The following is a 72,089-nucleotide window of genomic DNA, read 5'->3' on the forward strand; positions in this document are numbered from 1 at the left end:
TTGGTTGGTCTACAAGCACAAAAAGGTTGTGTCACTGTGAATCACATTAGATGAAGTAAAAATGTAAAATAAAATGGCCATGTCATGATTTACTTCAAAGACTGTGAAATTGACAGTGACCTTATGTGGCTTACATCACATTTTTTTGTATATTCTCAGCTGAGGTAATTTTTAAAATATGCATTGGAAACACAATGTTGCCCATAAAGTTGGAATAATTTTGTTACCAGACACAATCCTCTTTTTTGCAAAGGGTAATTTAATTTCCACTGTGGTTTGTTTGGAAGAGATTGATCAATAAAGTTTTGAGAAGATATACACTTTATCTATCACATTGTAACAATAATTTCATGAGAAGAGGTAAATAAATATTTTATTCCAACTTTATGGGCAACAGTGTATTTCAGGCTCAAAAGCACAAATGTGGTGCGGAACATTATTGTAAGAAAGTTAATATTGGGATATTTCACAAAATCTCAGTTCAACATACACACAAATCTTGTTTTTACTGCATCTATAAGTTTTAATTTATTTGGCTCTTTATCATAGATGCAACAACACCACAAAATAATATTAATCTTTTACACTTAACAACGATATTGACCACTAATGGACAAAAGCATCTTGTGGGGAAAATTGTAGTATGGATTTTCAGAGCTCTGTAAAATTGCAATTATCTATGTAGACATTATATAATGTGTGCATAGAGTTGTTGAAATTGCAACAAATTATAATAGATTCAATGTAATGAAAAATGACTTTGAAGGAATTTTTCTAATACATAGAAAAGGTCAAGACTTAAATAAAGCCAAGCAAGTTATGTATGTGTGCCACTGATCCTAAAGACCTGCACAGCAACCGTGAACTTACATAGACATTAAACTGAGGAGCTGCATGTGAGAATGGAAATGTCCAAGGCTGTTAGACTAGACACTAAACTGACTGTACCCTGCAAATTTCCTACAACGTACAAGGTCCACTTAAAGTAAGAGATTTTGCAGCAAGCGTGTGGGTCTGTTGACAATTTTTCTGTATTACAATTGGTGCTGCTTTGATGCACTATAGACAAAATTATGCAATTTCAGCAGCATGCTTCTTGTGTCATGCACACGCTACCCACACGCTTCCCCTTAACCTAAAGCAAAGAGTATTCCTAATAGGTGGGTAAGTTAGCTGTGAAAGGGCAACTGCACACTATGTCCAGACCTAAAGTTTTTATGAGAAGAATAATGTATCTCTACACTTTGTATTCTAGCAGTTTAGTAGTTATCCCTGGTGATACTGGCCAAAACTAGGTGGGAATAGTTAGAAAGAGAACTGTGAGAAATTGGGTTAAACTGCTTCGTGTGATCACTTTAAACTTTGCCTGGGTGATAAATTGCTAGGGAAACATAGCAGTGGAAGAAAAAGAGAAATATTTTTATATGAATATATCAAATAATATTAGTTTTAGGTTTAAGGTTGAACACAAGTATATATTTTGTGTGCCAATGTGAAAATATGTTTAGTTGCTTGTAAAAGGAAGTCTTACATCCATCTATATTAACTTCTTTGGTCACTATTCATCAACCCCAAACAGTCTGTTCTGAAATAAAAGCTGTTAGTGCCAGAACATTTGCGAATAAAAGAGGGTCACATATTTTAGAAAATAAGCTCTAAGAACGGAGATGTTTAGGATCTATCTTAAACTTCCATAATTGTGAAAGACAAATATTTTCACTCTTTTTCCTCCTTGAATAAACAAAGCGTTAATTAAGCACTAGAGCCATATTCCATGTTCACTTCTCTTAGATTAGAATTGGACCAACTTCACTTGATCACTGCCAACATATTTCTTTGCATTTTGTCTACTCTCAGTCTGGTGACTGGAAGCCTGGACTTTTTTCCACTGTTCAAATGGCCTACAGTTTGTTCATAACAAATATTTCTTGTCACTTAGCAGCACCCCCACACTCCCAGTGCACCTTCTGCTCATCAGCCATGTCTTTGTTACCATTTCCTCATTTGTTGTGTGTCCACATTGGCCGAGCCTACCGTCCCCTTGAGGGACTGCTTCACTCATGATTTCCACTGTCGTGTCTCGGCAGTCCTCTGCCCTTTGCACAAACATATCGATCACTTCCACCTCCCCTCCTTTGTCACCTTTTCTGTCCTAGGCTAAAAATACATTTTCACAACCAATCCATGTGGCCAATGACCACCCCCAATTCTCTCCTCCACACTTTTACCCTCTCCTTCAACTTTAATCCTCTTCATATGTTGATTTCTTTTCATCAAAATCTGTTTTGTGACCTCCTCAAGACTCTGCGACCTTAAGATAACATTGCATTGTTACTCTGAGGTCAGAGAATCTTGTGTGTGTTTGGAAACATGTTTCGCATCCCTTTGTGGAAAACTCACAAATGCACCATCCTCTAATAGATGCTCAATTTGGTGTTATTAGGTTCCTTTAGCTCATAAAAAACATGACAGTCCCTAGAATTTTACACAGCCAGGCATTTTACAGGGGTCAATAAAAGGAAATTGCTGGTCAAACAAGCTGTGGGAGTGTGAGTTAAGACATACAACGCATACTTTGACCTGAACTAGAGAGACTCCATTGCCATGGTTTAATTGTTTAGGAAGGCCAAGTCTTCTGTCCAAAAAAGTGTGCCTCAACTGTGCCCTCGTTTGCCCTCATTGATGAAATCTCACCTGTGATCCTCTTATCTCTTTGAAAAGACTGACAATAACAAGCGTGAAGGTCACTGCAAAGACACTGCTTTACTCTTGAAATATAAAGTTTGTGGTCCACTGATCTTGTCCAGATCAGTGGACCACATTCATAACCTTGGCTGTACAAGAATTTCCAAGAGGCTTTCGATTTGAAGGAGGGTTTTAGAAGGTCGTGGCACCAAGGCCTCAACTGAAGTGTCTCAATCATGACAATACAGACGTGGGGTCAATTCATGACAGAGCTCCTGTATTGGATTGCATGGATTACACATGTACCTAATGAATGGGCCAGTTTATAGGAATTTACTCAAAAAGCCATGGATAAGCATGGAAGTGTGTATAAGCCAAAATTGCGACTAAGTGGAAAGATTCACAATCACAGTTTAAAAGTTGTAAGATCTAAGAAAAACATATAATCCTAATCATTTAATCGCTAGGTATTCTTGCATGATAAAACAAAAAGAAAACAATCAATAGTATGAAGCATGTACATTTTTTGCAAGAATTTTGCTGTGCGTATATTCAAAATAACACTGACTTAACTAAACTAACAGTAGTCTACTTAAAAAAGGGGGAAAAACATGCAGTAAAAAACTCGAAAAAATATTAAATCTGATCGTGCTGTAACGAAAAGCGAGCAGTGATAATAATAAGCTCTGATGGTGCCCTCTTATGGCCCATCGATTTCCAATAGCTGAGATCATAGAAAGCTGGGGGGGTAATTACACTGTGCAAGCAGAGGTCGTCCTGAGCAAATATCATTATCATCAGATTAGAATGAAAGGCTGGCGTGGTCGAGTACACAGGGGTGAAGGGGACCCAGAGGAGAAGCTTCTCCGCACTCATTTTTGACCCTTCATCTTTCTCAATGTCCCCACCCTGCACCCACCTCCACAGGTCAGACCTACATCGCACAGACACAAACAGGAGGGAGGGGTTGGGGGGCAGGTCACAGACACCCAATCATTCATCAGTGAGAGACTGGCATATGATGAGAATGATACCTTGAAGTAGCAAACAGACAAACAAGAGGACAACACAAACTTGTAGGGAGGTCCTGACACAGGACAACTACACAAGGAGGTACATAGTTTTCTCTAGTACTGGATGGAAGTTTAGACGTGTTTAAAAAGCTTCATGTCAAAAGGATTGGAGGTTAAATATTCAAAGTAGCTTTCTTAGCTCAAAAAGCTCAAAATTGTGTTTTGATATATTTTTAATTTCTACAGTTTTATTTCAAAGCGGACTCACCTACAACATCAGTTTTCTGTTGTTTCCAGTAATGCATAAAAGATACAGGATAAACTGACAGCGCATAGGTAGTTTTACTAAGCTGTAAAAGTCTGGAGCTATCAAAATAAAACAGATTAAGGAGAATTGTTTAACATTTTGAAATATGCATACATCTTCCTTTCCCTCTCCTTTTTTATCCCAGATGTCCTTTGCAGTTCAAACGAAGTGTGGAGAAGTACTTTAACCATCCGCAGATGATTAGGTAGGTGGGTGTCCCAGCAGGCTTGCCTCACCCATTCCCCTCAGCCTGGGTACCCCTCCACTGCCAACCCCCATTTATGTGAGTACAAAGATCCCAGGTAGCCCGACAAGAGGTTGCGAGTGCCACTCTGACGTCTCCATCTGCATTGCTCAGTGTGGGAGCTGGCCCAGGCCACCTACATTACCATAAACAAGGCGTGCTGCTGGGGTCTGCCTGTCAGGGGCTGTCACCATTGAGGACAGAGGAGAGACGCCTCTGCATTAACCTCTAAGCTTATCTCTCTTTCTGTGCATTCCACAAAAAAATGAGGATTAGTGCTCAGTCAGGAATTGCTTTTGGGTCCTTGTCACTCCTGCACGATTATTAAACTCCCTCTTCTACACTCAGCCTATCATATATTCTTATATTCCTCTGCTACTTTCCTAAAGAGAGGGAATCCCTGTGGCTTTAAAATGGTAAGTCACTGTATATCAGTTTCTGTCATTTTGGTGACACCTTTGGTGATAACTTGGCACTGCAGTGATTTCTGTATGTCCATGAGCCAGTGAAATTTAGCAGTACAATTCACATGAATGGTAACAAAATTAAATGGTCAATTGAGGTATTGCAGTCTATGTGATCGAGGTTTCCTGACAGTCCATCATAATGAAGGATTCTTGTTGAAGAAAAGCATTCAGTACTCAACCAATAGTATAAATGAAAACAGAAATGCATGAAATCCACCCAAACATAATTAGGCTCAATCAATGATCAAAGAAAAAAAAGACTGGGCATCAATATATAACATATATATTATATTTACGTAGAAACAAAGGAATTCCACCCTGACTAAACATGACTGAACATAGTTTTGATCTAGACCATATCAGCTATGATGCATACATATAGCACTGAATCATTGTTTACATGGCACATTTTTAAACCATAATAAAATTTCTTTTCACATATATTTTTTGTGATTCAAGGACAACTTTGATCATTTCCTAAATTAACTCTGTATACAACATAGCCCATACTGACACTAAAACCAACAATGAACTGATTCCTCGAACATTTATTGTCCATCCGTCTGCAACCTGTATCAGCTTTTTTGTCTGTGTCAGAGCTTTGTTGTGGTCTAAAAATGAGCTCTGTCAACCACATTTCTTTGACTAAAGAAATATGTCCCCAGTGAAGTGGTGTGTCTGTCTGATGTGTTTTCAATCATTTTTGGACAACAACAGAGGTCTATGGCACAGACGAACAAGCTAATTCCACTTGCAGACTTACAGAGGTCAAGCCTGAGTAGAGATAATTAATTCTTGGTTTTAGTATCTGTATGGGGATTGTTAAAAATTCAGTACGACCAAAGTTATCCTTTAAGGCATCAAACTGATACTTAAATTCTTATTGTTTACTCTATTCTGAATATCAATTGAGTAAAACGTTTGATGGAAATGGCTGCTGAGAGCAGTGCTGTTTTTGAGGATTGAAGGTACATAATGGATGTTTCCATCATGGCATAGAATGTAAGATAAAGATGTTGTGACATCTCAATGGTGAACATAGGATGAAGGTTGTCTGCTTCACTGGCAGAAAAAGCAATTGGCACTTACAGACTGTTCTTCCTCCTATCCACCCCCCTCTTCATAATTCTGTAACTGTATAGCCACATGGCTCCAGACCAAGAAAAAAAAAACAGCATCCATGGCTACAACATTCTGAGAGCCTAATCCATATCTGCAGACTTCAGGCCTAATCAAACAGAGAGAATATAGGAAAGAAGTCAATAGATGCCTAATTACTAACGTAAGTAATGACAATAAGAATCACGTTCCTTTCCAGCTGACATAATTAAGAGAGGTATGAAAGGCATACCAAGGGAGAGCTGCCTGCAAGCAAGGCAGCAATTAGGGCAGGAGCTGAGGAGGGAGCTTGTGGCAAAGACATGAGATGAGCTGCAAACACTGTCTCAGCCTTGTCTTTCGTCTAACACCTTGTCCTCCTTTCAGGCATCAGTATCATCAATTGGTGCCATACACTGACAGTGTTGGGCTTCATTATATCTGTCCTGCCCATCGGTGGTGCAAACACTGTGTTGTTCAACCAGCTTTCTTCAGCACGTCACTGACGGCTGCCATGTTTAATGACCCCCCTCCTCCTGTATCCAGCACTCAGTAGACACAGCGTGAGACGTGGGGAAACACTCAATTTCTGTAATGGCTTGAAATGGAGTAAATATCACTCGCCCCCCTGCATTTGTTACTCATTCAAGCCCCGTTATCACTTGCTGCCTAATTTCCTAGTGCACTGACAAAGGTAGAGGGCGTTTCCATGGAGAGGGAACCCTTGCGGTTTTTCGTTCTTCTCTCAACTTGGCACTCTGTTCATTTCACAGCAATTATCCTGAGTCATTCCACACATTCTGCCACAGAAACTCAAGGGAAGGACCTTTCAGCTAATTGCTTTTAAATGGAAATAAAAAATAATCACATGGCTACTTTGACAAAATGACTCCTGTTATGCAGCATTTGGTATGGGAAATTGATGTGGGATTCCTTTTAATGTCCCATTTACAATGCATCCCACTCTATTTCCAGATGAAACTCTTTCCTGAAATGCATGAAGGTCCAGCAATGCATGCACCACAATGCTTTAGTTTTGTAAAAAGCTAAGTGTTTGCATGGGCAACTTTGTAAAAGTGATTTGATTTTTACCTCCTATGTTTAGGTATTTTTTGCAATTGTAGCTTATAAATGTACAGTTGGGTGCAGAAGTTGTTTTAAAATGCCAAAAAGAGTACAATAATTATTCATGAACATAATATTTAATCCACATTGAGCTAGAACAAATATTCTATCATCAGTAATTAAGTAATAAGCAATAAGTAATTAAGTTAACTTTTAATATATTTATCAAGGGGGATGCAAATTTTGATATAATTTTCATAATTTTACTACATTTATATACTACACATTTTAATACACACCTTGAAATTTTTGTGATGATGAAGGAACATTTATTTTTACTAGCTAAATTTGTATTATTATGTAATAATTTAATAATTATGAAATCTTATCGTTTCTTTTTTTATGCTATTTTAAAAAAGGGGATGCAAACATTTGCACTCAACTGTATAAATGTATTCATATTAATTAATGGTGTTAATGCTGCGATGGACAGGACTCAGCATGGCAAACATTTAATGCCGCCCATGAAAAACAGGTGCCAGAACACGCAGTCCATCACAGCTTACTTCATAGCCACCAGGTTGTATTAATGTTGTGGTTAATACAATGATATTGAATTAATAAAAACATGAATTAAGTTGCTGTTTAGTTAATTTATTGACTATGTAGATACAGCACACTGCCTTTTTTACAGTCTAAAGGAGATGAAATGCTACAGTTTCCTTTCCACAGTAGTTAAAATGAGTAAAGTCTAGACGCAAGGTATATGTCAATAACACAAAACAAGCTGAAAGCAAGAAATGCTGTTGCTGGAAAATACTTGGAGACACTTTGGGACTTTCAGCAGACTGCGGCTGAGCCATATCTATTTGACATCCAGGGTTAGGCACAGTCTGTGCAGAGCTTGTCTTTGTCTACCAAAAAGAGCTGTTCACCACACCTTTATGATGCTATTAAGGTTTTTTTTTTTTTTTGTTCAGTTCAAAGTTAGACCATGATCATAAATTCAGAGAAACAATCTGGAAACTTTTTTTCAAGCAAAAAGAACACTAATCTTATATGTTAACATGTTGACAAGCAAAGTTATGGTAGGTCAAATTTTTATGGCATCAAATGGCATTTTTTCTTGGTCTCATCAAATCGTGATATATTTCACTCACAATGTCAAATGTGTATGGTGAGAATAATGCATATTTGTAGGTGGAGTTAGATAAAAAGTTGTAGGGTGAAGGCAGTAGGCATTCATCTTAAAAATCTGTGTCAAATTTCAGACAATAGTTACCAAATTTAACCAAAACTGTCAATCTCATGATGACACTACAAAAAAAAAAGAGAGAGTAATCACCAAAGTCAATTTCATCTCTGTGGACTATGGATGTACATGGCAAAGGTTGTTTAACAGTTTTATTTTTGATTGGTGCCATTTTAATTTCCCTAAATTTAGTCATGGCAAAAATTTAACTTACTCTCTCCTTTGCCAAAGAAAAATGTTCTTCTCCAAAATCTTTTTATACATACCATGGATTTTCCACTTAAATATATACAAAATCTTCCTCTGCCAGTACAATATAGCAGTTAGTGATGTATTTGGCAGCAAAAATATTTTTGTCAATACATATCAACCATTGTAATGTTGATTGTTGTGGGCTTTACTTTTGGGTTTAGCAAGACTCATTTTTTTGTGTTTGATGTGTTGACGTATGGTGGGAGGCAGGAAGAGGCAGCTGCTATTCATCTCCATGAGAGGAAGGCCACTCAGAGGATGAGTGGAGAGGGGCCTTTCAGAAGATCTGAGTCAGAGCGAGTAGGGAGGCTTCACGATATTATTAGGGAGGTGTGCCTGCTGTCCTGCTATTATGGAAAAAATAAATGGTTTTGCTGCTTTAGACCAAAGATACACCTGCCCTGAGTTGCGTAAAGAAGATTTATTACCTATAATCAGATTATACTGTAGGCCCGATGACATGTTTCACTGTTGTTAAAGAGACGAAGACCATCATGTACAACCAGTTCATAGTTGTAGTTCATTCTGTTATCTGCTAGTCTTTAGGTACATTTTAAAACAGTTAAAACAGTTACACTACAGGCCAACAAAAGACTTCCCACTGCAGGTTTCCTTTTTTTATTCTTTTGAATTCCTTGGCTGAGTGAGCCCCTACAGTCCCTGTATTATCTCAAGTGAAACAGCCACACTGCACTTAATCTCCATTTTAAATGCACTTAAATGATTGAATGTATAGTGCTGGCACCAAAATGTCACTGATGAGCTCCTTTTTGAAGCTTTGTGTAAAACATAAAGGAAGCAGCAAAAATGTTAATGAATTGTCTGAGGAGTAGAAGATCAGAAGAGCCAAACGAATTTCATATCACACCTGAAGACCTGGCATTTAATTAAAGTGGCCTGAAAAATGCCTGCCTGGTTGGCTGACAACAGTTTCTCTTCAAGCAAATTAAAGAAATCAATTACTGCTGTGTGTAAGTGTAATGGCAGCACACTGGAGCCCCACAGTTCCACAATGAGACACCAGGCCAAGGGGAGAGGAGCAAAGAGGGGGTGTCTCCCCTGTGCCACTTCTGACTGGCTCAGCTACAGAGTTTATCACATCAACCTGTTACAGGCAACCGAGCCTGAAAGGGCCCATGCACTGGAATGAGGCCGCAAATCAGCCCAGCTGCCTTTACAAGCCTGAGCCTCCTCCACTCTGCCCCCAGCTCTTACTCATTTTCTCACCTTCATTTTTCCTCTCTGTCTCTCGTTCTCTAAAACACACAGTAGACACATATGGTATGCATGGGTAATGATGGCAATTAGCTATGCAATACTGAGTATTAAATGTAGTCTTTACAAACCGTGTTACTTCCTCCCAACAGATTTCTCTACAATCGTAAAATTCAATTCAACCACATTTTCATTGCATTTTACAAAATCTATTCAACCATGTTATTATGTTGTTGGCGTCTGAGTCAGTGTGATCCTGATTTTAGCCGACGGCCACTTTATTAGGTTCCTGCTTAACTTTGTGTTAACGCAATTAACAGCAACTCAGTATGTTAAAGAATATAGACATGCTCAAGACAATTTGCTGAAATTTAAACTGAGCTTTAGAATGAGGTGACTAAAGTGACTTTTCACGTGGCATGGTTTTTGGTGCCAGAGCAGCTGGTTTGAGAGCAGCAGCTCTCTAACTAAAAATGCAACCAAGTTGCAACGGAGTTATGCAGACGAACATCTGTAAATGTACAACACGTTAAACATTAAAACTAATGGGCTACAGCAGCAGGAAACCACATCGTATGTCAAATTAGGTGAGTGAAGAAACGATGCCTGCTCTGATGAGACTGGATTTCTGATGTGACAGTTTGTAGGATCAGAATTTGCCCCAGACAGGATGAAAGGATGGATTATTCTGCCTTGTATCAACAGTTCAGACTGCTGCTGGTGGTGTAATGATGTGGGAGATATTTTCTTGGCACACTGTATGTTGGACCCCTAAATTAAATGCTACAGCCTATCCTGAGTACCATTCCTAACCATGTCCAACCCTTTCTGACCATTTTCTGATGCTACTTCCAGCAGGGTAGCATGCAATGTCACAAATATAAAATCACCAGAAACTCTTGAATCAATGCCATGTAGAATAAAGGCAGTTCTGATGGCAAAAGGGGATCCAACCTGGTACTAGCAAAATGCACCTAGAAAAGTGGCCAGTAAGTGTTTTAGAAGTAATGTTAAATTGTAAAATATGGTTTGTCATGACATTCAGCAAGAATGCACACTCATAAACAGAATTACCTTTTTGGGCTTAGAGATACTAGCCTCACTTTCAGGACAAATTGAAGATCTCAGGCAAAGAGTGTATATCTAATTGCGCATCTACAATTCCTTCACTTGCAGCTTTTCCGTGGGGGCACAGTTAACAAGGTCAGCACATGTTTTTATTTTCACTCTGTCCTTATGTTTGAATATTAACATCTGCTCACTTATTTTTTTATTTGCTGTTCTCACTATGTAATTTTTTATACTTTAATAATCTGAGGCTGGGTGTAATATGAGCACATGATTTTTAATGACTGCAATGTACTTACTAATCGAATAAACTGATCATTTGCATTAGCATCATCATTAGCATTTATTGGTATTCTGTTAGCACGTTCATTAATTAACAGACTAGATTATGATTATTGATTATACAGATTTACTGGTACATCAAATCATTTGTAAATGTCTATATAACTGTTGGAAAATCATTTTTCCCACATTACGATGACAAAATTATTCAGATCATGAAAAAAATATATCTAGTCTATAAAAAAAGTTTTTAAGGGCTATTTGTCTCTCATCTATGAGTAACACAAATTCACAACTTTAAAATAAAAACTTACAATAAACAAATTTATAACATGTAACTTCTGTATTTCAATATAACAAAGCTAGTGTTGTGATAAAATATCAGATCAGTCCAATCTGCTTTAGCATCCAATCACACAGTGAAGATTAAGGAGCGAGGTTAAGGGAACTGGGATGCACCCATAATGTTTGTTCAGTTTCAGTTTGTAGGATTGTTAATAAAACATGTAGGTGAACTAGCAATGCAAAGGATGAGTAAGGAAATATTACACATTTTATATTACAACACTCGACAAATCCCATCTTTCCAGAGTGTACCACATCCCCAACCCCGTCCGCAGCTGGAATCAGCTTCAAAATACCGCAAACCTTAACTGTAATGGTTACAATGATGGACAGATGAACAGATGGATGGATGGATGTCAATCCAATTTTCCACTGGCTCATTCTTAAGACAGAAATCTATAAAAATACTAATGCTCTGAGGAATAACATCAGGTTTGCATGCAGATGGACAGAAGCAAAAATAATTATAATCTACTAACCTTATTGAGGACAAGCTACGTGCATTATAATATAGAAGGATTACCTGTCACATTCCTGCTGTTTTAATAGAGTATAACATGTACACTGCACCATTCAGGCAGAACTGACTTCCACCTTCTCTAAATGTTAATATGATTGTTATCAAAGCAAAGTTTGTGTGTATAACAGGTGCAGGACTTGGATATACAGTAAGCATTGTCTATGGGTGGACACAATAACTCAAGTTCAGTTTGACTGTTAATTTAGCTTGATGTGTGACACACTGACATAGACAATAGATTGGTAATGCCATCACTTGCCAGCAACAGTGGAGTAAAATAGTGTGGTTTGGTTTAATCTTATACAAATAAACATTCAGTTCATACAATAGATGTTTATTGACTTTTATACAAAACCAGGATCTCTCTCTAACCAAAACCAAAGTATTTTTTGCCTAAACACACTGGAAAAGAACCTACATCTGTGATGTGACAGTTGTGAGCATGATACATGTACCCTTCTTGCTAATTGCTTCTCAGTGTATTGTGTTGCACCCCAAAAATGATTTTAAGACAGGGTTGTGTTGTGACATACACATAAAACATACACTTGCACATACACACACTTCAGCTTTCTTCAGTTTCAGAATTGCTGTTTTACATGTGTAAAAGAGTCCTTTTGTTGAAGCACCATAGCCTTCACTCACTTACTTACATAGTTGTACCAGGAAGTCAAAACTAATTAATGTCCTGGTGAGACTGCTCTATGAGGGGCCTGTTGGACGGTGTAGGCTGGAGCTGCGAGAATCTGCACTCCATGCCAAATATTGAGAGCAGGGACATGTCATATGAATGAAGTTCATAAACTGCCTTTAGCCATTTTTGTTCTGTGGTAACTCAGTACCAAGAGGAAGAGGGGTATGAAGTGTTTAACCTGGCTGACACGGCTTAGGTTTGTTCCAAAGGTAATTTGCTAAAGGATTGTTAAATGATGACAATAAGTCTACACACTTCAGCAAATCGGTAACAATTGAAACTCATGTGCTTGTTTTTTTTTTCAGGTTACTTAATAATTTGATAATTTGAATCATGATCAATATTTTACATTCAGCCTTTTTTGTATAAAATAACAAAATGTTCAAGCAGTGCTCTTGTAAAGAGAGCAATGTTTTGATCTCCAAGGGCATTTTAGGTCTACTCCCAGTATCTTTTAGACTATGTCCAACAAAAGAGTTTAGGAGCTCACAGTCTCAGGTCTCACTGGCTTTTTTTGTTGTCTGTCCCAAGACTTAGAACCGAACATGGAAAAAAGGCTTTCAGTTTGGCTGCACCTTCTTCCTGGAATGAGTTGCAAACAAAACTGAACCTTAACAAACTGGTTGCATTGGACATGTTTAGGAGATGCTTATATGTCTTGGAAGATGAGTCATCTGCCTGCAGATGCTTTGCCTTGCTGACCCTTTTACAGTTTTATGATTTGAGTCTTCTCAGTTTCTGGTTTACTTGTTTTAAGAGGTAAAATAAACGTTAAATAAATAATGTACACCTTCTGACCCGAGAAGACATTTGGTTTTAAAATGTGGGTTTAGATTTTTTTATTCTGCATTCTGTAGAACTTTTGCAATAAAACACAACTTAACAACCATACAGTCTTGGTACCCACCCCCTACACGATCAAAGAGCTTTTCACACTTTCACTCATGTGACCCTTTAGGACACACATGAGAGTCAGGTAAAAAAAATAAATAAAAAATAAAGGTTCAAAAACCTTTAAGGTTGCAACACTGCAACACACCAAGCCAATGCTAAAGAACTAGTGGGGATGCATCAGCTCACACTGGCATTGTTTGGGCCGACAAGTGGCACAAAATCATACCACAAAGATGATCGTTGAGGTGCATGTACTAGCATTCACACTCTGAACTTTCTTGAGAAAGGAAGAGAAAACCGAAGACTTAGGACCAAAGATGGCCAATGGCTCCAATTTTACAGTCTCGCTAGTTTGAAGTGGAACGGATGAGCGGAGAAACGTCTTCAAGAACCTTGCAAGTCCAGGTGCCACCAAGTAGCATGTTTGGGAAAACCCATAGCTAGATGACTGATAATCTAAATGTTTTAGTACAAGAAGAAAAACATGTTTTAGCCTTTGTTACTATATGTGTGAGAATACAAGAAACTTCTATTTGAAGATTTACACTTGGACTGGACTTGTAGTGTATGAAACTTGATAATAGGCCACTCATGCATTAAAAAGTTTGTTTGCCCACATTTCAAAACACATCGATCTTGGCACGCTGGCTTGAACTTGATGGTTTACTTCCAATCACAGCATGGCAAGGAGCAGTTTGCTATTCAAAAGCAAAAGTGAGCAGAATACAGATGTAGTAAAGAATTAGTTTCCACTTTTAAAAGTTGTATAGGTATTTTACATTTGGATCTGACTCCTGTTTCATCAGCAATTCATATTTAAGAGTAAATAATTTGTATGTACTGTGGAAATTTGGAAAGCTTGTCTGTCTGTGAAATAAAGTAATGTTTTCACCTGATATATATTGAAATATGCTTTATTAACTCTGTTGGTGTGTAGGTCTACTGTAGAAAAAAACAAAAAACAGTTCAATACTTACATCCAGTCATACAGCAGTGAAACACCTACTTATATTTTCTTGGGCTGAAATTGAGCAGCTTTGTTTAAATTTTTTTAGCTTTGTTTGACAAGTGTTGGAATAAAATGGCTAATTAATTTGTTATGACTGTATGCTTAAGACATTTGTGTTTAAGATCAGCTAATGGATATGGGATGAACATTCAGAATTTCAGTTCGGCCTACATGGTATTTATTCTGTTAAACAACAACGATAATTTTAGATAAATTTTATCTACACATTACAAACAGGGGTTTCTTGATACCCAGGTGTGTTCTGTGATATTTATTTTAAACAGCAAATAGTTCTAAACCATGAATCTTGGTTTTAGCCTTGGGTTTTCTGTGAAGACCATTTGTTGTTTAAAAAAATAGATAAATCAACAAGAATCCTAAAGAGATGTCTATGAAGGGGACTATGAAAAATAGAGTAACTGAATCATAAATAACCATTTGGTATTTAGTAATGGAAAACTGAAACATACTACATGTTACATAATATATAGAAACACATCAATATTACTTTAATAATATCCTTGACAACCTGAGTTTTTCCATACATCTTGTCTGATTTCCAGGATTCATGCCAACCACCCCTGGGGGCTGGGGGGCTGACAATGAGTTTCTACTGGAAAAATCACTTTTTGGCAGGCAGTCACTGTTTGGTATGACACTCGCATGTCAGAGCAAAACTGTCTCTCTGCAGCAGGAAGGTGCAACGCAGTAAAAATTGGATCTGAATCCCCGTCATCTGTAAAAACAGTGTCTTTGATAGAGCTAAGGGAGCTTGTAGCAGATTATGTGGACAAGGTTGTGTTGACAGCATCAACAGTGTTTAGAGATAAATCATTAACTAAAAAGTAATATGATACTGCCTTTGAAAGTAAACAGTAAGAAGTTATATGTAATATTTAACATTTTACAAGTAACTTCCCCAATTCTGGTAAGAAACTTTGCTACTTCTTAAATTAAATACATAACGTAGCAGTATCTAGGGAGGCAATGTTTGGGAGTTTGTCACTCTTTTTCTACAGTCCTAAACAGAACACATACATAACAAAATATTGTTGTTATAGACACTTAAATATCTCCAGAAATCACAGCTGTTTAAAGCATGTCAAATATTACAGAAGGTCTAAATAAATTAATTAATGTTACAGTAATGTTTATTCGGCCTGAGAAATACCACATCGTTGATGCGCGTACAAGTACTATAAATGATCTAGCTTAACCCAATGAAGTTGTTTTGGCCTCTATCTAGGGAAAGTTTATTGTGGTGGTTGTGTATAGGGAGCAGGGAGTGCTAAAGACAAGAACTTCACATTTCTTTTAAGAAAATGTGAGAATCCCAGTGGAAATTCTGTGCAAGATCGAGCAGGTCAGACAAAGTTTGCTTGGCCCACAAGTTCAGAGTGTGTGTGTTTGATAAAGTTCTCATAGCAGAGATCTGAGACTTGTACTTGTCTCAGCAGTCCAAAAGACTTCTCCAAATCCTGCTGACAGTGAATGAAAAGCATATAGAGTTAATATAAGTAAGCTAATGAATATGAATGTGGTAAATGAAAGCTGATGAATGTTATCCCTTATCTCCATAAAGATTAGCAAACTCCCTTGAACTTCTGCCAAGGACATGTGCGATAAAGAACAAATTTAAAGCGTTAGCTTGTTTAGCAATTTGATGGACGTTGGTCATCACAATACAGTGATAAATAATATCTGAATGAAAAAGCTATGTATGATCTGATCTGTAACCTAAGGAAGCTGCAGCTCATTTTTTAAAGGTTTGTCCATCATCATGGCCAATTAAAAAAAAAAAAAAATATATATATATATATATATATATATATATATATATATATATATATATATATATCTCAATGTGAATTTTTTAAACAATATCCTGGGGCTAATATACACACATTAGTTTTATTAAAATGAATATGTCTATTAAGCTCTTTTCTTCCCGAGAGACTACTGGTAGGTGACGAAGAGATATATACTCTCATTTTCCTCTTCATTTTCCTGGTGTCAGATCAATCATGAACCATCCCAACTCAAGGTGAAACCCATCAAAATGTCATTCCCCTCATTGTCAGTGATTCACAGGAAACTCCGACACACAGACAGGCAGGCAGACAAACAGAAAGACAGCATCAACAAGCGATTTAGGAATGGGGGGGGGGGGGACAAACAGCCATGATGCCCGGAGAGATTAATCTGCTTTACTGCCAGTTCTCAAGAGCAAAACGAGGGGAAAATTCACTGTAAACACAACTCCCAGCCATAAAATTAGCTCATAAACATCATTGGGCTGCATGCAGAAAAGCACTCAGATAAAGTCTGTCCAATCTATGAGATAAGATATGTTGATGAAACTTTGCTCACAAGCTGTTTGGCTTCAGAAACCTCAGGTGAAATGTCAAGAGGTGGCTCTACTTGTAAATGAGAGTGACAGCTGGAAGATTGAGTCAGTAAGATTTGGGAAGTGCCTGTGTTCACCATGCTCTGGACAGCAAGTCTTTGCCTCCTCTGGGCCTCATCTATCCTCTGTGTTCCAGTAAATAAACAGAGACAGAGGTTGCTGCTTATATCCTTTGATGGCTTTCGGTGGGATTATGACCATGATGTGGAAACACCAAACCTTGACCAAATGGCAAAGGATGGAGTCAAAGCTCTGTATGTTACACCTCCTTACCTCACTGTCACCAGTCCTACACACTTCACCCTCTTGACAGGTAAGGTGTTTCAATTTCTACAATGCTTTGCAGTTGACAAGGGATCTGCATATCATGGCAGAATAAGGAAACTGCTCTGAGTTTACTTTGCAAGGATTGAAAAAAAGCCATGGGAAAAGGGAATTAGTTTTAATTGAATGTCCCAGGGTCCAACAGCTTTTATAGCTGAGTAAGATGATTATGCTTGGATGACTGAGGAAAGAATTCTCTGCTCTCTTTCTTATTTTGACTCTCAAATCATCAGTGCCAGCTAAAGGAAATTTAACTTCCTTGAAATTAAATTCCTCTAATCTCCGAAGTTGGTCGTAAGACCTTGTCCAAAAGCGTCATGCCACTCAGCCCGTTAAGTTGATAGAATTTTTAATGTGAATGTGTCACGCTATGAATAATGAGTGCAAGCAGACTGACAGTGATTCTCTTCTGTAGGCCGGTACATTGAGAATCATGGGGTAATCCACAACATGTGGTTCAACACAACTACCAAAGAGAAGAAGCCTTACTATCAGACTCAGTTTGTGAATGAGTGGTGGGACAATGGCACTCTGCCTATCTGGATCACAGCACAGAGACAGGTCTGTGCAGCACAATTTCCATCTTATCACTCTGAGAGACTGTTTTGGTGTTTACTGCACTAGAAACCATTTCTCTTGACAAAACACCTCTGAAAGCTTGCTGAATGATTTCGGGTGGATCACTGCAGTTATCACAAATTACTGTGCAGGTACAGATGTTAACTGCATGCAAATGACAGCTGCTGTAGGGTTACCAGTAAAGCTGTAGGTTTAAGAAAATTAATGAAAATGCAGCAACTACTGATTTGTTTTGCTTATATGATGAACCACATTATGAGCAAATGAGCCTCTGGGATTCTTGTAGTCAAGCAAACGTTTTGTGTGTGAGGATAATGTTGCCTCTTTTTCCTACTCTTCCAGGGCCTAAAAGCTGGTTCTCTTCACTTTCCTGGCACAGCTTCCAGTTACCAGGGAGAGGTTGCTATGATGCGAGATGTAGAACCACGGCTCTACAACTACAAGAATGAGACTGCTTGGCGAGAAAACACAGACAAAGTGATGGGTTGGTTCAGAGACCAGGATCTGGACTTTGTGTCCCTGTACTTTGGTGAACCAGATGGCACTGGTCACAAATATGGCCCAGACTCCCCACAGCGACGAGAGATGGTCAAACAAGTTGACCGAACTGTGGGGTATATTCGAAGTTCAGCTAAAGAACACGGGCTGGCTGAACACCTGAACATCATCATCACAGCAGACCATGGCATGTCTACCGTGTACCGCAATGGTGTAGTAGAAGAGATAACCCTGTCAAAGATCCCTGGATTCTCATTTAAGGATGTGTCCTTTTACCTGGTGGACTATGGCCCCTCTGGGATGCTGTTGCCAAAACCGGACAAGCTGGAGAAGGTTTATAATGCACTGAAAGGGGCCCATCCACATCTTCATGTGTACAAGAAGGAGGAAATGCCAGACCGCCTCCACTTTGCCAAAAGCGACCGTATCCTGCCCATCATTTTATGGGCCGACCCTGGATATTTGATTAATGGGGTATGTTGACAAATGGAGTCAGATTGGATTTTTATATCTTTCTTAGTTAAAAATTGATTGTTACAAAGACCTATAACGCTATAGGCAACAATAACAGAAATACAACTAATCAGTGCTATCCAAGAGGTTAGGCAGTGACCAGACATGTTTAACTCCTTTGTTCCGACATTAGTGAGTTAGTTTTTTAAACAAGTACAGCATGCATAACCATATAAAACCATTATGCAAACCAGCCATGCAAACCTCTAGTTAGTGTTTGTAGGCATTAAAGGGCAACTGCACTAATTTTCAACTTGGTGTCTTGGTGTCTAAAATGACATCATCAGAACTGAAGATTCCTCCAAGTGATGTTATTTGGAGGTGTTTATCAGCTAGAAAAAAAAAAATTTAATATAGGGATCTGAGAGGGAAGTTTAAATGAATTAATAAACATGTACTACCAAAACTAGATCCCAAAAAAAGCAAGTTCAATATCAGTTTAGGTGTCACTGAGTGCAATTTTAAAGAGCTGCAAAAATGTGAAAAGAAATTTGTTATATTTAAAAAAAATTTTTACTGAAACTATCAAGAGCAAAACATGCTATTAAGCTTACATGCATAAAACTGTATTGGTAAATTATACACAACAGTAAGTAATTTAAATGATAATGACCCAGTTTAAATTGTCATAAAGAAATCAAATGACAAGCAGATATGCTGATGGTGATAAATCGCCCGATAATAAACCATCTGTACGTGTTATCTAGTTTATTCTAGAAATTTACTCAAGGCTTGACTACAGAAATACTTAATATTTATTAATATAAAAAAATTAAACTAGGAGTCTATTTTTTTTAAGCCGATACATAGGGTTAAATTATGATCTTAGTACATTACACTTTAAATCAAAAAGCATTTGCACATCTTTAGAATAATCGAGCTCTAATGACATGCAGTTCTCTCAAATATTCCATGTAGCATGCCACAAAATGTTAAATTAGCATTTCCATTCGGCTCTGCACTAACTCAGTTACTCCACTGTGTGGCAACTTTGCAACTGAATGTGTAATGTCACGCATAAAATTGTTATTCAATCATTATTAAAGATGAAATCAGAAACTTTTTTTACAATGTAAAAAAAATGATAAAATCATCAGCCCAGTGAATCTGTTTATTAAAAGTTCACTAGGTTACAACTAACCCAAATCATTGCAATATTATCTGTCTATCCGATCTCTCTATGTCTAATTACACTCCATATGGTTTCAACCCAGAAGACATACTGGGTATGACTAACATAAATGGGTATTCTACATATTGATATTTTTAACACATTTTGTTAGCATTTTCCTTTAAAAATACAATAAGTAATTCATGCCATAAAAACGTTTCCAACCCCCCCCCCCCCCCCCCCAAAAAAACATTTTAGAAATAGATCTAGCAACTTTCTCTCAATGACAGCAGTAACAAAGACAAAACAGGGTCTTTATATGGCAGTATAGAAACAATTCTTTCACTTGGCCAATACCCCCCTCTGGTGACTAAATAACAGTAGGCCAAGATGTGTCAAATGTGTTGCTGATCAGAAAATTAAAATTGCTCTTTTATACATGTTATAATCTAACTCAATCTAACAAACTGAATCGTGAAAGTTGTGTTTTCTAATCCTTTGTTTTGCAGTATTTCCCGGTTCAGTTCAACAAAGGAGAGCATGGCTTTGACAACCAAGAAATGGATATGAAGCCTTTTTTCAGGGCAGTGGGTCCCGCATTTCACAAGAACCTGGAGGTGGGGCCTTTTGAGACTGTTAACATCTACCCCTTGATGTGTCATATCCTGGGCATCCAGCCGGAGGTCAACGATGGCCACCTTAATGCCACCAAACACATGCTGGTTACTAGCGATTCTACAAAGGGTGAGCTTATGTCAGACTAATGAGTCTGTCCGCCTTAAAAGTGTGTCACTCCAACACCTGCTCCTTCATTACTAGGCCATTCATCCATCATTCCTGACTTCACATTATGTCCAATTCAGATGCAGAGCTACTGTCTCAAAAGAGTATCCCTTGACTCTTAGATGCAGATGGACTGTTGAGTCTTGAGCTGGCTGTCCTGTGTTGTGCCACACATTTACTGTAGCTGTTTTCTACGATTTGCAATTCTGTGCATTTCTTGCTGCTTAAATTTCATGCACTACATTACTCTGCATAAGTGGATCTGCCACAACATTACAACTGTTCACTCTGAGCAGTTTGCAGGTACACAGCCCCTTGCTCAGCCAAATGTGTTACTCTGTGTGCAGATTTCTTAGAAGTACAAAAACACAATATTCAAGTAAAAGAGCAAATATTAGGAAATAGTCTAAGAAAATAATCTACCATAAGCACTATTTAGGTGGAACTTTATGGGTGGTTAACCCATGATGACACATCGATATTTATTTGTTTGGGATATTTCTAAAAAACAATTGAATTTAAATTTGAATTTAAATCCACTTTGAATTTAAACTAAATAAGTCTTTGGTGAAATGTCTTCAAGCATTTCAAGTAAGGCCTGTTATGGCTTTGATTTGACATGTTGAATCAGCTAAAACGCCTCTGAAGAGGGTCCGACTTGTGCCAACAACTAGGCAAGGACACTCCCACTGTTTACTGAGCAAGCACCTACGGGAAAACAATGACTCCCAAACTACACAGGCAACTATACTAGCAATAGTCCATGTTCCATGACTACCGTTAAGAACTGTCATGAAAAGTAAAAACCAGCAGTAAGTTTGTTCTATCCAGCCTATCCTTCAAGGCTGTGGGAGACTAAAGCCCATCCTAGCTGACATTAGGAGAGAGAGGCCACCAGTCAAATTCATAATTCATTTGAATTCATCAAATTCAAATTCATCTCCCCAGACGCAAAGTTGTTGTGTTTCCTGCTACAACACTAATAACACTAATGACTGTATTTTACAGAAAACACTTTTAGTTACCACTGTACAGATCATGTTAAATGATCATGAGTCTAGATCACACAGTTAAGAAGGTACTCCGTTAGACACCCTCTAAATGTTATAGTTATAGCACCATCATGTGGAAGCAGTACTTTGGTTGTTGTATGCTTTGCGGATACTTTTAGGAAAGAAGCAGAGGTCTGTTACAGATATTAAATACAAGTACAAAATCTAAATTCCATAAAATGCAAACTAGAAAAATTTGCTTCAGCTTTACAAAAACATTTTGTTTTGTTTTTTTTCCTCTCAGGTACAGATACGAATATTCTACAAAATGTCTTTACTGGACTGATTGCAGTGGCTGGATTTCTTGTTTTGGTTTTTATAGTGATGATATCCCACAAAATAGTAAAGAACAGAAAAGAGGATAAAAGGTAATAACTGTCAATCAAAAGTTTCATATAATTACTGTTGTCCAATAGTAAAATATTTCAAGACTATTTGTAAATGATATATATTTGTAATAAGAATATTTTTAATGTGTTTGTTTTTTCCAGATCAGACAGTTCGAAACATCTTCCTGATAACAACTCTGTTAAACAAACTTCATTTTGATCATCACACACAAAAACGTTACAGTTTTGTGTAACAGAGTTACCACATCCTGTGGACAGTCCTTCTGGCTGATTCTTTTGCTGTGTGAGAGGCCCATAAGGAACAAAAGAGAAGACTTGTGTGTATCCATTTTGCAAATTATTCTTTCTAAAATGAAGAATACAGTTTAAATTAATTGTGGAAAAATAAAAAATAAAAACGTATAATCCCTAATGTCTAATTATGTTGTTCTTTTTTATTTTATCACATTTATTTTACATATCACATATTAATTTAGTATATATATTTTTTATCTTTTTTATTTTATGTTATCGTCACCAATACCTTGACCCGTGGTTATGAAGCTGTCTTTGAAATGAGCAATATTTTGGCATTGAATAAATTCATGATTTTAAATCATAGACATTTCTTGAGCTACCAATTAGCTGCTAGTAAAACAAATTTCGATACAAATTAAAGAACACAGTTTGTGAATAAAGGAGATTTAATTAAAGATATAACTTTAATTTTAAAAAAGGTGGTTTAATAAAGATTTTTTCCTGAATTGTTACAAAGTAGTTATGACTTTGATACGCCCATGTCTCTACTTTCCTTTACAATTACCGAACATGTTACGATCGGCCAACGGTGTCTGCCAAGGGACATATTTCAACTACCATGTTCTCAGTTGCCCGCCTCTCTTCACGTAATGGTGTCAAGATTTGCGCAAAAACATTCAACTTCCGCTAAAAACTTTCTGTCTGTCTACAATAAAATACAACAAACAGGTCTAGTATAATTACAATTGTCCAAAAATACAACTACATTAAGTTAATCCGAGTTTAAAAAAAGCACACTGTGCTTAGATCAATTGATTCAAATCTACAAAATTCAAAAAGAACAAATACAAGGTCCTTGAGCCTAATCTTATAAAATGCATACTGAAATGTTTAGTGTTTGATATAGAATATACATTGCAATTTTCTGATACAAGTTTTAAGTATTTATTTATTTATATATTTAAGTTGTATTTTTAACAGCTTATTTACCTGATGCCCGAAGTAGACCTTTGCATCGATATGTGTTTTCCCTCGCCAAAAAAAAAAAAAAAAAAAAACACGTTCTTTTTAAACTGCTTCTTCAGACCAGTCCGTTTTAGCCAACTTTGTTTTCACAGTTGTCGTCCAAGCGCCAGCTGAGAAGACCTTTATTTTGAAGCCACGGCCATGAGCATCCGGTTGAGACTGCCTAATAACGGTTAGTGGGACGTAGTCTCTTGATAAAGGATTCTTATTCGAGGCGACGGCAGACATGGAGGAACTGAGCGCCGTGGGAGAGCAGGTTTTTGATGCGGAATGCATTTTAAACAAACGATTGAGAAAGGTCGGACCTCTGAAACACTGCAACTTTTATACGCGTGTTTTTAGCATTTCTTCCTGGTGGCTTTTTACAAACCTTCTTGCTGTGGTGTGATTGTTTTCTCTTAGGGGAAGTTGGAGTTTCTTGTGAAGTGGAGGGGATGGTCATCTAAGTAAGTACAAGTGAGGCTGCTCAGCTCAAACAATGAAAACAACAACAACGTGTCGCTTGTTGCTTTTGGTCAAAATCTTGGGCTAAACCGTTATTCTTTGGTCAAAATGACCGAGTCCGATTCACAAGAGGGTCGGGATATTGTTTTGTTTCTCTGGGTTGTCCAAATACAACTCTCAATTGTGCCTTTAAATGTTCTCTCTTTTGTTCAGATTACCTCATATAAGGGAACTTAGCGGGAAGCAAATACAAGCAGGCCATTTTTTAATGCCTTTTTTTACTTGGTTGTTTTTGATATGCGTATGTAATCAGGTAATAATACCGTTTTTAATTTTATTTTTTTATGTAAGTAGTTATATTGTGTGTTAGAGACGCGGACTAAACAATCAAAGTAGACTAATTAACTTATGCTCTGGCTTTATATTACAAAACCCCAAAGCCTCAGTTTCTCAAGTTATAAGTCTATTCGCAATTTATTCTGCTCCTTTTATTCCTTATCACTTGCCTTTTCTGTTCACTCCACATTGTTGCTGTGATCCACCATCAGTGCCAGCTCCATGGCTTTCATTTAGAACCACATCCATTGTGTATGTGTGTGTTGGGAGAGGGTGGGGGTTGATTATTTCAGCATTGCCTGCTGCTCACAAGAGCCTTGTCAGAAACAAACGATGAGGGAAAACTACCAGCATTTTGGGAAAAAAAAGAACAACTGCAAATTTGCCTAATTTCAGTCTGTTTTAAAAGGACAGAAACAATTAGCACTTGAGTGATGTACAGGTTGCTGATAGACTAAGCACCAATTGAAAAACAAAGTTGCTCAAACGTTATTAAGGACAAATGTAAGTATAAATAAATGGGAATAAATTCATAAATGTTTTACCTCTTGGTTTGTTTGTGCTTTTCTACAAAGAAATGATTTTAACCAGTTGTGTTTATTGTCAAAAGTGAAATTATTTTAAACTGAATCTGATTGGCCAGCTGCTGCAGACAGGTTGCAATGCATCTTCTCTGATGCTTCACTTACATCGTAAAATGCTCAGAAAAATTCACATGTATAATACAGCCCCCCCCATCCCCATAATACGATCTGTATTATGTATACATAATACTGCAATGTTTCATTGGACTGCCTTTAGCTTTGATTATGATATGCATTTCCCATGTCATTTTTCACCAAGACGCATCATGCCAGATTCTTGATAGAGTTAATTTCTGGACTGCGGTGTCTAACCCAGTTTTAGTAGTTTTTAGCTATCTCCTTAGCTGTGTTCTTTACTTGATGCACGCATAATTTGAATCTTTCTACACAGTTCCATCCTTTCCACAACAATGGGATATGTCTTCAAACGTGGTTGATCACAAGATGAGGATCTACTCATTGCATCAGCTAGTGTAGAATAACTTGTTGCCATCGGAAACATTAATCATTGCAGTAATTATCAAATAAAATGCTTTACATATTTCCTAAACCTAGGTAGTGACTTTTGATTGACCAGACAGTGTAAATTCTACACGTTTCCCATTCTGGGCTAAAAATTTTTTTTGATACTTCAATCTCTAAGTAAACCTGTTATAGAAAACACCGGGTTTTTAACAGTTCTGGATCTTTAATCGAAAATGGGAAAAAAACAAAAAAAACAAATAAAAACTGCTGTCCTCAAGAGGACTGAGGTTGTTAAACAACGGGGGTTTACTATTCTCTTAAATGGAAAGTCACAAAAACTGTCATTTATTTATTTTGGTTCTTGGACTTTTTTAAGCTATTTTTAATAGTTAATACCACAAATTTCTCTGCCAACTCTTCAATAATTTACCATACAGGTTAAAGAGTCATCTGTTCCTAAATGAACCAATTCTGTTGAAAGGTCATTTTCTAAATTTTGGGTCACTGCTTGGCCACATTGCTTTTTTAATTTTGACTGAAAGTGTGTATTTAACACTCTTTGTGTCAATTGGTTTTCCAGACACAACAGTTGGGAGCCACAAGAAAACATCCTTGACCCAAGACTTTTGGCTGCTTTTAACAAAAAGTGAGTGTCCTAACAATAAGGTTAGCACAACATTTAGTGGTCTCTTTTAATCTATTAACACAGAAACAGACCATAAGTGATTTGACACACCCTGCCAGTATTTAGATTTTACACATTTCAGACCTAAATAATAGATGTGAGCTTTTTTGAAATCCGAAATACTCATTTATTGAAATTGAAATACAAAAATTGACAGCAAACCAGGAAAAAGCTATTACAATTAAGTCCTGAAACCACTGCACAAGTATCTTAATGTGCAGTGCCACTGGTAAGATACTAGATGCTGCCTTGGAAAACAATCCAGGCTAAAACAGACTTCCATTCAAAGAGCATCAGCTCTAGAAACAGTCAATATTTTTCTGAGCTTTATTGCTACATCAATAAGACTTTAGGACTTACACAAGGCTTTGGTGTCTGCCGTGTGGGTGTGGATTGACAAGTCTGATTGACAGTTTGTTCACCTGCTGCTCTGTAGTTTCAGAGCTAGGTTCTGTTTATATAATAAGCAGTTTATTTTATGTTTATGTATGTTTATGTTTATTTTTTCTAGTCATACTATAATTGGGGCTAAGGTGAAAGTTACTTTGATCAAACTCTCCAAGAACGTTGTCAAAGTTTGCTAAATCTAAAATTAATAGACTATGACGCCTGTTCTGTTAGCATAGTGCGACTATTTCAGGTGATGTTAGCTGTAAGACTGTATTAAGAAAAACTGCATTACAGTGTCTCCAGGCTAGCCATTTAATTAGATAGCTAATTCTGTCTCTCCTGCACAGGTGGCAATAATACATTAGTTGAAGTGGACACACAGTTTTGTGTCTCAACATTTAGCAAATCGTTTGGCAGTGTGTAACATTTCAGAGTTCAGGAGCGGCCGAGAGGGAAGTGTGGCTGCGTGTTCAGTAAGCTAAATCGATGTAGGGTCAACACCCCACACTCCTTATTTGGAAAGTTTTGCTCTAAGCGGAGAAGATGCTGTTGGTTGTAAACTGCAACTTTAGTCTCCTATGCAAACAGAGTAATGTCATGGCTCACTATGTTCAATTTTATACAGCTTACGCTTGGAACTTAATTATAGTGTTCCTGTGAAAGTAAATACAACTGTTGTATTATTTTACATGAAATTTGTGTAGTTGTAGCATCAGTTGATTAATACTCGTCAATCCCCCACTAAGCATTTGTTGGAATTTGATATTCACAGGGAGCAAGAAAAGGAACTTCTGCTGCGTAAGAGAGGGAAAAGACCTAGAGGACGACCGAGGAAAATCCTAGTAAGTACAGTTCATCGCAAACACTCATTCTCTGAAGAGCTTGAACTTAGTACACATGTAGCTAATATTGGCTATTTTGTTTAGGAAAATGTGCCTGAAGTTCCAAAGTCAAGCAGCTCATCGTCAGGCTCATCATCATCCTCAGATTCCACATCCTCGTGCTCTTCTTCTTCTTCCTCATCAGACGATGATGATGATGTTGACGACAGCAACAAACAGGCAAATCCAAGTGTCAGAACACGAGACCTTGATCCTGTTCCTCAGAAGAAGGCTCAAATTGTCATGGCAAAACAGGAACCCCCAAAGAAGCGAAGCAGGAAACCTCTTTCCCCTGAAGTGAAGGAATTTCAACATAATAAGGGCCCTCGCAAAGTCCTAAAGACATCCAAAGATACAGATCTTCCAGGAGCAATAAAAAAACCTGTTCATCCAGCAAGCTTCACCTTCATGGGTTTCCATCGGAGCTCAGCTAAAGAGACAGTGGGTGGTCAGAACAGGAGTTTTATGTCTCAGGTTGGGGCCGTGAAGAACTCCATGAGCCCTGTGGGATCTGGTAGGTCCATACAACCTCCCTCCTTGGCACTGAACAAATCCAGCCAAGGCAAAAATGTTACAGAGGGTAACGTATCTATCTCCAGTATAAGCAGTGGGGTAAGTCTGGATTTGAAAACAGCTGCTAGTAAATCAAAAGGGGTAGCAGCGTTGAATTTGAATACATCCAAACACCCCATTCAAGGAACCACTCAGCATACACTAAGCTCCCCCGATGGACAAAAGAAACCCCAGGGCCCTGTGTCAACACTGCAGCGGTTACCCAGTACTAAGGCAGTGGCTTCCTTACCACCTAAGACCACCTCCTCCAATCATGGTTCAGGCCTTCAGCCACTCAACCTTCAGAACAAATCGGTGCAAAGCAATGATACTACAGGAAATGGCACTACTACAGTATCAAACAGTGTCAAGAAAACTACCATTGCACAAAATCAGGAGTATAATCTTACAAAAGGTCCCACAATTCCTGGAAAGCCACAGGTCAGAAAGAACCAACTTGGAGCGGACAAGATGAAGGAGGCAGCTGAGATCCAGACATCCAGAGTTCAAGGCAGACTGGAAAAGACCATTGTGCATAAATCAGTCTCAGAGGTCCAGAGTCAACAAGAGAGACTGGCCTCCAAAGACGGCAAGAAATCCAAAATGAATGACATGAGCATGGGTGAAGAGGAGAGTAGCTCAGACTCAGATCAGGATTCTTCCTATACCGAACAAGATGGCTCAGTGGCAGTCCAGAACCAGGAATGGAAGCCCACACGCAGTCTTATAGAACACGTGTTTGTTACGGATGTCACTGCTAATCTAGTTACTGTCACAGTCAAGGAGTCCCCAACCAGCGTGGGCTTCTTCAGCATTCGCAACTACTGACAGGAGGACATTAAAAACCAGGTGGGCTTTCAAACAAACAAAGGTTTGAGTTCTGAAGGGACCAGATAAACCCTCAAGTTCCTAGAGACTCTTCATCCTTTAGTAAAAGACCTGTTTTTGTTTCGAAATAATGGTGATAATTGTATCAAAACATCCAAAAATGGTTAATAATTGTGATTATTTATTTGCTTATTTCTACACATTGTTCAAGAAACTGCAGTGGAAGATGGTCAGGTTCCACAGCAAGGCAAACATTTGCATTTTCATCTCATCTAAAATCAGTCTTTGTGGTTGCATTGAGTACTTAAAATTACATACAGTTACTTGGGTCCTGGAGAAAAATAATTTATTTGACACTATCGACTAGTTGGCTGGATCTATGTGAAATACAAGCATTCATACATTCGTCAACATTGATCTGTTGTGCGTTTCTCTGCCGATTTATTTGTTATAACATACAAAACAAAAGGAAGAATGGCCTAATCTATAATAAAAAAAATAGCATTTACTTAATGTGTCAGTGTTATGAATGCATATCAATTAATAGCTTATGTAAACCAGTTTTTATTTCTTAGTAGTGTTTAATTTTTTCAATGTTTAAAAAGATTAGCTACCTCTGTTTTCATATTCAGCAGTGCTTGCTGCATAGGTATATTCATTTCTTGGGAGAGGAAAACTTTGACCTACAGGGTATATCATCATTGTGTCCACATAAGTGTTCATATATAGTTCTAATATTTTGGACTCTCACACTATGTACAGTAGACTTTAGTAACAGTGACCAGCTTTAACACCAGATAATGGCTTCATTATTTTGTGTAGAAAAACTCCAGCATACTGGGCTCCATTATGGTCCGTTCCACGGTGCAGTAACATCATCAGTGCAGGTTTGCAAACAGGCTTAAGCGTGTGGGTGGGGGGCAGATACCCTATCTCTGTCTCTCCTCATCCCTCGGATAAGACCTGGTCATGGCCGAGGTTTGCTCTTCTCAAACTTGTAATTAATGCTGACAAAAGCCAGACATTGGATGATTTTGGAAAGTACATCTGACAAGTCTGTCATCACCGGTCATGAACCTTGGACACTTCTTGGAAGACACTGCTTTAAAACCCATTGTGTGAAAGGTTGGGTGTGGACAAAAATTGAGAATAAACTGCTCAGCATGGTTCAGTGTTTTATGATGAGCTACATATTACATTGTCTGTTGCTGCTGGTGTTTCAAAATGTCTAGTAGTGAAATACCAGATTTGTTTTTTTCACTTGCAGCTGCAGACATTTCTTCCAACTGCATGGCTTCAGGAGCTGCCGACACGGCCTCCCAGAGAGAAAAAAAATCTTTATCTGATGTAACGGAAAAGAAACCACAACAATGTGCGCAACTTTCTGCTCCCTTGAGAGGAGTTCAGCAACAAAGCACTTCGACTGAACTCTTCTGTCTAATCCTGCACTGCAGACTGTGCCTTTCTTTCTCTGAAAGACTAAACACAAAGGAATTACCCCAAAGATGGCTAGAATTTCAGGTTGTTTAATAAGGGAGCACCCCTAGAGTACAGTCTTTTCTGTGTGTGTTGTTTTGAAACAGAAAAAAAACTGCAGGAATACTTATCACTAATATATAGAATAGACAATTATTTGAAAATAAGTGCTTTAGGTTCAAGTTAGAGAAGTAATATACATCCAGGATCACAAAAAGGGTGCATTTCCATACTGCATACCAATGGTATAACTGTTTGTGCAGCATTTGGTGTCTTCTTGTCAATATGAAGTGACGGATAAGCATCAGGCAGTAGATTAGTTTAGATTCCAACAAAATATTATTTTTCACCAGAGTTTGCTAGGTTATGGGATAATGCAAGGTGTTTATATGAAAATATATTTTGATTCTTTTTTTACTGGATCTGCTTTTTTTTAATGAAAGAACTTGGTATAAATGTTGTCACTTTAGGTCTTTTTTTAGATCTACTAACAATTTCAGTGGAATGTTCTCTTTACATTATTTATTTCAAAATCAAGTCTTTCATGTAGGACAGTGTCATTAATCCTTTTATGGTGCCACTTGTCAAAGTGACTAATAAATGGTACAACTTTGTGTCTGACTAGTTTTTTTAAGTAGTTTATGAAGAAAAATGCATGGAATGACTAAACTCATTGTCATCCTCGTTCATGATGTCTAAAGCAGTGTAGTTTCAGTACAATTGGTAATAAGTTATCCATTAAGAAGTAAGATATGAAAACCCAGTCAGTAGGACTTCCACATTGCAAGTGCAAGATTTTCCACTATGCGTTACGGAGACACACTGGCACATGCTGCATTAGCCACTAGATGGTGCTATTGTACTTAAAGGCACCCTGACGTGCTCCAGTTTCCTAATTACCTGTACATGGAGCAGCCTTGTCTGGGGGTCTTAATAATATCATGGAGTGAGGGTGAGCATGGCCACACTGAACAGTGTGCAGCTACACAGCCCCATATGCAGCAAAATGAGATACACTGCAGATGTGGTATGAGTACACAAAGTCAACATTCAAGTAAAAAAAAAAAAGTACCACATTAAATCTTTTATGCAAGTAAACGTACTAAGCAGAGTATCACCATTTTACTTAAAGTACAAAAGTACTACACTAATAAAACAATGTGTTAAACAGTGCTGTTGGAAAAGATGGAGTAGATTTAACCACACTACAGGCTGACAGGTGGCTGACCTATAATAATCCATTAGCATTAATTAGAACTTTTCTTTTTCTCCTTTCAGCTTCTCCCATAAGGTCAGGGTCGCCACAGCGGATCATTAGTCTGCATGTTGATTCAGCACATTTTTTACGCCGGATGCCCCTTCTGATGCAAACGCCCCCAATTTCTACCGGGCTTGCAGCTGGGGATGGGCTGTTTGGGGTTTGGTGTTTAAGCTGCTAATCTATATGCTATGCATTGAACAAACTTAACCACTGACATTTTCATAACTTTCTCTTTTCTACAGTACCCAAACAGTGTTCTCTCTATAATAATAGTACACCTGTATCATAGATGTATTACTAAACAATCCTACTGGGCAAAAGCACAGGGGTCAGATAGGTCAGGGGGCAGAGCCAGTGAAGTAACTCAAAAATGAACAATGAACCAGAAACTATTCAAGAGGACCAAAAACAGACATCAAATGACTTAAACCAGATATCACATTACCCAGAATAGGCACTTCTAAAAACAAATGTAAAATTACCACAAACTGACTCAAAACAGACAAAAGGGTGGGGACCCTTCCTTGGTCTGTACCCGGGGAGTAATTTTCTTATAATCTGCCCATGACCAGCATTCACTGATACTCTCAATTTATTTGAAAATAAAATAGTAATAGCCAACCTGCAGATAGCTTCAACCGATCAACTTCAGTTAGCTATGGCCACGGTTTATAATTTTAAGGGCTTGCAAAGAGAAATTTAAACATTTTGTCAACACATCCTCATCGGGGGATTTTGTTAACACTGGAAATCTGTACATGCCTCTGACATGCCAACACTTTCGCTAAATGGCTAGTGTTTACATTTTAGTTATACACCTTTTGATTTGCTTCAGATGTGTACAAGTATCTCTTGCCGGACTGTGCAATTTAAGCCACAAAATTGTGATGTTTCCTGATAACACCGACTGAGCTCGGGACTAGAGGCAATGGCAAAATAACTCAGCTTTTGATTGGACAGTCAGTTGTTCAAACCAAACAATCTCTCAGCGATGGCAGATGACAGCCAGTCCTTCTGGGAGTTTCATAGATTCCCATTAACAGGTACAGCTACCAACATCCTTTTTGCATCAATAAATGCAATAAGATGTCAAGTTTTAAAAATTGTGCCAAACCTCTTATTCAATATAGTTGGCCCGTGTTACATCAGTAAGATCAAAGTACCAAGCAAAACATTTGATTGTGAGCATTTGTGTAGAAAGCAATTTTTAGAGAAGAAGTTGCTTACAAAACCATCGTTTAAATATGGTGCAATAACAAGTACAATATTCCCCACTGAAATGTAATGAACATAAAGCAAAAATATCTCAAAATTGTAACTCAGTGCAGAACTTGGGTGCTTGGTGTACATCGCTCATTTGAACACATTGTTCTCGTTCAGTTGAAGAGACGAAATGAACAAAAACGTCTGCAGCACCTTTCAACACACAGACGCCCCTCTCCTTCTTTCACCACCCTTGTATTTACACACTTAAAAACACTGTCACATAGCCTGACTAACTGACAGAAGTTATCATTACACAAAGCGCTCGATTCCATAATTTATAGAGGTCCCCATCCCAGTCGTGTGGAATTCTCCCAAAATAAATTCAAGTAAACACTTACGCGACAAAGAGGCACTCACAGTGGCCTGGTATGCATAAACATTATGAACAGTGTGACAGTGTAATCCACCCCCCCACCCCCCACCACACACACTCGCACATATCCCCAACAGCCCAGCACAGCACTGACTTCAGAATGGAGTTGGAAGAGAGCCTAAAACCCCCACCTCAGTCCCAAGGCTGATGCACCAACCCGATTCCTGACAACTCCTATCCTCACCCTCCAACCCCACACCTGACTCCTAGCAAAAAATGCCAGAGCCCAATCCATCGTCCATCACTATAGCGCACAACCAAAAACATGTTGTCTTGAAGAGCACGCAGCAAGTTCATCTCTGGGGAGGGTTCCTTTTTTTCTCCCAGGAAGTCTTACTGTTTTAGCAACACAAGATGTCATAAATCAATCTGTTCTTTGCCCAAGTCTGGCCTTTGTTTAAAAGCCAGAAATAAGCTTTTATCATAATGTGATGATGAATATAATTATTGCAAAAAAAAGGGAATCAACCAAAGACACAAGCAGGGACAACATGGGAACAATAATCTACATGACATAAATTAATAGTTCAAAACAGAACATCATCAAAATGAAGATGTCTATTCAAATAAGTACAGATGTTCTTATCTTTTCATACAGTAGAGGTTATATTTTGTCTTTTCATTGTTGTATGAGGTCCCACACTAAATAAACAACTGTAACTTACTGTCATTTTAAACTTTTTCAATAGCCAAAATCCATGCTAGATGTTGGCCGATGTGATATTGATATTGATATTGATAATGAGCCTCTGTTTGTATTTTTGTTTGGGCTTTTCTCTAACTTGATGATTGTAACCAAATGGGGATAGTTAAGTTTAAAACGCCTTGGTTGGCAGCTATTCGATTTCAAAGGGAATGTTTAGAAACCTGATCTGACCCTCCAGCGAGCATACCTTCCACACCCACATCTCCCTCACCCCTCATTCTAAATCACTCCACTGGAGCAGTGTAAACAAACTTCAGTTTGCTCTCTGATACTGAGAGGTTAAGACAAGCGGCAATCCTCCGCTATGACAACACAGCCTCAGACAGACGATGTCATCTGTCTTACCTCACTCTCCATCCATCACTACACCGGAGTCGACATGTCTGACAGTACCACTCTCGCTTTTCTCGCTGGCACAGGCCTCCACATCTGTCACATTTTCCTCCGAGCTTACTTTTATTACAGCAGATGAACTCCGCCTCTTTCCCTGTGAATTCATGGATACCTGAAGGGCAAGCAGGCAGTTAGAAAACCTATTGATTAGTCATGGTATCTGATGTCATCCTTGCTACTCAACTACCTATAAATGTGAGAAAGGAATGTCAGATTATACAAAAATAATGTGAAGCTTGTATAATTTAGAGATCACGGCATAAATAAAGAAGATACGATTAGGTAATAAAATCACTCTCTAGACTTGACTGGAAAAGTTAAAGCTTGCTTTTGGTAATATACATTTTTTACTAAGAGTCCGTTTTGAAGGTTGGGCTAAAAGCTTCATTTAAATTAAAAGTGAGCTAAAAGTGTAAGTCCTAGTCTTATTGTATCACAAGCAGAGCATCCCTAGATGATTTACAGGAATGGTAAATGCTATAATTTACAACCACACCCAAATTACTTTAATTCTGCTAAAGGTCTTTGCAATTAGCACAAGTCTAAAGCACTAACTTTAAAAGTATTAGGAACAGCTGAGTTGCAAGAAGATACAAGCATATTACAAATGTCTAAAATGCTCAAAAGAGTAATGCTATGTTTCAACTTTGTTATAAAGCCCAGTTCCTGGTAAAGTAGTGAGATGTTCCTGAACATGGAGAACTGTAGCGTATGGCCAAAAGACAGATAAAGTAGCAACCATTTCCCCAGTGGTTTGGTGTTTTACATTTGCTTTACTTTAGTTCTCTCTGTCGTAAATGCTGTGGAAAATTGCAGTTCTATTCAACAGTCCACATGAGGCAACTAATTTAAAACAAGTAAAAAAATCTGCAAGGACGGTCAATCCATTTGGTTATCCATACAACTGTGTCGTAAGTAATGACATTGTTAAGTGGCAATAATGAAAGATGAACAATGAACTACAAATGAACAACAAAAAGTAGTTGCCAGTTGGGACCTATTCCCCCCTCTAGAATGAAATACTGAAATACTGAATGAACTGCCATTAGGATGTTGTGTTTGGTGCAGAATTATCAATTCAAACATGTTAACACACTAAGATAGTAAACATCATAAACATGACACCTGCTAAACATCTGCAAGTGAGTGTTGCTTGTGTTAGCATTATGCCCCACTGTGCAGCCTTACAGAGCTGGTAGTTTGGCTGCAGACTCAGTAACAAATACAGATATTATTCTGCAAATCACTAATGTGTAAGTAAAAACACAATATGACAAAGCTTTGTCACAAAAGAGCACAGGGGAAAGGAGAAAACGGTTTTAAAAATAGGTGTTTTAAAAATGCTGATTTTGACATGAAACCCCATTTCTCTCCCAGCGAGCAGTTTCTTTCATCTCCCACAGGGCAGAAATAAGGAGGAATCTCCCTCTGCTGTGAAACTGAGGTAACAAAGTCAAACTGTATCTATCAGACAGAAGGTGCCAGCAGGAAGTTTGCCCTTCTGATCTTTGTATAATCTACTCTGGGGAGGACACTGCTACTCTCCTTACCACCATCAAAGGCTGCTCTCCTTAACTTTCAGACTCACATCCTAATCTGATTGAGGAGAGAAAATATTGACTATTTCACAGGACAAAAGAGTGTAAATATTTGAAACCACTGCTATGACACATCAGTGGAAATGGATCTTAAATATTGACAGCTAAACTTATTTTTTAGAATGTGGTTTTAACTACAGGTAAGTTACGGTTTAATTCAATTTTAGTTTTAGGTGTTTAATGCTCGTCGTTCTACTAGGACATCATTGAGGAATTAAAAAAAAAAAATACTACATTACTTTTCTTATTTTGCTTATACCAGGTACTTTTGATCAAACCACATAAAACTCCATAAAGCAAATGACATCAGTAGAGGTGCACTGATTAATTTCCAGCAAGCTGCGAACAAGGCCCGGTGCCGGAAGACCTGTGTGCAACAGGACAACTCTATCGGTGAATTTCACAGGTCATTACTCTGGCTCCAGCCATCGCAGCCTCCAGTGGCTCTGGAGACGGCCAGCTTTTTCTCAGAGACAACAGCTTACTGGGCTTTGTGCTAGCTAAACAAGCGTGTCTGTCTCACAGCAGTAGATTAATGTCTAGATAGAGGGTTCGGTCCTCAGGGAGACCTGTAGAGGAGCCATCCATCAACCTTTGGAGGCCATTACACAAAAACAAAATAACAAAATCTGAGAGGCGCTCATTGACTGAACCATGTCCTCTGGGGCAACAGAAAGAAATGTGGACAGAGAGAGAAGTTTGGAATTAAGTTTTAGCAAAGAGAAGAGGGATCGATTTCATGAAAACAAGAGAGAGCTGATAAACAAAATGGCTTTTTATGCTTTGACAGGTCAGACAGTCAGCTGGCTACTGACAGGCCCGATATAAACACATTGTTTTCATGACTGGAAAAAAAAAATTAAATTAATGACATAACTGTTATTCTACAAAATGCCCATTATCATCATTTTCCAGACAGAGACATCTGGAAAAAAGGCTTGAGATCTAGTCCAAAAACCCTGAAATATTCGGTTTACTAATAAACCCAAAACAGTTGCTGATTTATTTGCTCTACAGCCCTGGGTTCTAATTAATTTCTGCCCCCGATCACACACCTTTGGCCCAGAATCTCTTCATTGAGTTTCATCTGTGAGAAGTTGTGTGTGGTGTAAACATACAAACACTTTTCCCTCCATGTGAATGGTAGTAAACAGCACAAGATCTTCGGCTGCCGCCCCAATCCACCCCTGAGGAGAAAGAGGTCACACAAACACAGCATCTGACTGGCTCTTAATTTGTTTAAAGCAGCCCATTCAGACAGGATCCCCAACTGAGAGAAAATCTCGTTTCCAAGGCTGTCGCCATGGCTCAAGCCGTGTTGTTTAGGAAGGAGATCAGGACACCACTGACAACTCAGCTGACTTCCAGTGCACACAGCTTCACAGAGGCGCCAGGTTGTAATTAACACTTTGCAGATTATGTTTACGGGACCAACATGGTCTGCCTGAGTTTTATTACCGCCTGGGTTGTACGTCTGCCCTCCAGGGATGCACAACTCTCTGTTTGACGTTGGCCAGTCCAGTGTAAAAACATTTGATAGGTTTTGATTATGGTGACAACCTGCTGTCTGTTCACTGTTTGACAGGGACAATCACTATCTCCCCTTACTTCTGCCAGTTTTCAACATAGGACTGGTTGAAGAAACATGCCACCATCTGGCAATATTAATCTATTTCTGTCTCCCCATCTGCAGCTTTCATTCATTTATTTGGGCTCATACCATTGGTCTAACAAAGGAGAGGTGAAACTAATTCATTTCATGGCAGCAGACAGCTTGGCAGTGAGGAGTTGCAACAAACTGAGTAATATAATTGCAGTATAATCATTTTCATGGAGCTTCTTAGTTTCTTCATTGATGGCAAACAGAGCTTTACTTTAACATGCTAAGGTAATATAACAGCCATTAAAGTGCCACTGACCTCAGCATATGTACGGAAAGTAATTCAGATTTCATCAAGCATGTAATGTTGGTTTCTCCTAGTCAACATGTAGGAATTTATAAAAGCATTTTTAAAGAACACAGACATATACAGTATTTACTCTAGAAAATGTAAGGTGCTCTCTGTATTTCAAAAGATTTTTACTTAAATATTTTGGGAAAATATCCTGAGTTCGTAAGGTTGCAAGTCAAAACTATTGAAAGGTGGGAGCACCTGAATGAGTTACACATTAAGTACAGCTGCGGAACACATCTGCACCCATCTGTGCCACTAGATGGCAGATATCCCCTGATATACTTTTCTATGCAGTTTCATACTGTTCAAAACACAGAAGCTAAATGCAATAGTACACAAAGCCTAATATTCCTTAGAACATGCAAAATGTCATGTCCTCATATCAACGCTGGAAAACAACTCAAAGAGTATGGCTAATAACTATGGGAAACACTATGCATGGAGTTCAGTACAGGTCAAAGAACACAGAGGTGTCAGTCTTGATAGAAAATAGCCTGGGTTTCCCATTTATCACCTCAAACAACACTTGCGTTCTTAAAAACTACACACTGAATTAAACTGAAATGGAAACCTGCTTTCTAGGCAGCAGCACTTCTCTCCTCTCCATGGCTGGCTGGGTGATAAATCTTTGGTCCTCCATCCTCTGCTGCCTGTTTCCTTGTTCCTCTTTTATAAGCTTCTCTCTCTGCTCAGGCCGCTGTAGGTTTCTTCATTCACTAAATAAATTGTGAAAAGCCTCAAGTTCAGAGGGTTTGTCAGTTTGGATCAGGAGAACAATTGTACACCAACAGTTCTTGAGCAAGGCATAGGTTAAATGGAGATGCAAACCATTACTAACATTGGTAAATATGGAAATCCCCCCCCCCCAAAAAAAAACAGCTGTACAAATGACATATGTACAAATTTGCAACTGTTTCTAAACGTGACTTTACCTTCCTCTGTTGGGCATGAGCCCTCTTCAAAAGACAAATGAAGAGCTCTACATTTTTTTGTGATTGCATATTCACTTGCTTTGTAGTTGATGACTAATACCAATAATGCTGAACATCGATGCCACTCTCATGTTTGCTGGTGCTAAAGCCACTTAGCTTAGTTAATAAACTAATATGCAAGGTAGCAAAAGGACCAAACTGCCAAGAAAAACAGCTGCTACTTCTGTCTCAAACTTAAGGAAGAGACCGATAGCTGCCAAGTGCCTAAAGTATTTAGGTATTTAAGCATTTGGCCAAAGAAGAAGGCCATGGAACAAGATTCATAAAGAGTCATAAACCAAAATCAACAAGATGGGAACCTTCCAGCTTTGTTCTGGCCACTGCTTTCTAATTAAACCATAATATTTGACAAAATATTCCCTCCTTCTTGCTTCAAATTATTCTGAATAATTTCTTGCTTGTATTACCAACAGTAATGAACAAATTGAAGTTGTGGGGAGACAATAATCTACTGTGGCTAGATTAAAAGAAAAACTGGTCGAGTAATGGCAGAAATGTCAGACAAAGATGTTATGAATTAAATGAATTATTAAAAATACCTTGTTACATAATGATATTACACAATATTTCGAAAACCTCTTAAACATTGGGGAATAAATTACACATTTCAACAACTTCATTTTGAAAATCTGGAAATTTTTACAAGTCCAGTAGAAAAGGTCTGCTGTCCAAAGTGATAACGAATGACTTATATCAAAACAATATATTATAGAAACTAAATGTCAAAATGCAAACCGTCTACATCTGTGCTCTTCGGAACTATTTAGATTCCGACTGCAAAATCCTGCAATCACCCCAACCTTTGCACACTAGGTTTTCTTTTTCTTTTTCCCCCAGTGCCATGTTTTTGTTGGTATGAAGTTAATACTGAATGGTATTTCGGGAACCACAAATAATATGAGAAGAGCAGCACTCCTTAGAACTTATTGTAGGCAAAAGAGTAAATCAAAAAAAATAAAAAATAAAAAAAAAGGTGGACCTGGAAACAATTTGCAGTGGTCCTGCCTTACATCAGAGAGTCTACCTAACCTCCAGAAATGATGTCTTTGCTATACTTTATCTGATCAAAAAACAGCCAAGTGTGAAGAGACTGAACTAATAAATATCCTTAGGCAGCTGGTTTGGTTGTGCAACATGACAGGATGACAGGAAAGACTTGGCATGTACTCGAGAGCAGGTAAACCTTAATATGCTTGAAGCTGGAGCGGTGCCAGTGGAGGGGGTGTGGGCATGAAAGGGGGGCTTTGGGTGAAGCAGGGAGACAGAGGAGAGGAATGATGGACGGCTCACACGCCAGCCTTTGTGAGAAAATTACAGCTAGGTGCTGCCAACTGAGGCAGTGTGGCAGCCAGCCAATGCCCCAGGAGAACAATGACCCAGAATCCCTGTGTGTGAGTGAGCGCCGGCCTGCCTGCAGAGCCCCAAACCTTCATATTTACATGCGACGCTCAAGAGTTAATTGCAGTGAATTCCTGCACTGAGTGCAAAGTGGGGGCTGTTGTAGCTTTATTTTACATAACAAACACACTGTTTCCACTCATTCCAGCCTGTTTCCAAGGATCTTGAACCAAAGATGCAAAAAGGCTCTGGGCTCTTGCAAATAAATTGCACTTATGAGACAAGAACAAATTATTAATCGTTGTAATTTGTTGTCATATGGTACAGGGATAACAAATAAAAGTTTATTTTCTTTAATTTACATATCCTCTGTTATCGTGGCTCTTTAAGAAAAACATGCTCCTCCAATTACCCTGCGTGTTTAGGAAATTATTTGTCTTTGATTCTGCTTCTCGAGAAATGTCCATGTGTGTGCCTTCAGAAGCAGGGGAGCAATAAGAGGCTCATTTCACTAACCAGACCTCATCTTCACAGTAGTTGATGGACACAAGCCAAAATGTGTCATGGTTGCTAAGGTTCCTGATCTTTTCGTAAACGAACAGTGCCCTCTCGGCTCTCTAGACTTTGCAGAGCAGGCCCGTGCACATCAAAGTAGGGTCTGACCTTGCATACCAGCTGAGGTTTGGATTAACGAGCACTGGACATCAAACAGCAAGATCACCCCCCACAAGTCATCAAACCCAACTAAGTGAAATTTACAGCAGACAAAAATGCTTACAGAAAATCTACGTCCACCTTGCCACACATCTCGGTCTTAACATCATGATCAGGAAGGGAGACACACCAGCAATAAGAATGTTTCAAAAGCGTCCAATTACCTGACATGTGGGAGAGTGCATGAAGTGGGCCACCTGCCAAACAGCATCCTTTACTAAACAATCTTTGACAGGATGTGTCTGGTTTTCGGGTGACTCAACACCAACCAACTACGTATCTAGGGCAAAGACATATGCCCCTGATTCTAATTTCTAGACCTTAATTTACAAACATTTACATTTTTATTTTAAGAAATGCTTGAGTAATGCTTGTCATGTTGTTTAAAGTATACTCTAATTGTGCTTTAAATTTGTAAACCATTGTTACTCTAACCAGGAGTGGTCGACCAAAGATCACACTAAGAGCAAGACATGCAAGACATTAACAAGCAACAACTATGGTTCTAAAAGTCTCCTTTGCAGTGTCCAATATCAGTGTTCATGGGTCCACCATCAGTAGAACATTTAACAACAGTGGTGTGGATAGGACAGTGGCCAGGAGGAAGCTACTGCTCTTCAAAACAAAATGTGTATCCTGTGTATGTCCAGGATAAGCATAATTTGCGAGGCCTGATTTGCTGCCTCTGGACCAGGACAGTTTGCCTTTATTGATGGAGCTAAAAATTCTGAGTTGTGCAAGCTAATTTTTTCAGAAAAACGTCAGTTATCCATCTGTGAAAAAAAATAAAAAAAATAAAAATAAAAATACAAAATAAATTCAGATTAATTTCTGTTTTTGGAGGCTAAAATTCTTCTAACAAAACCATTTCAGTTGCCAGCCACACTTTCTCTGCGCTACTAGTGCCATCAGGATCAAAAGGTTTTTCCTTCAGCTTTCATCACTGAATAAAAGCATAAAACTATGTCATTTTTGTTTTTTTTACAGCATATTGGTCCAAGTACAGAAGTCAATGTGTATTCAGAGCTTTCAAACCTGAACATTACAGCACATTCTTTCATGTGCTGAACTGCTTAACAGCATTATTTGAAATTTGTCATTTACACTGAATAAACATTTAGCAGTCTAACTGTTACAAACTAAAGTTACAGGCTTGGCTTGTTGTTTTATTCATAATGAAGGTGCCACAAAGGCTACCATCGGTCTGTTAATGAGCCAGTGAGGGTTATTAGAACTAATTCTATCATCTGTAATGAAAAATGGATGACTTGTGTTTGATATTGTTGGCAAAAATAACAAGGAGACATTTGCTTTGATCAAGAAAATAACTGAACCCTGTAGGAGAATTTAATCAGCAACAAGGTTTTGGCTTCAGTATATCTGCATAGAAAAAAGGAGGTTGATTAGGTTAAAGGGAAGGGAGTAAAAAAAGCAATAAAAGCAAGCCTATACCCAAAGAGATCATTAAGTTAATGGATTGCTGGTGGGTAAAAGTATTACAGCTCTGGGTATATCAGTCTGCAAAGATCTGTGGACAGCCAAGTCTGAGAAGTGACGATGCTGAGAGGCAGCACAGAAGTGGCGAAGGGTATTAACTGCCTTGCATCCTCCAGTCTGCAGCTGGTATTAGCAGGCACCGAGTCCTCTGTCAGCACATATTACTCCACAAACAAATCATCTGAGTGGTACAGCACTTTGCCTTCACTGAGCAAGACATACTGTGGGAAAGGAAAGATAGTAAGAGGAATAATTTGTCTTCCTCAGGTGTGAAAAGGTACATTAGGAAGTTAGAAAAATGATTATAGAAAAGACAGACGTGGTTTTACAGAGTGCTGAATACACAGAAAACAAGTATGTGTGACAGTGAAATAAAATAAACCCGGTTAAAGACCACAGGAAAAGAGAAATGTATATTATTTATAATTTAAAGAAGTTATATTTGATATACTTCCAGGACAGCTGTTAAATGTCTAGCCTCTAAACCTTCTGGCAGCTTTAATGCCTGACTGTGACACACAACCTAAAATAGGTGGGTATCCACAGAGCTTGTCAACTAGAAGCCTGACCATTGTGAGCTTTATGCAACAGGGTAACAGTATCATGTAAAAGACAAGAGGATCAATGTCAAACATAGAGACTCCAACACACACACACACACACACACACACACACATATACATCAAAGGCTATTTATTGCGTTTGTTTAGGCTGTATTGTAGAGATCTTTGCCCTTACGTTGCTATCCAGTGACAAGTACAGGGATTTGTTTGCTGCGTGCGTACGTGCAGAGTTGGCTCTGAGGCTAAGGAGCATCATTACAGAATAACACAACTAAAACAAAACACAGGCTTTCTGGTGCCCCGCAGTCTACCCAACCGAGACTCTGGAGAAACAAAGGGAGGGGGAGTTGTCTTAGTCAGTATGTGAGAGAAGCAGCTAAACAGAAGCTCAGACAATTGCAGAAAGTAATTTATTGAGTAAAGTTATAAATTTGACAAGACTTACAAGTGGCTCCATCTTTACAAATTCAGTTGAGGCCCACTTTGTTTAAACCTATAGAACTTGACTCCTGGGATACAGTAGATGCCATAATTTTTAAAAACACTACACGTGTCTGTGGAATTTTTAGGAGAAAACTAATGAAACGGTGACACACAAGACATCAACAGAATTGTATTTTTATGTAATGGTGCAGCATTTCAGGAATGTAGATACTTGACTGAAAAGTTTCAAAAGGATGATACACACGCTGGTGTAAAATAATGTTTGTTTCTTATGAAACCTTAGGGGGAGGGTTTATAAATTTAAAGAATTATTTTTCAGCAGATTCCCAGATGAGGGATAAGAAGATACAGGACCTGATTGCAAAGGTGTGAGCAAATTGTTGTGTTACACAGTAGTGGAAGTCGCACTCAGATCTCTTCCTAAAGTAAAAGCAGAATCACCAAGTACAACATTATAAATCTTACAATCAAAACTGTATAACTATGTGTAGAAATCTTATTGATAGTACAATGCATATGCTGCATGTAAGTTAACGTGCAGAACAGACAGTACAGACATAATGAAAAAGTCGCACTGTATTGTTTTGGAGAGTTCAAAGGTGTGAAAGTCCTTATGTTCTGATCAGAGTCATGAGTATTTTCAATATACAAATTCTTTACTTCTACTTTACACTTTTTGTACACCCAAAGTTACCACTATACAGTGGTTACTTTACAGTACTTGTTACACTTTTAGCGCTTTTTTGCACACCGTTTAGTACTTTCACTTAACATGCAGGACTTCAGGGGATAACTTGTCAGTACTTCAATTAGTTAACTGTGAAAGTAAGTCTTGCGTTTATCTCCAAGTTTTCCCTGCACGAAAGGCCTACAGTACACCTGCAATTTAAGCTTTATGAAAAGACAGTTCTTTTTCAATGCCATTGAAAAAAGGAACAGACATTTGAATTTAGTTTAATGCTGCTGCAGATTTGATGGATAGATGAAGAATATTGGCCTCTGTGAAGTAGAAATCCAGCACTTCTCTTCAGCTCAGCTCCTGCTGGGCTGCAAATGGGGAGGAGGGTTTGTGTAGATGAAAGGGTGAGAACTGTTGGCAGCTGCTGCTTCCTTTATCAGCATGTAATGTGACTGATGTATGACTGACAGCTTTAAAACGGACAAGATAGCGCTAGTTAATTGGAAGCCAGGGAAGAATTACTGACCACATGGTGTCTATATATTGCTATTAGATTACTGTTAAATAAAAGCAACATCCAGTTGAAATATGTACTTACAAAGAATTGTATCTCATCTACCTATCATCTAGGGTGTTATAGTTGCAATTGCCAACCAGACACCATCATGCAGTGTATAAATGCATGTGACAGATGACTTGCAGTGATCAAATAAATAAATGAAAAGCATTTAAAATGAGTTCAGTGTCGTTTTATTGTAAGAATATAAAGAATAAATAGCGATTTCCCTTAATTTACAGGATAAAACAAGTCACAGATACAGGGCTGTATCAATAATCCACGTTTGACTCTGAGGTCATTCTGTTTCATCCAAATATGGAAAACAGCGAGTCCTTACGTGGCTCTATGCGCCATAGCTCCATAAATACAAAATATATAACCAATATTCTCCACAAATAAAGTAGACTCTGGTTACCAATAATACTGACTTTGTACAGGGAATTACATATTACTGCATGGCACCGCATATACAGAAAATACATTCCTACACTCGGTAGTGCATGTGACAGACGAATCAAAAACATATTAAGCTTATAATTTATTTCTGCTGTAGAAAGTCTTAACTGGAACATGAGCATTTGCAGTCTGTAATGATCGGGTACTGCACCGGTATCCACGCGCATTTGAACCCCCCTTTCCTCTGCACGCATCTCCATCTCAGTATCGTCAGGTGGGTTGAGTTCGATGGTTTACACACCATCCCCTCCGGAACCGAACATGACCTTTTAGTGAGACAGCTGCCGACCCGCACGTACCGCGGCCAGAACCTGTTCCCCAAGTCGATCCAGTTGTACACGACCGGACAGAACGAATACGCCCACAGCCACTGCTGCAGCCGCCGCTTCAGTTTTTTACTGGGTTTGTTCTTCTTGCCGAACTGGACGTCAAAATCCACAGCTCGGATTTCCTTAGGCAGTACTCCAGGCTTTTGGATCTCAGCGTCATCAAGCTCATCTTTACCGGTGTGTCTGTCGTCCACGGGCGGTAAAACAGACAAAAAGCGGCGGTCAAAATCCCCCAGAACCACTTTTAGCTCGGTTTCATTAAGGTCCCCCTGCTTAGGGTCAAGGACAGGATCTGGGTCTTCTTTTAATTCCACAAGAGGCAGACTGTCACTGGGGATGGGGCGGAGAAGGTAATAGTGCTGACAACCTGCCTTGTCAATTATAAGTCCGAGAGACAGCACCAGGAGATACATGGCTACACACTGCTGAGACTGATCCATGTCAGACGATCCAGCGGTGATTTCAGTGAGCACGGGGAGTTGCCAGCAACCACTTACTTGTGCGCAATTACGCGTGAGTCGTATCCAATTTCAGTGTCCCTTAAAATTAACAGTTTCCAATTTAAAAAAAAACAGTGAGTGTAACAAAGTTTGTCTGAACCAGCATCACTGGAAAGTGCTTTTAATGATAAGATGCCTGACAAAGCTCAGACCCCTCGTGCTCCGTGCGCTTATGCTCGGCATGATGTGTCCTCCTGAGTGTGACCCGCGACCTCCGTTATATCCTGACCACGGATCGTGATGTAATTCGTGTGCCTTACTTGAATGTGGGTTTGTTGTCTAGGAGGAGATCCCCAATACGTCCTTCTTCCACGGCACAGGAGGCAAGCGCGCGGGGGTGGGGTGGGGTGGGTGGAGGCAGGGAGAGGAGACGCCCCCAATTGGTTTTTGATATTTCTGAAGTCACTCTCACAGTGGGAATGATTGGTGGCTCTTATCGTTTGGTCATCTGGTGCATTCTCCTGCTGAAAGACTCTGCAGTCTCCAAACACGTCTAACAATTCTTAAATACTGTGACACTGCTGAAATTTTCAAGGAAGATACTTTATTCTGACAAAACTACAGTTAACAGTGCAGATAAGCTTTTTCCTTTTTATAATTCACTGATCAGCTAAAATGTCAAAGAATAATTTTAGTGATTTTCTAACTTAATTCTACTGTCCACATTCACTATACATGACACATGCCTGAAGTGAATTTTCTCTACTCACATCTGGTTAGTTGTCAACCTGCATCCTGGATTCACTATTTGCTGATGCCATGGATCTCCATTAAAAACCTTTAACAACATCAGCCAAAAACACCACTTCACTTGGTGATGCGTTTCTTCTTTTCACAAGCAATATCCTTTCTTTTCTTATTAATATCCTTTCATGCTTTTTTTTTTCTTTGTCCATTTTGTCCACATCATTCAGAATCTCCATAATTCCACCTTAAATATCAGCCATGCACAGTTCACAGGTCGAAATACAAGGACGTGCCAAATTAAAGCATACGGCTCTACATTTGTCTAGTCACATCACTGATTTTGGAATGAAGAAATGCCATCCACTGGAGCATTGTGCTTCTGGCTGATGTTTTTTTCAATAGTGCTTGGACAACAATAGAGGTCTATGGCACCCGTGAGCGAGTGAGTTCAAGCTTCAGGCTGACAACTAACCTTGAGTAAGTGAAGACGTTTCCGTGTTTGCTTTTAAATCTATTGTAGACAATACAATAAATTCAGAAAATGACCAAAATATTTTTTTTAATCCACCTGGTTGTGTTACTGTTGTGGTGGATAGGGGTGATGATGGGAATATTTAATGCTGGCCATGAACAACAGGTGGCAGACACACAGAACATTGCAGATTGCTGCATATGGTGCAGAGTATCTGCTGACCAGTTAAATTCAATTCAATTCAACTTTATTTATATAGCACCAATTCACAACAAAGTCCTCTCAGGGCACTTTACAGAATAAAGTCAAGATTATAAAGATGTATAAAGAGAACCCAACAATTCCCCCTGGAGCAAGCCCTAGGCAACAGTGGAGGGGAAAAACTCCTTTTAACGTAAGAAACCTCCAGCAGAACCAGGCTCAGGGTGGGCGGCCATCTGCCTTGACCGGTTGGGGTGAGTGAAGAGTGAAGAGAGAAAAGAAAAAGAGCAACAAAAAGCAACAACAAAACATCAGGCAGGTTGGTAGGACTGGTAGCTGCACACTGGCCATAAAGTGTGCACGCTGACCCCTGTATGGCAAAACTTTAAAACAAGCAGGTATTAATGTTGTTGCTGATCAGTGTCCATTGAACAATCCCTCATCCCCTGACAGCATTCAAAGAACAAACCTAGGCAGCATATATGTTATCCTGTTAGCCAGTGTTGAACCTTTCACTTGTTTGAAGAAAAGCACAGTTTACAGTGTGAATATGAGATGAAATGGCCTGTTAAGTACACTTTTTGCAGTGTATTTATTGCTTGTGTCCAGCTAAAGTGGGACAATATTTCTGCCTGTAACGGTGCCCCATCGGCCTCTCAATAAAGCCGGCCAAATTAGCTCCCAAATAAACAGCACTCACTAAGGAGCAGCTATGGAAAGTATCACAATTTGCAAACCTGTCTAAACTCATGCTCCGAGAATTATTCTTTGAAAAATAATTTAATGGAATAACTTCGCCAGCAGCTACATCAGCCATAAACCATCCGCTTTAGATAAATGCATCTCTGTTTCATTTTGAATGAGCTAATTCACATAAGCGCTTGAGCACACGACTCATTTACTTTACGGTCAAATGATGGTGAAAAGTCTGGAAAATGTCACCCTTATATTTTTCATCTGAAAGCATGTATCATAAACTATCGTTTCCAAAAAAAAAGGAAAACAGCTTGACAGACAGGCTTAATCCAGTGCATCCAAATGAGACGTAACAGGAGTAAACACAGATACATACATAGGACATACAGACATGTACAAATTAATGTCAACCTCTTAACATTATCTACACAAGAAGAGATTTTTTTTAATGCATATTGCAATTACATATTAAGACAAATAAAAACATTTTTTGCAACTCAAACTAGTAGAACTTGCAATCCTTAATCGAGGACTTGAGCTTATTTCAAAACGAAACTGGCATGTTTTACTCATAAAGAAAATAATATTTCACACCCTGGAATATTTCATTTCTAATGTAGCCACATGAGTGAAGTATGGTTCTCATTAAGTGTCATAAGGATTGCCAGGCTCATTTAACGCTGAGTTGTTTTTGTTTCTTCTAATCCCTTCCTACTGTTTTACCACAGGAACATTTTGATAGTGAAATATTCCTCCTTAAAAAGACAGGCTACTTGAGACAGACGCCTGCTTAATTTAGTTTTTTATTATCATTATCATTATTATTATTATTAAGTAAAAAAAAACTGTTTTCTTTGGCTATAAACCAACTAATAATAACGTTTGGCTGGGTTTGGTTCTGTAAGACTTTAAAACTGCAGCTTGCAGATACACATTCAAAAAGAATCTCCTTGTTTAAGCCATGCACTGGTCAATGCAGCCATCCCTGCTGATTTTTAATTTACTGAGAAAAAGCAGGCTTCTTTCTTGGCAGACACCTTCAGCGCTGGTACTAAGAAAATGCCTGCTCAGGTAGAAACACACACACACACACACACACACACACACACACACACACACACACACACACCAGAAAGGACTCTTGATAGCTTTCATCCATGCCAGAGCAAGCCACAAAACCTGACATATATCGAAAGACTCATTTACAAGGGATAGTTTTTGACATATCATCACCTAAGCAGACTTGACATCCCGTTTGTCGTGGCTTTGTACAGATGGCTGTCAATGACAGGGCACATACAATGAACATTCAGAAAACAAATCACCTTTCACACACTTTATCTCACCCAGTACGTTATTTCACACTTCGTGCTAATTGAGGCCACATTGCCAAGCTGAATACACACAGACATCAAGTAGGTGCTATTCTGTTTACTCTGGCACCTTGGAGATGTGCAATTTGCTAGTTTGTTTAGCACTTTTTCCATTCCTCTCCAATCCAAAAGCACACAAGCACAATAATCACTCCTGCTGTGAGCTTAATTAAAATTAACTGCTACCTCTGACCACTGACCATGAGTCGGATGGCAGACAGCATTTTTGTAAGTCTTCTTTTCTTTTGGCTGTTTGAGAGCAGGATGGCCTTTTTATTCCTTAAAAATAAAAAAAATGTTTTTGTATTTATGTATGTAGTATTTCAGACCATAATAATCCATCAAGAAGATATTATGCATTTCAATCTGCATATACAACATTATAGTATTTAAACAAGCCTTTTATGTCAAATCCATGTAGAATACTCCATGCAGAAAACACTCAAATATTTGCAGCTTTTAACAAGCAACATATTGCACATTTAGCAATTATTTATTAGGTTACAGAGTTGATGCTCTAAGCCCCTAAAGTCTGGTATGAATATGTGTTTCTTCCATTCCTCCATTTTCACAGACAGAAACCAAGCATCCAAACAAAGTCAATAGCCAAAAACTTAAAACAAAGTAGTCCGTGATTACTCAAAAGACTAAATTTGTATTGGGCACACAGGTGACACACAGATGAGTTAATTAGTTAAATAAATTCTTCCTTATACCAGGAAACAAAAGATTTTCATAGAAACAGGTGCTGTGTTGGGCAATCAAATCCATGCAAGTGCACATTCCATGTAGAAATCCCTGTAAGGTGAACACCATATTGCTGCTGTTGACTTAAGTGTTGGATATACATCTCAATGCCTAAGCCTTTAGCATCTCACAAGTATCTGAGGCCATATTCACTAATGCCATTTTTATCTATAGACATGAACCCCCATTAATGGTCATATAAACTGTTTATACTGTTTATATACATTTTAGATTCGATAGAATCCTTATCAGACTGTACTTGTCAAACTGAGGACTAATACTCACGTACAAGTAGCACTCTTTGCCACGGCAACTGAAAGCCAGTGACACTCTAAGCTGCTAGCTGCTGGCCAATGTAAGGCCCTTGGTGTGCATCTGTTACCGTAATTATTGTGGTGTGTCCCACAACATTGGCTCAACATTAGTTGAGCTTGACAGGGCCATAGCATGTTGAATCGGCCGTGGACAACAGCAGTGAGAGACACCATTCTGATTGGCTGTTTAGCTTAGTGAATTAGTGCTAGGTCTTCTTTCCCTTTTTGAAAGACAATAAACAGACTACAGTTTGATGAAAACAGACCACTTGCTGGTTTAGAGAGTTGTCTCCTCTCATGCATGCACAAAATGTACTTGCTGGCCATTGGCTATAGTCTTTGAGGTGTGTTCACATGTCCATTTTTGACCGAGATGAAGGCGACGTGCGGCAATGCAAAAGTCTACATCAATGTCAACATCTACAAAAAAAAAGTAAAAAGTGGCCCTCTTGATGGATAATTCAGCCATCAACCCACCATGTGATATAAAATAAATCCCAGCAAGAAGGGCATCAAGTGTATTTTAACACCTTGCCAAAAGTGAGGAGTTGATCACATCTGGCAGTCTTGCTTAATTTCTACCGATTTTAAGAAGCCAAAGCTTCACCAGTAGCATAAGCTCCTGTGAATGAGTTAATACGCAAGAAGTCAGAGTGTAGTGGATGGAGGTGGGGATAACTGGAGGTCGTAGTGTCTCCAGCCCCTACAACACAGATGGCTGTTTGTGTCATGCAGACCCCACCCCCCAACCCACCTTGGTCTCAGACTCAGCTCCTTATTCACACTTCATAAATCAAGATGACCTGTATTTCAGTGAATTCATCTCTCTCTGTGCTGGATAATAGTGGCACTATTGTTCCACTACTAAGATTCATTTCAGAGACACAGGCGATGCTCACGGTAAATGTACAATGTTGATAGCTATAGCAGGTCCTGGATGTCCATAAGGAGACGCTGAGGACAAAATCTGCAGTCCTCCATGTCAGACCATGTCTGGTTGGTTATATTTTCAATTCCTCTGGCAGCAAAAATAGTTCCAAAAATAAGAACACTAATTGGCCAGTGTTTATTTCTGTATGGGAGAAATACTCTAAGTGTTTTTAGCAGGTTGTTTGTGGCACGATGGTTTAACAGTCAGGGCTCTCTGGGAGGTACGGCTCAGTCCACTGCATGGAAAAAGAGCCGGCTCTCCCCCCTTTTTCAAATAAATAAGGTCTTTTATACGAATATTGGTACTACAGTATATATGTGTGTGAGGCTGGCAAGGCTGCATATGACATCATGAGTGTTGACTCATGAGCAGATGAGTGATGCACACTAAGCTTTTTGCCTCGTCTCAAACTGATGTTTAGTGCAACAGAAACAGCAGTAAAGCCTTGTTAACTTCTGTCTGTTGCGCCCTCTCTTTCTCTGGGGGTCAGGGTGCGGTAGCTTAGTAATGAAGCAAAGTGTTTCTATGTGTTGCAATGCTTCTACACCTACTAGACCTCTGTCACCTGTTGCTACCAGCGGGAGTCTTAGGCGGCGGGCAAGTAGCCAAGCATGGCGGCCAGTAGCAGGGCCTTGACTCCACCTATAGACAGCTCAGAGGGTGATTTATTTTGCCTCTATCCCAAAGGACACACATGTATGCAATCTCACAGAAGCAGTGGCATACAGCCAGGCCAGTGTCTGAGTTTTTACATGTGACTCATCACATGTGCAATAAAACTAACTAAAGGGGCAAAATTCTGCATTATTTGCCATGGTGTTTCAAATAAAACAAATGTATGGCACAGCTAATTGGTTGTTTCTTAAGTGAGTTAGTTCAGGATATGAATCTCTGCAGGCAGTTTACAAATGGACATGTTGAAAAGGGGCAGCTTGAAATAACCCAGTCTGTAGCACGCGTCACTTGACCACATCTAAAACCATAAGTGTTTGTAACTGTACGAAATGGCCACATTTTAGGGATGGGCGAAAACCTGGCATAGCCTATTTTTGGCTAGGTCCCACCGCCTCATTGATTTCTCTTTAGCCTCTAGTCATTTTGCCCGCCCCCCCGACTCAAGAAAATGCATAGTGCATCGCCTAAAATGTAGTAATGATTGCTGTCACATTTGCATTTGTTTGAGCAATCGGACAAAATGTGACACTGGAGGACCAGTTAGATGAAGACACCCAAAAATGGTAAGCTACTATTTGGTAGCTCAGCCAGTTGTGTGTAATAATGCTTTACTTGACCTCAGTCTTACTTCAACACTAATCAGTTGTTTCTGCCAACTCCCTACCTTCACAGGGTAGTGTTCCTTAAGTCTCCTTGTTTCTATTTCAGTATCTTTCATCCATCCACTGTGCTACTTCCTGTCTGCAATCCTTTTACATGCACATGTGCACTAGTAAAAAGCCAAGGCACATGGCAGAGAAATCAGCATTCACCAGGAAAAATCCATGAGGAAATACATTTTCTCTAATTCCCTTACTCGATTACAATTACCAGGGTTTCTCATTTGCTGATTAGTACCAGGTTACTTACATGAATGTGAATGCAGTCAGTCTAAGGTGGAGGTGTCTGTTCGAATGAAAATTACACTAACATACAAAAAAACGTTAGAACCCTGCCCCTCGAAATTTCAAAGTCATCTTTTGTGAAAGACAAGAGAAACTCATAATGAGAAGCAAACTGACACTTTGACAAGAGTGTGTGCCAAAGACTTAATAGGAAGAAGAGCAGCTCTCAACTTCTCTATAAAAATATAGGAGCTGAGTTAAAAATTATGCAAAAAATAAAAAATAAAAAAAAAATAAAAACGGCATAAAGTGCAGTTTTGACCCTTAGGACAGAGGAGTATGATGGCAGCCTTCAGTGGAATTTCATTCCCCAAATAACTGAATATCCCAGTAGGTATACATGTACATCATACTTCATACAACACTACAGACAGAAATCCCCACAAGTGACAGCAGAATTATACCCACAAGAGCCAGCTACAGTGAATCAAGATTTAAATAAAGAGTCAGTGTCAGTACACAAAAATTTTTAGGTCAGCTACCTGGCTCTTTATGAAGCTGAAAAAGAAAACACTGGAGCAGTAGATGAGACAGAGAAATGAAGACTGACAGCAAGAGGAATGGGATTTGAGTTGGAAGGGGTAGTGGGGTTTAGGGCAGGCCCGCCGCTGTGGTAGCAGTCAGTGCTGCAGTGAAAAGGGTTAACATGAGACAGTAAAGTGAATCCAGATGTGCTGTTATTAATAATATCTCTGTCTGATGAATGGGAAGGTAAAATTACAGGCGCCAGCCAGGGAGGCCCCGTGTGTTGCCCCTACCACCCAGGCGCTTCCCAGCTCACCTCCACAGCTCAGGCTGCAACAGAGAATTGGGGCGAGACTGTCAGAGTTCTTCGATGTGGCTTCACAAAGTCCAACAACCAGAACGCAAAGCAAGCAGGTACTTTCACTGCTTAACAGTCGAGCACTGAGCAATGGATGATGTGTTGCATTAAAATGGAGCGATATCATAATGGAATCGAACTATAACAAAGTTCCTAAAGGACAGTCTATGTGGTTCTATACATGACACTATCATGCTGCAATAAAATCTCCATAATTCCACTGAATACAGGATTAAGATAAGTACACCTAAAATAAAGAGATTAATTTACAAAAGATTATTGCTAAATGAGATCGAATCTATGATTGAATCTAAACTGCCAATAGAAAAAATGACTGAATTAGATTTTAGATTGAATAAATTAATGACAAATTAACCCAAAAGGCCTCATACAGTACAATTCACATGTCTGTGTATTCGGGCATTTCAAGACAAAATCAACAGGTTTGTTTAACTTGCAACTGCTGTTGAACTGAACTGTGAGGCTCGATAGGAAGGAACCTATAATCACTTTATTGACTCTATGAGCTTCTCACACCTCCTCCAATTCACACCTCAGTTAGTCTGTCATGTTGCTTCAGCATGTGTCTGTGTTGTTGCTGTGAATTCAAAAAGACGTAGAGACGTAGAGATTTTATGCAATTTCTGCGAGCCAGAGTCATTTTTCCTCCCGCTTTTCCCCCTTTCACCATAAAATGTGATGCATAAGCTGTAAAGTTTCTGTGTTCTGTTATTTAACAGATACACTCCTGGTTTAAATCAGGCGTGTCTCAAACATTTTCAAACACTCCCAAATTGAAACATCAGCAATCATTTAGTGAGAGTTTTTCTCATGGATTTACTTCATTTACCCAAACGTTTAATTCGAAACTAGTTAACCTTTCTCTGTTTGGGACACCTCAGGATGTCTTTGGGCAAGACACTAATCACCAGTTGCTCCTGTGTTCCTTACTTGTAAGCCACTTTAGACAAAAGTATTTGTTAGACTGAATGTAATTCATGTGTATAAATGACCTGTGCCTTACCATGGTCACGTTTACGTTTTCAGCTTGAGTTGCACATTCAATTTTTCATGACATCCGTGTGTAGACAGCCATCATTTTGAAGATCTACACAATGAGAAAACTAATTTCTTCAGCACAGGGGGAGAGAAAGGAAAGATACACACAGCTGATCCTCAACAGTCTGCCTGTTAAAAGTCCACCGGGGAAAGTGACTTATTTAGACACTTTGCGTAAAAAAATATAAATTTCTGTTGGACCTTAGGCAGACTGTTTTTTTAATGAGGGGGCAGGGCCCCTTAACTCATTAACGATCTCTCCTTTTATTTATTCTTTCACTCAGCTGAGTGCAGCTTACTGTCTGCAGCCTTAGGTTACGCAGTTAGAGAAAGCCACTTAGAAACCTAGTTATGTGTATACACGGCAGAGTAATCTGCTTTCTCCAACTGAAATCTACCTCCCCATTTCGGAAACTAACTTTCCTGTATACAGGACACTTAAGAAATCAGCTTTCTCGAGAATGCCGACTGTAACCCGATTACTTAAGTCCATGTAAACGCAGCCATTTTGCCCGCAACATCTTAAAAGACCTCTGCTCTTCTACTGCTCAGAGACACTGCTCTGTGATTCTGATTTCAGCCTCGTTTTAGTTTTTTTTTTAACATTTCTCCTAAAATTCACTAGAAGAAATTGGTAAGACAGAGTCGTAAGGGAGAAACTGTTGAGATGGCTCATTTGTTTCTCCTTTGGGAAATATGCAAGGAGTTATTGAAGTGTTGTTGTATTATAGAAAATTAGTTTTATCTAGGTGTACTTAAAAATCTGACCGATAATAGTGTGAATATAGACACAAACTTTGTTCCATTGTAGCTTTGTTCCATTGTTTTGCGTGTTTTTTTCCAAAAGAGAAAAAAAAACGGGAGCCACCTCCCTTGTAATCCCCAGAGCATCTCAAGGATGACTCCCATAAGTCCCATAAAATAAGTCATAACTGAATTGTGATATGGCTTTATGCTATAGAAATTGAAGCACAATGTAAAATTAAATGGTTGCGCAATTTACCCCTACTGCTTATCAGATTGCAGTCCCTTTCAGATCGATCCCATCAGGCAATCACCTTTGTTTAGCTCATTCTCTTTAGGGAGGCTGTAGCTTATTGGTATACAATGGGTGAGAGCCATGGTAAAACCTGTCACCAGATGAAAAACTGAAAGGCGAACAAAGAAGAATAAAAAACATTTTGATTGATTTGGCATCTCAGTGTAAATGGCTAAGTTTAAAACATAAACATAGAAACCCCCTTTTCCAGAATGGCAAAACATTTTTGGTGCACTTTAACAACGTACTCAACATGTGGTTAAGGTCAGCACTAAAGCTAGAAATAAGATTGATGTTTGTGGGCTAATAGATGGAAAGTTACAGGAACAAGGTTAATATAGATGTCAAGAGATCTGTTTTAATTGCTAGTGCCTTGTTCATTAAACCATAATTAAGAGCTTTCCCCATTCAAAACCATGCAGTTGTACTGTAACTACTACAGTCCTCCACAAAACATCATCTGGAGGGTTTTTTCAGTTCAGATACCATCTGCTTGTTCATACTACAGAGGTCGTAGCCTTGGTCAAACTGTCATGATCGGAAATAAAAAAAAAATAAAAAATTTCCAGCAAGAAGCAGAGATATTTTAGCACTGGTCATGCAGAGGGACATGTCTTATCCTTCGTATTTGTATTTCCCAAACTAGAACCATAGAAACTTTTAAAAATTGGTATGTGGCCAAAACAAAATAGACTTTAGAAATGCGATGCCAAGTCATGGTTCTCATGTGCACCTAACCTGAAGTATTTCATTGATTTATTTAAAACCCAGTGATGTGAAATTGTCACATTTTGTGCACAGCTTTGTCTTTTTGTCGTCCAGAACATGGTATCATAAGCTTTATTGGACCAAATAATACAGATATATTAAGCTAAGGGTTTTCTAAAGGCTGCAAGCTCATGTGTCAGCCACGGCATGCTGATGGTGTCCACAATTTCAATTGTAATGCAGTGTCTTTAAAGCGCTACAACTAGTGGTTTGAACACTGGCATTATATTCATTTGTATTGCAAGACATTTGTTGCAGAAATCATTAACTATGCAAGAGCAATAGAAGAGCACTGATGGAAGTTAGAAAAAACAGAAATCTTATGGATGGTGGAGTATGAAGCAAGCAGGAGACAGAGGGGAGGGTAGAGTGAGGTAGTAGTGGGAAATGAGAAAAAAGCGTAAATCCAGTAGGGGAGATGGAGCCTGGCTGACCACAGGGGCTGTTGTTTTAACCATCAGACACAGGACTGTGGGGAGGGGGTGGTGCAGTGACTGTAGGTGTGATTTGGAGGGGAAGCAGGGTGGTGTTCCTCTCAGGTTGCTGTCCCAAAGCAGTCCTGTGGGACCCCCCTCCCCAGCCAGCATCTCTATTGCTGTCTGCCCTCTCCACCGCCACCACCAATACCACACGGCATGGGGCCGCCCCAGCACCTCTCCACATGACAGTTTAGAAGACAACCTCAAACTGGATTTACTTGCCCTCCTTTGTGCATTTTCAACACAGGGATACCAGACAAATTATGCTTAATGACAGGAGGTGGTTGGCAGAGAAATGGCAGCTTTGTTGCCAGTGCCAAATGTGTGCCCTTTCTGTTGCTGGAATAAACACGTTCGGCCAGGTTTTAGACTTTAGGGCAACATGCAGAAGTGCCTGAGTACATTTCCAAAATGGATGTTTCCAAATAGTAACTAAAGTCTCCTTTAGTGTTTTAGCATAGTAGTAGTTGAGCATGTTACTGTGGTGACTGATCTGAGCTTAATTGTTTTATTTTGAAGCACTTTAATTTGTGTTTTTATGAGGGCTACACACTGTAAATGAAGTTCACTTACTCATAAAGAAAAAACAAACAGCTAAATATCCAGCCAGGATGACTAATGAGACAGAACAGAAGTCCAAAGGAAATATGTTGTACAGAATATTCATACAAAAAGCAAGTTTGCTTTATTTCTGTGTACCTTAATTTAAATGGGAACATATTTAAAAAGTAATGCAACAGAATTTTGAAACAGAATATGCCTAAAGTTTTAATTTTACAACAGCTTTTGGTTTCACTTCATTGCTGTCTACAATATATGACTGAAATGTTTGCATGGAAGTATAAATGTATAATCACCAGTGAGCAGCAGCCTTCCTTGTTAATCATTTTAATGACAATGTATGACCACAATGTATGGCCATAAAATATGAGCATATCACAAAGCATACGGGAAGCAAAATTGCACAGTATGATAAAGAAACAATATAACAAATTAAACTATACTTTTTTATGATCTACATCTTCACTGGGGTGTCAGAAAGTATTTTCAGACTAAAACACTGGCTTTGTATGTTCTTGATAATAACAAAGCTATGGACTGATGCCAACATTATTATCAGTCTTACATTTCTGAAAATGTAAACGATGCCATACTGTAGATTACCTTTTTAATAATTTATACACTTAGTACAAACATAATTAAAATTGGTACTTTTCTCTTTACATAGCCTAACAACTTATATTATCAGGTTACATGTTGGATTTTTACTTACATAAACCCCTTTTTTATGTATTCTATGTTTGCTGTGAAGCTACCAGTGCTCCACACTCTGATGTAGCTACAGGGGAGTTAATTTACAAAGTGACTTTTAAAACAGGAAAAGGTTACACTGATTAGAAATCAGTGTAACTGCTTTGTGACTAAGGCAGGTACTAGAAGCTAGGATTTCGGCTAATTGCTAGAGTCTGAAAAATGAGAAGTAGAAGAGTGAGGGGACTTTTTAACAAGCTGGAGTCAGTCTGAATGCTCCCCAGGGAGACATTTCCACCCCAGTGTCCTACAAATGACATGTTGTATGTAACGCAATATGCCTTCTTTAAGAGGTGACGCTTTAGTCAGAGATGCATTCTTCCCAGGAGTCCTGCAGTCAAATATTGAAAATGTGTGGTTCTATTTCAGCTTTTTTGTCAAGCCTAAAAATACAAGTGAGATATTTTACCTCCTCAGGTGCCTAATGAAGATGGATTTTTCCACCCTGGTAATTTTACATTCATGTGTATAAGCTGCATGTACAAGGTGAACAAACAAATTAACCATTAAAATTTAATCAGATTTTCGTAGACAAATTTATTGGACTGTGAAATCGAACATCTGCATTGTACATAATCAAATTATCAGGCAATTTGTACCAATGAGATCCTTTTTAGTATAAATGAGGCTATCACATAAACACAGAAACAATTTTCCAGTGCTTTGAGCTGTGTACAGTTTGTGTACTGAAGCATTTTTCTATGTAGAATCCAATGTAAAAACTTTAACAGACACCCTACATGTCAGCTGTGTGCCCAAACACAGACAGAACAGATGCATCTTTGGAACTCATTGTTTCTCAAGCCTTATGTTTGGAAATCTCTAACAAAAATAGCACAATCTATATAAACTCACAATTACACATAACATATACTGCACACAACAGTGACTGGTTTTCCATCACATTTTGCTTCCAAGACATAGGACCCATAAATGTCTCAATTTCATAGAGCCCTACAAAGACAAACATTAGATAAGATCTAGCCTGTCTGAGTGCACACACTTATAAGTTTTAAAACCCTTAAAGCTCAAGTACAAGTTTTTTTTTAATTCACAAGCCTGCAAACAGTCATGTTGCCAGCTCCTCCTCTCCTTCATAATTACCTACCCTAGCAAAAACACTCCTTAGCTATTTAGGTTAGATATGTTTGAGAAACAGACATACAACCTTGATAAGTGTGGATAACAATAAAGTAAGTCATAGGTCATCGGAATGAGCCATTGGCTCTGTAAATGTAATTTTTTTAAAAAGGTGGCAGCTCATTCTGTTCAAAATCTTAGAATGGACCACTTCCTCTACATAATTAAAAGTAGAGTGGGTCATTTTATCAGAATGGACTTCACATTTACCATACAGTGTAACATTAAATTCTCCCTGCATGCAAACAGCAGAAGTTATCTAAAACACCTGACAAATAAGATGTATTAGATGTTTACTTTCTAATTTTTGAGATAACATATTATTCTAGTCTAATTTCATATATCTTTCGTGTAGATGACCACTCTTTGCCGAAAGCTAAAAATGATGTGTTGTCTTGAAAACATTTGTTTCCATCTCTGAAACACACTACACGTGCAAATCGTGTTTTCTGTTCAATTTGAATTTAAGGTAAATTAACATTTTGTGTTTCCTTTACTTTTATCATCTTCTTTGATTTATTAGTTAAAATTTATTAAAGACATTTATGGCTGCCCAATAAATTATGAATAAACTTAATGTTGAAGCATAAATCACTAAAATTAAGCCAAAAATGCACATGTATGACACATGTTAATCTCGGTTTTCTTTGTCTGCATTTCAAATCTGCAATAGATAAATGTCGTTTCTTTGAGGGAAATCTAGATTGATAGATGGTCTGCCATGATGTGACATGTCAATTTGGCAAGGAATGGTGCACTGTCACCAAGGTCCTGTGATCAAAGGAGTCACAGAGGTCAGCAGGACATTTCAGGCTTCACACCCATACTACTCCTCTTTCAGAATCACTGCATATTTTTCCACATTATCCCCTGCTGTGTGAACTCTGGAAGTCTGACTTTTGCCTTGTACAGACAAACCATTTCTGTTTTAAAAGCTAAATAATAATTTCTGATGTGTTTCTGCACTTCCCTTAAAGTGTAATTTGGTGTGAAACTGAGAAACTCACTGGAAAGACAGAAAAAAGATAAGTTGTTCTGGGAGTTCTGGAATCACACAGAAGGAAAGCTGCTGAATGACAAAAAGTAAGTGAGGCCATCAAAACTGTTTGTTCCGAGCATCCCTGTGCATGATGTGTTTGGTAACAGTAAGAAATCATCTGTCCAATTCATTATGCTTAACTAGATACGATTTCAGGGGTTACTCACTATAAAATGTGAATGATTTTAAATTGCAGACTACCAAAATTAAGAGCATGGTTGTTTTTTGTTTTTTTTAAATTGTGTCTGAAATATTACCATGGAGCCATTCATCAGGTACTGCAATAGCTTGTGGTTTTTGCCCTATGCTGCATTAGGACAGTATAAATGAGTCACTACATTTGTCAGCACTATTTTGGCATCACTAATTATTTGGACATTGACAGAATGGAAGTGCTTTCTGCTGGTAAATACAAATCCATCCTTCCAAAGGCACCCTTATTGTAACACGTGTGGATTCAATTGCTCAAATTATGTTTGGAAAACAAGACATAACTGCAAATTGCATTTTAATGTTGGTCTGCCTCACAGCAGTCTACGGGAGTCATATATATGCTTCTGAGTTAGATTTATAATGCCATCCCACATGGTGGGCATGACATGGCTTTAGTGTTGACTTGGATATTCCAGACCTCTCTGCCAGCTCCTTCTGAAATGTCCTGCTGCAAAAAAAAAACCACAGGACTTTTTAAAACATTAAGATCAACATGAATCACATGGTTTCTTGGAGTCTGGCACTCTCAAGCTTGACCCAGTTCTGCAGAAAGGTCAAGGAGCACAGCCCTTGGTAGCCTAAAGCATGCAATAGGCCACATCACCATTCCCCCCTCAAAAAAAATCTTAGAGTTGCATTGGCAAGATCCTCCAGTAACACCAAAACCCCATGGGCACTTTTGGACTGGGGGAACGTAGTTCTTAGAAGAGAAAGTTCCCACATTTTAGTGTCTGCACAAAGGGAATTATGAACAACAAAAGTTTGGAGACACTATTTAGGCCCTACTTCAGAATACGTATGTTCTTACCTCAACAGCAACCATGAGTTACACATGTGTATGCTGATCTATGAAACACAGCCAGTGCAGCAGTTACAGTGGAGAATTTATTATATATTTTATCAAGTGAGATACATACATACATACATACATACTCACTTAAATTAAAATGTTGGTGGATTATTAAAAATAAAATTTTTGATCTGGATCTCAGCACTGTGAGATCTGTTCTGAGAGGTGAGAAAACTGATCTGCAGCCCAGCTCCTGAGAGGACTTAACACTTTTACCACTGGCTTGTGTTTAAAGAATTTAAAAATATTATAAACAATTTTGGAAGATGAATGCTGATGTCAGAGTTGAAATATGGCATGTGTTTCTGCCATTAGCCTGACAGAAAAGTTGAAAAAACACATTTTATTTGATATTACCTACATCCACAGATTCACCACAAATAATCGCACAAATGAATACTGACTGTTGGCCAGCCTGCATCACTTTGGATTTCCTACTGGCAGTGCAAATATAAACAGAACAAAAGCCCCTGAAAGTTTGTAGTTAATAATAATTAATAATAATTAAATGTGTAATGTAATACATTTGTAGTTAGTAATAATTACACAAAAAAAAACAAAATCCCTAATGAAGTTACGCAAATGTAATGTTTTATTAGACACTGTAGGAAATTAAGTAAACTGATAATATTATAAAACTGTACAATCTAGCTATTTAAAATGGGCAGTTTTGTTTGTTAAATTCTGTGTCCAATGCTATTATTCATTCCTACTTCACCAAATCACAGCCCTCTTGCCTTTGACAACAAATGGTCTGAAGTATGCCCGAGATGCAAGTATTCTCTCAGCACAGTTTGTGTTTGTACTAGTTTATGTGTCTTAAAAGACATATGCAAGGTTTTATAGATGTATTGTTTATACATCTGAAACCTAATTTTTTTCAACTAAAATTAAAAACGTCAGTAGAATGGATATTAATGTGAGAAATTGTAGCAGCAAAACAGATTCACAAAAACATTTGAAGTATAAATGTTATTGTGTACAGGTACAATGCAGAAAACAACATGTACAATTCGGCGCTCAAAGTTTCCACAGTGTGTGTGAAACTGAAGTTACAAATTAAATACAGTTAATTAATTACAGTTACAAATCTTGACCCCATCTTTATGCCTGAATAGGATTAGACAATAACAGTCAGATTTGTCCCGTTGGAGGTCCTGAAAGGTGTAGTTGGTTGAGTAGGTCTGCTCTCATCCTGGTGCAGCCTGTGTAGGTTTTGTTATTAATTAAGTTGATGTTATTATGTAGTTTTATGTTGCATTTTACAGTGTGTAAATGTGAATTCCTGTGTGTATTTGATGGGGTTGCACATACACATATGCTGTTGTCTTAAATGTGTGTTAAACCTTGGAAACTAATTTGTGTTGGCTTTATTGGTATATGCAATATTTTATTGTTGAGAACTTAATTTGTTTATTGTTTATTCCTTTTTTGGTTGTTGGTTTTTGCTGTTTACTTCTGTAGTGAAGGAAGCAAGCTAACCCAGACTCTAGCTTAACATTCATGCCTTTTGGCATGAATGTTATGCGTAATCTGCAGTGAAACCATGCTGTGCTTAGCGAGGGACTTAGTTTTGCTTTATAAATTTAGTTATGAAGAGTTATAGACTTTAAGACACTGTTGCCTCTAATGTGACAAATAATGTTTTAGAATTAATTTGCCACAAAAATGCTTTGGCATTGCTCTAATCATAGAGATGGATATAGTAAATGTAGTGCACTGTAGGCAGTTGTTGAGAAATATTATGCAATACCCTATTGGCTTATAATGACAGATAGGTACGCAAAGTAGCACATGCAAGCAGGTCATTATTAAAAATTAAAAATTTACCATGTGTCTCCATCGGCCATGTCAATACGTCAGAGGTATAACTGACAGCATATAAAATCCATCACACTGACCCTGGCATGGCAGACCGGGCAAAGCTGCACACACTTTAATTATATTGCTACTGTGACCGTCTTTTTCCTTCAAGCTTGGGCCCTCTACCAGAGGCCTGGGATTGTGAGGTGCTCCACAGTATCTAAGCAGTTCCTAGTACTGCACTCTTCTGGACAGAGATCTCAGATGTTGTTCCTGGGATCTGCCATTTCCCGTGCTTCTCATCTTCCATCTACCTGATGTTGCCATCACTTGAGATTTCTGCATCTATAACTACGACCTTCTCCCTTTGTTTATCCACAGCTATTATGTCTGGTTGGTTAGTGATTACTAATTTGTATCTGTATCTGTACCTTAGCTCGATCATTCTCATCCATGTGTACCATTTTGGCCTTGGGAGTTCTGCCCTGTACTCTGTATATTATGCAAGCCACTTTGTTCTGGTGTTCAATGTATGCTTTGCCTGTTAGCATTGTTATGTGATGGACTGCCATAGGGACATCTTTGCACAGCCTACACCTGGAGACCTGCCTGATAGGGTAAACCCAGCCTCTAGGAATCTTGTACTTGGAGCCAGTTGCTGTGCTGCCAGGATAAGTGCCTATGTGCTTTCTTTCTGTCCAGCTTTGTCCAGTCACTGGTAGACTTTTTCTATAATCAGTCACTGCTTATTTCTGCCAGTGGTGCATACTTTGCAGGGATTTGTCCTTCCATGATGGTTCCTGCTCCTCTTTCTCCTTCTTGCCCTTTAGGTTTCTGCTGACTGAGATATTCACTAAGCACATTATTACATGATGCCATCCTTTTGAAGTATTCATTGGTTGTTTCATGCCGAATAACGGCTCAGATGCTCACTAGTCTTTGCCTCTGTTCTTCCACTTAGTGTAGAGTCTCAGGATGCAGGGTGTGGAGTGAAACCCTCTGTGTATTGTAAGGAGCTTCCCAGTCTTGATGTCAGTAGCCTTTATCTCCTCTTTTGACCAGCTTATTATGCCTCTGGGGTATCTGATGCCTGGCAGGGCATAGGAGTTGATAGCTTGGACCTTGTTCTTCCCATTCAAATCGCTGCACTTCTCGTTCAAATCACTTCTCAGGACTTAAGTATGTGGCAATTGCTGTTTTCCTTGCAACATGGTTCCCATTTGCCTCTCCAGACATTCCAATAACCTGATTGTAGATCCTAGTAGTGAGTATCTGGTCGCCTTTTTCTCTCATGAGATCTGAATAAAACACTTTTAATTTAAATTTCTCAAACTGTGAGTTAGTGGATTTTTTATTTTTACAAATTTACAAATCCACTTACATTTTTAATTATGACTACACTTTTTTTTACATGACCGATGGACATGTACAAATATTACATGAACAAATCTAATCTAAAAATTCTAATCTCTTTTCACACACACAAAGGCTGTGGTACAACTACAAGTCTTGAGATGATTTCTGTATATTAATGGAAAGACTCATTCCAATAAAAAATTCCACAAAAAAGTCTTTGTGGATCAAAACAATTCTGAACTAGTGTAAGTACTGTGGGACTGTGAAAAACCCACTGGCACTGTGATACTGTATATGTTTAAGCCCACTGGGTACAGAGCACAGTCGCGCATTTTAGGATCTTTAACTCATTTCACTACCCAGAATGGCTAATACCTCCAAATTATGATAATTAAGCTAGTGCTTAAATGCACATATAAAGACAAAGACAAGAGCATTGCCTCTGTTTAAAAAACTGTTTAGTTTGTCACATTTTTTTCCCCCTATCCTTAAGTTTAAAAATAAGCAAGTGTGACATAACTTTAACCTTTAAACTCATTAAGATCCTCTGAATCAACAAAACCATCTCATTCCAACAAACAAATTATATAATCTGCACAGCACTTTAAATGCTAAAAATTTTCTAGTAATACTTTTAAATATATATATATATATATATATAAAAAATAAAGAATGTACTCACCAAGTTAAAAAGGAAATATTAGTCCAAGTGAAATTAAGGGCTAGTAAATCATTTTTGGACTGACATGAGGAATTATGATAGGAGTGGGTGAAACAGAATGAAATCAGCTAGTCATAGTTAGGAATTTTAGCTCCCATTAAAATTTCATAGTGGTCCAATGGCTACAAGTCTCACCTCACAACAAGAGGTTTCGGGGTTTGGATGTGCCGGCTGTGGCCTATCTGAGATTCTGGGTCCACTTTCCCTAAGAGTTATTCACTTAAAACGTGTAATTTATTTATGTATTTTATAATTGTTTGAGTGCCAAATAATTTATGGTACATGGTATATTTGCTCATCGATCATCAATCATCGCCCTCAAGGGCCACTGCGCTGCTTATTTTCCAAACGACCCAATGCTATTTATCTGGGTCAGGTATATTCAAGAAGAAAAAAAAACAACCTTTATCGTCATCGAGCGCATATAGATAATGCAATTAAATTCTTTCTCTGCATTTGACTCCTGCCTGAGCTTCGGGCCACCACGGTGGGGGCAGCTCCCTTCTTTACATTGTCATAACTGAGAAATCAAAAAGGAAATTCTTAAAGCTAAAATAATACAGGTTCATTAAAGTAAAGAAATGCTTGTGAAAACTGATTGCAAATGTATAATTGATAGACTAATAATGTAGAGTATTGTGAAATTGTAGCATATTGATATTTAATCTCTTTATATATGCTCTTTATGATGTAAAAAGCATATTTAAGCGTATGCTATCATAACCTAACTTAGTTGGTTATGATAGCATACTAATCCTAATGTTTCTTTCAACCATGAAAAATATCTGTTCAACTTTGAACTAAATTTTGAACCAACTTGTTCTAGAAATCCAGTTGAAGAGAATTTTGTAATTTTAGTGTTGTCTGGTCAATCAGTGCAAATTGTTTGAGAAACTGGAGAGTTTAAATGGACTGAAGCAATGATGCATCCTTATGATAAATATGACATCCATCCTCCACCAGCTCCATCTGTTTTTAAATTTAGCCCAACATCCCTCTGCTCCGTCCAGCTGCTATGACCAATTCTAACAGCACCATGAAAATCCATCAAACGTCTTTGAACATTTATTAGTCCAATTCAGCTTCCAGACACTATGGCATGAAAATAGTGATCGGAGACAGAGGCCCAGTACCTGAGTCAGAGACTAATTCACTGACAGTATTTTCTTTTTTTCCCTTTCCTCTTCTTCTAAATGTCAGTGAATGTCAAGTGGGGCAAGTATGCGCCACGCAGTAACAATTAATTAGAAGTTACTCAAATTACCCAAGTGGCCCACAAGCCTGAGAAACAGCAACAAATACAGAAAACTCAGAACACCAAGATAATTTAGAAAGCATTGATACCCCTTTGTGTAAAACTACTTTTTAAAGAAACTAAATCTAAACAGTATAGAACAGAATTTCCTCTTGACTAAGGCAAAGCAAACTGGCAGGTGAAAAGGCAGAATTAATAAATGGGAAAATAGAGAAAAAAAAAAAAAAAGAACTGGATGCTTAGGGCATCAAATCTAAAAAAAAAAAAAAAGAAAAGAAAAAAAAAAGTGGATTTTGGAATTTTAAAGGCAATCATTCAGCACTCAATCCTCAGGTCCTTGAAGAATTTCTAGGAAAGTGGAAATGATGTTAGACCAAGTTATGACAGCCAAAGCTTGAGAGGCAGCAGATATCCTGTAACTCTAGTTTATTTATTTAATACTGTAATTCATTTCAACAAACATTTCAGCAACAAACAAGTACTGGTGAGGTAAGGCAGGAAAATGTGGGTGAAAGCCGACGATTCTGTGGTCAGTTTGTTGTAATTGTCTTTCCAATTTTGCTTGCTTCTGTGCTACCTGATATCTTTTTACTTTTACTTATTAACTCTTTTTCTTTTCCAACAAAAGGGGGAACTATAATTCTGTAGGATCAAGAGTGAAAAGTATAAAAGTGAAATAAATCTGCTACAGTACTTATGTAGTACTTTCTGAAGTACTTTAACACTCTAAGAAGGGTTACTTTCCATATACTATTGTTTCTTCAAAAGTTCTTCAGAGTAGTTAATATCAGAATATGTGCAAATGTTAGCTTCAATTACATTACAACATTTTTTTGGGTTAAAGACATCTACATATTTAAGTTCCTTTTTTAGGACAGTGGCACAAGTTAAAAAGCTATACTATGTATTAGATGAGGGCCTGGAGGACTGACAATGAATGATGTGTTGCTTTTCATTTAGACATAGAGGTTGGATCTCCAAAGACCTTAGGAGCTGGAGAAACACACGAAGGTCAGACTAAACAAAAGTCCACCCTGGCCTCTTTGAGGACTACAAACCGCAACACTGCTCCTCTAAATCCACTTTTAATCCATACCAGCACTTAGAGCAGACAGCAGGTAAATCACCTAAAGCCAGAATAAGTAAGATTTGGTACTCAGATGAGATTTGTCTCCCCCTACCTTTGCTAGCTAGGGTGCAAACCAAAAACAAAACTTTAGAGTTGAATCATGAAGTAAATATGCATGCTTAAAGACTTTTCTTCTTGTGCACCAGACAGAGTTTCCACAAATAGAAAGTAAACCACCTAAAAATAACAGATTACCTTGACAAAAACCTGAGGGGGGGATCGGCTGTTGCCTAATCATTCCTGACTGCAAATGGCATTTCTTCTTCAAGACTTTCCGCTTTTTCACAACATGAGCAAAAGCCACAGCAAATTTTTAGATTACAGCAGCTAAAATGTCAATGGAAACATAAATGGCAGGTATGTAGATCCAGGGAGCTGTGGATAGGTTTAATTTTATTCCCAAAACTTTCCACTATTGTCATTGTGATTTGAAGCTGCTGTGGAGATAATTTGATACCCCATCTTGCATACTTGCATACTATAACTTCTGATGACATGCACAACTGACTCTTCAAATCAACGCAGGATATGTCCCATTTGCATACGCATATGCATAGTAAAAGCAAGACAACCTCAGCCCTAAGCAGCACAAGAGCAGTATACCACTTCCAGAGTCCTGTTATTGTGTTTTTTACAAAGATGAGTAAGAGACATTAATTCTGTCTTTTTCACGTTAACTCTCTTTCTTTCTCCATCACCTTTTCTCTGCATGTGCTACATTGAGCCATGGTAATAATACTCATCCATTTTTTTTATGAGAATAATGAGCATCTTACTACATGGTGCTGTAAATTGTTGAACAGTTCTCAAAAGGAGTCTCCAGAACACGACCATTGGAGTAATTGGCGATCTTAGGTTTTCTATCATTATAGCAGAGATAGCAGCTATTTGCATTATTACAAGTCATTGTACCATCAAAAAGATTTTGAAGTTATTTTAAGGTACTTCAAAACCTGGTTAATTTTTCACATAGTGTGGTTCATTTACATAGGTCTGACCCCAACAGTCACACCAGGGTTCAAAGCAAAACAACTGCATCAAGACCAGATGCAGAGAAACTCTGGTTTGTTAGTGGTGAGAACGTGTTCCACGTTTCCTGAGAATTTTTCAATCAGCAATATCCACCAGTACATAGCAGGATCTTCTTCCTGTGTTTCTGTTCATGGTCCTGCCAAAAATCCATTTAAACAATGATTCAACTAGTAAGTTCTCGCATGACTTCTCATTATGCATTTTGGTTCGTCTAGGTTTTTTTAGAGTTTGAAAGATAATATGCACAAAGGGAAAATGAACCAAGTTTACAAACTTAATGTACTTAAACTTAACTTAAACATTTAATGTAAAAGTGTTAGACAGTTGGGGCTTTAAAGGGTTATATATATTTAATCAGTGTTGTATATTCTTTAAGCAAATGTTGATCATCTTGTTGCTTATCTGCCAGGTCACAGCTCATTCAAAATAAATATAAGAAACTGCAATTTTTACAGCAAAAAAGGATTAAAAAAAAAAAAAAAAGAACAGTCACTTAGCATAACAAGTGGACAACACAGGGTTAGCATCTTATGCAAAACAACTGCATCAAGACCAGATGCAGACAAACTTTGTGGTTTGTTAGTGGTGAGAACGTGTTCCACGTTTCCTAAGAATTTTTCAATCAGCAATATCCACCAGTACTGTGTTTCTGTTCATGTTCCTGCCAAAAATCCATTTAAACAATGAGTCAACTAGTAAGTTCTCGCATGACTTCTCATTATGCATTTTGGTTCGTCTAGGTTTTTTTAGAGTTTGAAAGATAAAATGCACAAGGGGAAAATGAACCAAGTTTACAAACTTAATGTACTTAAACTTAACTTAAACATTTAATGTAAAAGTGTTAGACAGTTGGGGCTTTGAAGGGTTATATATATTTAATCAGTGTTGTATATTCTTTAAGCAAATGTTGATCATCTTGTTGCTTATCTGCCAGGTCACAGCTCATTAATAAATATAAGAAACTGCAATTTTTACAGCAAAAAAGGATAAAAAAAAAAAAAAAAGAACAGTCACTTAGCATAACAAGTGGACAACACACGCAAGAAGACCTTCTCCAGTTTTCATCCAATGTCTACATATATACATTCTCTTTCAACAGATTTGAGATCAATTTATCTGCTGCTTCTTGTGAATGGCTAGTTCTGTGAGAATGCACTCTGCAGCCTGAATTCTTTCCAATATTTATGAAACAGCCTACAACTGTAGAATTAAACTAATTAGGCAATGGCAGAGCTCATGTGTGCTAAGCTCCCAACACCCGGAGAGTCTGGACCTTGGCCTATCTTCTTATTCCAAAAACATGCTAACAAAATAACTAGATTAAATTAAGGCAGACTTAATCATTTATGTACACAAGATTTGATTTGTTATCTACATTTTTTGGGGGGGATGCAAAAAGTTTCGGTGCATTACTGAGGCAACATGAAAATCAAAAATAATTTGGAGTAATTGACACTAACACCGTACACCAAATGTGCAGTACAGCTGATTAAGATGAATTTTTCCAGGATATTTCTGTTGCTATGACTGCGGCTATGAAACACTTTTGATTCTTCCCAGTATGTGTGGATTCAAGGGTAAATCTGTAATGAGCACTGGCATTAATGATACTCCAAGATATGCTCCAGCCCAGATAACTGCAGTTAACTGGGTTTGTAATGGGGCAGTCTTACAGGCATGTGTCTGAAAAAAGCTGACGAAGAGCAGAATATAGTTACATCGAGGCGCACAACTGGTAAGCAGAGAGAGGATATGTAGTCATTATCGGTCATTAGAGCCATCATATTGAAATATTAGGTCAGAACAGAAGGAAGAGAGCTAAATCTTTCTTTGTTCTGTGTTTTTGAGTCAGTTTTTAAATGAATATGAAGAATTAGGTTGGAATTTATATTTTTCACTTTTAGATTTATGCATAAAATCCAAATTTAAAGTAAGAGAAAGTTTGAACAACATTCATGCAGTAACACATGAATCATATCTATTACCAGCGACTTGATAAGTGCGGAGTGAACAACAGCGGAATGATAATAACAGTAATATTGTCTCAGCTATTGTGTGTCCTCCCCCAACTCCCACTTTGTTTGTGAAATGTGAACTTATGAGGGTGACTACCCTTTGATTCTGGCTATCAGTAAATCAGCCTGCAAGCTACAATGAGACATCTCATTTGAGGTATTTGAGTATTTTGGGTTTATTTGTCCTAAAATGCATCCTATTCATCTCTGACCATCACAGCATGTTTTACTAGGGAATATATTTTTAAGAAGTTTAGAGAAAGACACTTCATTAGAAAGACTTGTATACAGCTGGCTCTAAGTGCTTGTTGTGAAATAAACATTTCTCTTTTCAAAAGAAACTACTACACTACTGCAACAAGTAGCAGAGGAGACAAATATTCATAACACTTTCATAAAGTACTTATTTTCTGGTGTCTACACCAAGTGTAGAATGTCATTCTTGGTTAATTTGATAATTACAGTGTAAAGTGCAGCATGTAGCAAACCACAGAGTTTAGTGGTAAGTCTGAGTAAGACGTTTAGGTAAAATTAGGCAGGTAGAGAATATTTTAGGGACAGTATTTTATGTGAAACAGTTAAGCCTTAAAAATATGTACATTGTAAAAACACGACAGTCTACTTGTTTGACATTTGCAACGATCCTGCTTTATGTTTTTCAATTAATGATCAGTTTTAAGACATTTCATGCCAAGGTATGGATTAAGTCACACAGCTTTGTCTAGACCATTGGTTATTGGTGGCCAAACAGAGCAGTTAAATAAACAAACATAAAACAAATAACTAAACACAGGGCACTAATTTAATCTGCCACAGCAGCATTTTACAGCAGCATATTATTTCTACATTTCTATTGACTGAAATTGTTCTGGTGTTGTGCTTGTTGACACCATTTTGTCTAGTTAGAAAAATAAAAAACAAGGGACTTAGCTTTTAAAAAATGATAAAGAATGGGAACGTCATCTATTTAGAGAGCCAGAGCCATAACAATAAAGAAAAGGCCTCAAAAATGACTGGAGACACAGACAAAAATCACCATCGCTGTACAGGTGAGTTAAAGTCATGTTAACTATGTTTCCCAGTCAACATTACAAATGGTAAATCTACAATATCCAATCTACTGCTAGCACGAGACTCAAACTCCATGGACTCAGCTCTGCCCAGCCCTCCCGTTCCCTGCTCTGCTATGTTTTTCCTCCACCTGCTACTGCTACTGCTACTGCTACTCGGACAAGCTCTGCTTGTTATTATCAAATTACATAAAATCAGAGTTATAAAATTAATTGCAAAATTACTAATAACGCAGAAATTGTTGAATGTCTGATTGGTTAGGAGCCTATTCAAAAACATTTAGAAGTATACATCTCTGGACTGCTGGCAGTGCTGTTCATTTAGTCAAACTTCATGTTCACATTAATAGCACCGGCCCAAAATAATACATTTTTTTAGCATATTTCTCCTAA

The 72,089-nt window shown here is 38.2% G+C and overlaps 3 protein-coding genes across 5 annotated transcripts; 2 read left to right on the plus strand and 1 right to left on the minus strand.

Annotated features, from left to right (window-relative positions):
• The first annotated feature begins 16,779 nt into the window (after positions 1 to 16,779).
• LOC137100601 (ectonucleotide pyrophosphatase/phosphodiesterase family member 7-like) lies at positions 16,780 to 22,446 on the plus strand. The gene is made up of 6 exons (XM_067478475.1): positions 16,780 to 17,130; positions 17,557 to 17,702; positions 18,063 to 18,692; positions 20,352 to 20,586; positions 21,922 to 22,045; positions 22,169 to 22,446. Exons 1-6 carry the CDS (start codon positions 16,896 to 16,898, stop codon positions 22,224 to 22,226), a joined length of 1,428 nt encoding a protein of 475 aa, XP_067334576.1. The 5' UTR covers positions 16,780 to 16,895; the 3' UTR covers positions 22,227 to 22,446.
• A 987-nt stretch (positions 22,447 to 23,433) lies between these two features.
• cbx2 (chromobox homolog 2 (Drosophila Pc class)) lies at positions 23,434 to 30,545 on the plus strand. 3 transcript variants are annotated; one of them, XM_067478007.1, is made up of 6 exons: positions 23,434 to 23,588; positions 23,693 to 23,736; positions 25,700 to 25,765; positions 26,967 to 27,036; positions 27,121 to 28,476; positions 29,723 to 30,545. In XM_067478007.1, exons 1-5 carry the CDS (start codon positions 23,517 to 23,519, stop codon positions 28,453 to 28,455), a joined length of 1,587 nt encoding a protein of 528 aa, XP_067334108.1. In that variant the 5' UTR covers positions 23,434 to 23,516; the 3' UTR covers positions 28,456 to 28,476; positions 29,723 to 30,545. The 3 variants fall into 3 exon arrangements, with proteins under 3 accessions (XP_067334108.1, XP_067334107.1, XP_067334109.1); XM_067478006.1 differs by having other exon boundaries at positions 27,121 to 30,545; XM_067478008.1 differs by lacking the exon at positions 25,700 to 25,765 and having other exon boundaries at positions 27,121 to 30,545.
• Positions 30,546 to 44,453: 13,908 nt separating this feature from the next.
• nog1 (noggin 1) lies at positions 44,454 to 46,107 on the minus strand. The gene has a single exon (XM_067478488.1). The coding sequence runs from the start codon at positions 45,492 to 45,494 to the stop codon at positions 44,829 to 44,831; it is 666 nt and encodes a 221-aa protein (XP_067334589.1). The 5' UTR covers positions 45,495 to 46,107; the 3' UTR covers positions 44,454 to 44,828.
• Positions 46,108 to 72,089: the final 25,982 nt, after the last annotated feature.

The sequence above is a fragment of the Channa argus genome, chromosome 15 (assembly GCF_033026475.1).
Source record: "Channa argus isolate prfri chromosome 15, Channa argus male v1.0, whole genome shotgun sequence".
NCBI classification, from domain to species: Eukaryota; Metazoa; Chordata; class Actinopteri; order Anabantiformes; family Channidae; genus Channa; species Channa argus.

Coding starts and splice junctions, on each gene's coding strand:
- LOC137100601 (XM_067478475.1), top strand. CDS start 16,896: ATGCTCTGGACAGCAAGTCTTTGCCTCCTCTGGGCCTCATCTATCCTC. Junction 18,693..20,351: donor CTGGATATTTGATTAATGGG/GTATGTTGACAA, acceptor TTTGTTTTGCAG/TATTTCCCGGTTCAGTTCAA. Junction 20,587..21,921: donor TACTAGCGATTCTACAAAGG/GTGAGCTTATGT, acceptor TTTTCCTCTCAG/GTACAGATACGAATATTCTA.
- cbx2 (XM_067478006.1), top strand. CDS start 23,517: ATGGAGGAACTGAGCGCCGTGGGAGAGCAGGTTTTTGATGCGGAATGC. Junction 23,737..25,699: donor TGGAGGGGATGGTCATCTAA/GTAAGTACAAGT, acceptor TTGGTTTTCCAG/ACACAACAGTTGGGAGCCAC. Junction 25,766..26,966: donor TTGGCTGCTTTTAACAAAAA/GTGAGTGTCCTA, acceptor TGATATTCACAG/GGAGCAAGAAAAGGAACTTC.
- nog1 (XM_067478488.1), bottom strand. CDS start 45,494: ATGGATCAGTCTCAGCAGTGTGTAGCCATGTATCTCCTGGTGCTGTCT.